This window comes from Schistocerca serialis, chromosome 2, assembly GCF_023864345.2.
Source record: "Schistocerca serialis cubense isolate TAMUIC-IGC-003099 chromosome 2, iqSchSeri2.2, whole genome shotgun sequence".
NCBI lineage: Eukaryota > Metazoa > Arthropoda > Insecta > Orthoptera > Acrididae > Schistocerca > Schistocerca serialis.
This window is the reverse complement of record NC_064639.1, coordinates 78,557,657-78,629,745: the sequence shown is the minus strand read 5'-3', so window position 1 is coordinate 78,629,745 and position 72,089 is coordinate 78,557,657.

Sequence of the window (72,089 nt, the reverse complement as noted above, 5' to 3'; positions counted from 1 at the left end):
TGTACTTAAGTCGAAATTGTGCCTTTTGAATTTAATTCCGAAGCAATTACTGTGCTTCTCTGTCAATAAGAAGGTCCACGGTATACCGTAAACCCGAAGTGAAGTATCCGAAACTAAAACTGGGCTCAAAGGAGAGGTACAAATTATAGAAAGTTAGAGTGTTAGTCCTCTTGTACTTAAGTCGGCATTGTGCCTTTTGAATTTATATCCGATGCAATATCTGTGTTTCATCGTCAATAAGAAAGTCCAAGGTGTACAGTAAACCTGAAGCTAAGCATCGGAATCTAAAACTGAACTCACAGGAGAGGTTCAAATCATTGAAACTTAGAGTGTCTGTCCTCTTGTACTTAAGTCAGCATTGTGCCTTTTGTATTAAATTCGGATGCAATTTCTGTGCTTCATCGTCAATAAGAAGGTGCAAGTGATATAGTAGACCTGAAGTGAAGCATCGGAATCTAAAACTTGACTCACAGGAGATGTTCAAATCTTAGAAAGTGAGAGTGTCAGTCCTCTTGTACTTAAGTCGGCATTGTGCCTTTTGTATTAAATTCGGATGCAATTTCTGTGTTTCATCGTCTATAAGAACGTCCACGGTATACACGAAACCTGAAGTCAAGCATCGGAATCTAAAACTGGACTCACAGGAGAGGTTCAAATCATAGAAAGTGAGAGTGTCAGTCCTCTTGTACTTCAGTCGGCATTGTGCTTTTGTATTAAATTCGGAAGCAAGTTCTGTGTTTCATCGTCAATAAGAAAGTCCAAGAGATACAGTAAAAATGAAGTGAATCATCGGAATCTAAAACTGGACTCACAGAAGAGGTTCAAATCATAGAAAGTTAGAGAGTCAGTCCTCTTGTACTTAAGTCGGCATTATGCCTTTTGAATTTAATTCCGATGCAATTTCTGTGTTTCATCGTCAATAAGAAGGTCCAAGGTATACAGGAAACCTGAAGTGAATCATAGGAATCTAAAACTGGACTCACAGGAGAGGTTAAAATCATAGAAAGTGAGAGTGTCAGTCCTCTTTTACTTAAGTCGGCATTGTGCCTTTTGTATTAAATTCGGATGCAATTTCTGTGTTTCGTCGTGAATTAGAAGGTCCAACGTATACAGGAAACCTGAAGTGAAGCATCGGAATCTAAAACTGGACTCACAGGAGAGTTTCAAATCATAGAAAGTAAGAGTGTCAGGCCTCTTGTACTTAAGTCGGCATTGTGACTTTTGTATTAAATTCGGTTGCAATTTCTGTGTTTCATCGTCAATAAGGAGGTAAAAGTATACAGTGAATCTGAAGTGAAGCATCGGAATCTAAAACTGGACTCACAGGGGAGGTTAAAATCAAAGAAAGTTAGAGTGTTGGTCCTCTTGTACTTAAGTCGGCATTGTGCCTTTTGAATTTAATTCCGAAGCAATTTCTGTGCTTCTTCGTCAATAAGAAGGTCCAAGGTGTACAGTAAACCTGAAGTGAAGCATCCGAATCAAAACTGGGTTCACAGGAGAGGTACAAATCATAGAAAGTTAGAGTGTTAGTCCTCTTGTACTTATGTCGGCATTGTGCCCTTTGAATTTATTTTCGATGCAATTTCTGTGTTTCATCGTCAATAAGAAGGTCCAAGGTATACAGTGAACCTTAAGTGTAGCATCGGAATCTAAAACTGAACTCACAGGAGAGGTTCAATTCATAGAAAGTTAGAATGTCTGTCCTCTTGTACTTAAGTCAGCACTGTGCCTTTTGTATTGAATTTGGATGCAATTTCTGTGCTTCATCGTCAATATGAAGGTGCAAGTCATATAGAAGACCTGAAGTGAAGAATCGGAATCTAAAACTTGACTCACAGGAGATGTTCAAATCATAGAAAGTAAGAGTGTCAGTCCTCTTGTACTTAAGTCGGCATTGTGCCTTTTGTATTAAATTCGGATGCAATTTCGGTGTTTCATCATCAATAAGAATGTCCAAGGGATACTGTAAACCTGATATGAATCATCGCAATCTAAAACTGGACTAACAGCAGAGGTTCAAATCATAGAAAGTTAGAGAGTCAGTCCTCTTGTACTAAAGTCGGCATTGTGCCTTTTGAATTTAATTCGGATGCAATTTCCGTGTTTCATCGTCAATTAGAAGGTCCAAGGTATACAGGAAACCTAAAGTGAAGCATCGGAATCTAAAACTGGACTCACAGGAGATGTCAAATCATAGAAAGTGAGAGTGTCAGTCCTCTTGTACTTAAGTCGGCATTGTGCCTTTTGTATTAAATTCGGATGCAAGTTCTGTGTTTCATCATCAATAAGAAGGTCCAAGGGATACAGTGAACCTGAAGTGAAGCATCGGAATCTAAAACTGGGCTCACTGGAGAGGTTCAAATCATTGAAAGTTAGAGTGTCAGTCCTCTTGTACCTAAGTCGGCATTGTGCTATTTGAATTTAATTCGGATGAAATTTCTGTGTATCATCGTCAATAAGAAGGTCCAAGGGAAACAGTAAAGCTGAAGTGAAGCATTGGAATCTAAAACTGGACTCACAGTGAGGTTCAAATCATACAAAGTTAGAGTGTCAATTCTCTGCTATTTAAGTCGGCATTGTGCCTTTTGAATTTAATTCCGAAGAAATTTCTGTGCTTCATCGACAATACGAAGGTCCAAGGTGTGCAGTAAACCTGAAGTGAAGCATTCGAATCTAAAACTAGACTCACAGGAGAGGTTCAAATCATAGAATGTTAGTGTGTCAGTTCTCTTGTACTTAAGTCGGCTTTGTGCCTTTTGAATTTAATCCGATGCTATTTCTGTGTGTCATCGTCAAGAAGAAGGTGCAAGGTATACACTGAACCTGAAGTGAAGCATCGGAATCTAATACTGGACTCACGGGAGAGGCTCAAATCACAGAAAGTTAGCGTGTCAGTCCCTTTGTACTTAAGTCGTCATTCTGCCTTTTGTATTAAATTCGGATGCAATTTCTGTGCTTCATCGTCAATAAGAAAGTCCAAGGAATACAGTAAACCTGAAGTGAAGCATCCGAATCTAAAACTGGGCTCACAGGAGAGGTACAAATCATAGAAAATTAGAGAGTCAGTCCGCTAGTACTTAAGTCGGCATTGTGCCTTTTGAATTTAATTCCGATGCAATTTCTGTGTTTCATCGGCAATAAGAAGGTCCAAGGGATACAGTAAACCTGAAGTGAAACATCGGAATCTAAAACTGGACTCACAGGAGATGTTCAAATCATAGAAAGTGAGAGTGTCAGTCCTCTTGTGCTTAAGTCGGCAATGTGCCTTTTGTATTAAATTCGGATGCAATTTCTGTGTTTCATCATCAATAAGAATGTCCAAGGGATACTGTAAACCTGATATGAATCATCGGAATCTAAAACTGGACTAACAGGAGAGGTTCAAATCATAGAAAGTTAGAGAGTCAGTACTTTTGTACTTAAGTCGGCATTGTGCCTTTTGAATTTAATTCGGATGCAAATTCCGTGTTTCATCGTCAATAAGAAGGTCCAAGGTATACAGGAAACCTGAAGTGAAGCATCGGAATCTAAAACTGGACTCACAGGAGAGGTTGAATTCATAGAAAGTAAGAGTGTCAGTCCTCTTGTACTTAAGTCGGCATTGTGCCTTTTGTATTCATGTCGTATGCAAGTTCTGTGTTTCATCATTAATAAGAAGGTCCATGGGATACAGTCAACCTGAAGTGAAGCATCGGAATCTAAAACTGGGCTCACAGGAGAGGTTAAAATCATTGAAAGTTAGAGTGTCAGCCCTCTTGTACTTAAGTCGGCTTTGTGCCTTTTGAATTTAATTCCCAAGCAATTTCTGTGCTTCATCGTCAATAAGAAGGTCCAAGGTGTACAGTAAACCTGAAGTAAAGCATCCGAATCTAAAACTAGACTCACAGGAGAGGTTCAAATCATAGAAAGTTAGAGTGTCAGTTCTCTTGTACTTAAGTAAGCATTGAGCCTTTTGAATTTAATTCCGATGCAATTTCTGTGTTTCTTCGTCAATAAGAAGGTCCAAGGTATACACTGAACCTGAAGTGAAGCATCGGAATCTAATACTGGACTCACGGGAGAGGCTCAAATCACAGAAAGTTAGCGTGTCAGTCCCTTTGTACTTAAGTCGTCATTGTGCCTTTTGTATTATATTCGGATGCAATTTCTGTGTTTCATCGTCGATAAGGAAGTACAAGGAATACAGTAAACCTGAAGTGAAATATCGAATCTAAAACTGGGCTCACAGGAGAGGTACAAATCATAGAAAGTTAGAGAGTCAGTCCTCTAGTACTTAATTCGGCTTTGTGCCTTTTGAATTTAATTCCGATGCAATTTCTGTGTTTTATCGTCAATAAGAAGGTCCAAGGTATACAGTGAACCTGAAGTGAAGCATCGGAATCTAAAACTAGACTCACAGGAGAGGTTCAAATCATAGAAAGTTAGAGTGTCAGTCCGCTTGTACTTAAGTCAGCATTGTGCATTTTGTATCAAATTCGGATGCAATTTCTGTGTTTCATAGTCAATAAGAAGGTCCAAGGGATACAGTAAACCTGAAGTGATTCATCGGAATCTAAAACTGGACTCACAGAAGAGGTTCAAATCATAGAAAGTTAGAGAGTCAGTCCTCTTGTACTTAAGTCGGCATTGTGCCTTTTGAATTTAATTCCGATGCAATTTTTGTGTTTCATCGTCAATAAGAAGGTCCAAGGTATACAGGAAACCTGAAGTGAAGCATCGGAATCTAAAACTGGACTCACAGGAGAGGTTCAAATCATAGTAAGTTAGAGTGTCAGACCTCTTGTACTTAAGTCTGCATTGTGCCTTTTGAATTAAATTCCGATGCAATTTCTGTGTCTCATCGTCAATAAGAAGGTCCAAGGTATACAGTGAACCTGAAGTGAAGCATCAGAATCTAAAACTGGACTCACAGGAGAGGTTCAAATCACAGTAAGTTAGAGTGTCAGTCCCTTTCTACTTAAGTCGTCATTTTACCTTTTGTATTAAATTCGGATGCAATTTCTGTGTTTCATCGTCAATAAGAAGTTCCAAGGGATACAGTAAACCTGAAGTGAAGCATCGGAATCTAAAACTGGACTCACAGGAGAGGTTAAAATCAAAGAAAGTTAGAGAGTCGGTCCTCTTGTGCTTATGTCGGCGTTGTGCCTTTTGTATCAAATTCGGATGCAATTTCTGTGCTTCATCGTCAATAAGAAGGTGCAAGTGATATAGTAGACCTGAAGTGAAGCATCGGAATCTAAAACTTGCCTCACAGGAGATGTTCAAATCATAGAAAGTGAGAGTGTCAGTCCTCTTGTACTTAAGTCGGCATTGTGCCTTTTGTATTAAATTCGGATGCAATTTCTGTGTTTCATCGTCTATAAGAACGTCCAAGGTATACACGAAACCTGAAGACAAGCATCGGAATCTAAAACTGGTCTCACAGGAGAGGTTCAAATCATAGAAAGTGAGAGTGTCAGTCCTCTTGTACTTAAGTCGGCATTGTGCCTTTGCATTAAATTCGGAAGCAATTTCTGTGTTTCATCGTCAATAAGAAAGTCCAAGAGATACAGTAAACCTGAAGTGATTCATCGGAATCTAAAACTGGACTCACAGAAGAGGTTCAAATCATAGAAAGTTAGAGAGTCAGTCCTCTTGTACTTAAGTCGGCATTGTGCCTTTTGAATTTAATTCCGATGCAATTTCTGTGTTTCATCGTCAATAAGAAGGTCCAAGGTATACAGGAAACCTGAAGTGAAGCATCGGAATCTAAAACTGGACTCACAGGAGAGGTTAAAATCATAGAAAGTGAGAGTGTCAGTCCTCTTTTACTTAAGTCGGCATTGTGCCTTTGTATTAAATTCGGATGCAATCTCTGTGTTTCGTCGTCAATTAGAAGGGCCAACGTATACAGGAAACCTGAAGTGAAGCATCGGAATCTAAAACTGGGCTCACAGGAGAGGTTCAAATCATAAAAAGTGAGAGTGTCAGGCCTCTTGTACTTAAGTCGGCATTGTGACTTTTGTATTAAATTCGGTTGCAATTTCTGCGTTTCATCGTCAATAAGGAGGTCCAAAGTATACAGTGAATCTGAAGTGAAGCAACTGGACTCACAGGAGAGGTTAAAATCAAAGAAAGTTAGAGTGTTGGTCCTCTTGTACTTGAGTCAGCATTGTGCCTTTTGAATTTAATTCCGAAGCAATTTCTGTGCTTCTTCGTCAATAAGAAGGTCCAAGGTGTACAGTAAACCTGAAGTGAAGCATCCGTTCTAAAACTGGGTTCACAGGAGAGGTACAAATCATAGAAAGTTAGAGTGTTAGTCCTTTTGTACTTAAGTCGGCATTGTGCCTTTTGAATTTAATTCCGATGCAATTTCTGTGTTTCATCGTCAATTAGAAGGTCCAAGGTATACAGTGATCCTGATATGAATCATCGGAATCTAAAACTTAACTCACAGGAGAAGTTCAAATCATAGAAAGTGAGAGTGTCAGTCCCCTTTTACTTATGTCGGCATTGTGCCTTTTGAATTTAATTCCGATGCAATTTCTGTGTTTTATCGTCAATACGAAGGTCCAGGGTATACAGTGAACCTGAAGTGAAGCATCAGAATCTAAAACTAGACTCACAGGAGAGGTTCAAATCATAGAAAGTTAGAGTGTCAGTCCGCTTGTACTTAAGTCAGCATTGTGCATTTTGTATTAAATTCGGATGCAATTTCTGTGTTTCATCGTCAATAAGAAGGTCCAAGGGATACAGTAAACCTGAAGTGAAGCATCGGAATCTAAAACTGGACTCACAGTGGAGGTTGAAATCATAGAAAGTTAGAGTATCAGTTCTCTGCTACTTAAACGGCATTGTGCCATTTGATTTTAATTGCGAAGCAATTTCTGTGCTTCATCGTCAATAAGAAGGTCCAAGGTGTACAGTAAACCTGAAGTGAAGCATCCGAATCTAAAACTAGACTCACAGGAGAGGTTCAAATCATAGTAAGTTAGAGTGTCAGTCCTCTTGTACTTAATTCTGCATTGTGCCTTTTGAATTTTATTCCGATGCAATTTCTGTGTCTCATCGTCAATAAGAATGTCCAAGGTATACAGTGAACCTGAAGTGAAGCATCAGAATCTAAAACTGGACTCACAGGAGAGGTTCAAATCACAGTAAGTTAGAGTGTCAGTCCCTTTCTACTTAAGTCGTCATTTTACCTTTTGTATTAAATTCGGATGCAATTTCTGTGTTTCATCGTCAATAAGAAGTTCCAAGGGATACAGTAAACCTGAAGTGAAGCATCGGAATCAAAAACTATACTCACAGGAGAGCTTAAAATCAAATGAAGTTAGAGAGTCGGTCCTCTTGTACTTATGTCGGCATTGTGCTTTTTGTATCAAATTCGGATGCAATTTCTGTGTTTCATCGTCTATAAGAACGTCCAAGGTATACACGAAACCTGAAGTCAAGCATCGGAATCTAAAACTGGTCTCACAGGAGAGGTTCAAATCATAGAAAGTGAGAGTGTCAGTCCTCTTGTACTTAAGTCGGCATTGTGCTTTTGCATTAAATTCGGAAGCAATTTCTGTGTTTCATCGTCAATAGGAAAGTCCAAGAGATACAGTAAACCTGAAGTGATTCATCGGAATCTAAAACTGGACTCACAGAAGAGGTTCAAATCATAGAAAGTTAAAGAGTCAGTCCTCTTGTACTTAAGTCGGCATTGTGCCTTTTGAATTTAATTCCGATGCAATTTCTGTGTTTCATCGTCAATAAGAAGGTCCAAGGTATACAGGAAACCTGACGTGAAGCATCGGAATCTAAAACTGGACTCACAGGAGAGGTTAAAATCATAGAAAGTGAGAGTGTCAGTCCTCTTTTACTTAAGTCGGCATTGTGCCTTTTGTATTAAATTCGGATGCAATCTCTGTGTTTCGTCGTCAATTAGAAGGGCCAACGTATACAGGAAACCTGAAGTGAAGCATCGGAATCGAAAACTGGACTCACAGGAGAGGTTCAAAACATAAAAAGTGAGAGTGTCAGGCCTCTTGTACTTAAGTCGGCATTGTGACTTTTGTATTAAATTCGGTTGCAATTTCTGTGTTTCATCGTCAATAAGGAGGTCCAAAGTATACAGTGAATCTGAAGTGAAGGATCGGAATCTAAAACTGGACTCAAAGGAGAGGTTAAAATCAAAGAAAGTTAGAGTGTTGGTCCTCTTGTACTTAAGTCAGCATTGTGCCTTTTGAATTTAATTCCGAAGCAATTTCTGTGCTTCTTCGTCAATAAGAAGGTCCAAGGTGTACAGTAAACCTGAAGTGAAGCATCCGTTCTAAAACTGGGTTCACAGGAGAGGTACAAATCATAGAAAGTTAGAGTGTTAGTCCTCTTGTACTTAAGTCGGCATTGTGCCTTTTGAATTTAATTCCGATGCAATTTCTGTGTTTCATCGTCAATAAGAAGGTGCAAGTGATATAGTAGACCTGAAGTGAAGCATCGGAATCTAAAACTTGACTCACAGGAGATGTTCAAATCATAGAAAGTGAGAGTGTCAGTCCTCTTGTACTTAAGTCGGCATTGTGCCTTTTGTATTAAATTCGGATGCAATTTCTGTGTTTCATCGTCTATAAGAACGTCCAAGGTATACACGAAACCTGAAGTCAAGCATCGGAATCTAAAACTGGTCTCACAGGAGAGGTTCAAATCATAGAAAGTGAGAGTGTCAGTCCTCTTGTACTTAAGTCGGCATTGTGCTTTTGCATTAAATTCGGAAGCAATTTCTGTGTTTCATCGTCAATAAGAAAGTCCAAGAGATACAGTAAACCTGAAGTGATTCATCGGAATCTAAAACTGGACTCACAGAAGAGGTTCAAATCATACAAAGTTAGAGTGTCAGTCCTCTTGTACTTAAGTCGGCATTGTGCCTTTTGAATTTAATTCCGATGCAATTTCTGTGTTTCATCGTCAATAAGAAGGTCCAAGGTATACAGGAAACCTGAAGTGAAGCATCGGAATCTAAAACTGGACTCACAGGAGAGGTTAAAATCATAGAAAGTGAGAGTGTCAGTCCTCTTTTACTTAAGTCGGCATTGTGCCTTTTGTATTAAATTCGGATGCAATCTCTGTGTTTCGTCGTCAATTAGAAGGTCCAACGTATACAGGAAACCTGAAGTGAAACATCGGAATCTAAAACTGGACTCACAGGAGAGGTTCAAATCATAAAAAGTGGGAGTGTCAGGCCTCTTGTACTTAAGTCGGCATTGTGACTTTTGTATTAAATTCGGTTGCAATTTCTGTGTTTCATCGTCAATAAGGAGGTCCAAAGTATACAGTGAATCTGAAGTGAAGCATCGGAATCTAAAACTGGACTCACAGGAGAGGTTAAAATCAAAGAAAGTTAGAGTGTTGGTCCTCTTGTACTTAAGTCAGCATTGTGCCTTTTGAATTTAATTCCGAAGCAATTTCTGTGCTTCTTCGTCAATAAGAAGGTCCAAGGTGTACAGTAAACCTGAAGTGAAGCATCCGTTCTAAAACTGGGTTCACAGGAGAGGTACAAATCATAGAAAGTTGGAGAGTCAGTCCTCTTGTACTTAAGTCGGCATTGTGCCTTTTGAATTTAATTCGCATGCAATTTCTGTGTTTCATCGTCAATAAGAAGGTCCAAGGGATACAGTAAACCTGAAGTGATTCATCGGAATCTAAAACTGGACTCACAGGAGATGTTCAAATCATAGAAAGTGAGAGTGTCAGTCCTCTTGTACTTAAGTCGGCATTGTGCCTTTTGTATTAAATTCGGATGCAATTTCTGTGTTTCATCATCAACAAGAATGTCCAAGGGATTCTGTAAACCTGTTATGAATCATCGGAATCTAAAACTTACCTCACAGGAGAGGTTCAAATCATAGAAAGTTAGAGTGTCAGTCCTTTTGTACTTAAGTCAGCACTGTGCCTTTTGTATTAAATTCGGATGCAATTTCTGTGCTTCATCGTCAACAATAAGGTGCAAGTGATATAGAAGACCTGAAGTGAAGAATCGGAATCTAAAACTTGACTCACAGGAGATGTTCAAATCATAGAAAGTGAGAGTGTCAGTCCTCTTGTACTTAAGTCGGCATTGTGGATTTTGTATTAAATTCGGATGCAATTTCTGTGTTTCATCATCAATAAGAAAGTCCAAGGGATACTGTAAACCTGATATGAATCATCGGAATCTAAAACTGGACTAACAGGAGAGGTTCAAATCATAGAAAGTTAGAGAGTCAGTCCTCTTGTACTGAAGTCGGCATTGTGCCTTTTGAATTTAATTTGGATGCAAATTCCGTGTTTCATCGTCAATAAGAAGGTCCAAGGTATACAGGAAAACTGAAGTGAAGCATCGTAATCTAAAACTGGACTCACAGGAGAGGTTAAATTCATAGAAAGTGAGAATGTCAGTCCTCTTGTACTTAAGTCGGCATTGTGCCTTTTGTATTCAATTCGGATGCAAGTTCTGTGTTTCATCATCAATAAGAAGGTCCATGGGATACAGTGAACCTGAAGTGAAGCATCGGAATCTAAAACTGGGCTCACAGGAGAGGTTAAAATCATTGAAAGTTAGAGTGTCAGTCCTCTTGTACTTAAGTCGACTTTGTGCCTTTTGAATTTAATTCCCAAGCAATTTCTGTGCTTCATCGTCAATAAGAAGGTCCAAGGTGTACAGTAAACCTGAAGTAAAGCATCCGAATCTGAAAACTAGACTCACAGGAGAGGTTCAAATCATAGAAAGTTAGAGTGTCAGTTCTCTTGTACTTAAGTAAGCATTGTGCCTTTTGAATTTAATTCCGATGCAATTTCTGTGTTTCATCGTCAATAAGAAGGTCCAAGCGATACACTGAACCTGAAGTGAAGCATCGGAATCTAATACTGGACTCACGGGAGAGGCTCAAATCACAGAAAGTTAGCGTGTCAGTCCCTTTGTACTTAAGTCGTCATTGTGCCTTTTGTATTAGATTCGGATGCAGTTTCTGTGTTTCATCGTCAATAAGGAAGTACAAGGAATACAGTAAACCTGAAGTAAGCATCGAATCTAAAACTGGGCTCACAGGAGAGGTACAAATCATAGAAAGTTAGAGAGTCAGTCCTCTAGTACTTAAGTCGGCTTTGTGCCTTTTGAATTTAATTCCGATGCAATTTCTGTGTTTAATCGACAATAAGAAGGTGCAAGTGATATAGTAGACCTGAAGTGAAGCATCGGAATCTATAACTTGACTCACAGGAGTTGTTCAAATCGTAGAAAGTGAGAGTGTCAGTCCTCTTGTACTTAAGTCGGCATTGTGCCTTTTGTATTATATTCGGATGCAATTTCTTTGTTTCATCGTCAACAAGAACGTCCAAGGTATACAAGAAACCTGAAGTCAAGCATCGGAAACTAAAACTGGAATCACAGGAGAGGTTCAAATCATAGAAAGTGAGAGTGTCAGCCCTCTTGTACTAAAGTCGGCATTGTGCCTTTGTATTAAATTCGGATGCAATTACTGTGTTTCATCGTCAATATGAAAGTCCAAGGGATACAGTAAACCTGAAGTGAATCATCGGAATCTAAAACTGGACTCACAGGAGAGGTTAATATCATAGAAAGTGAGAGTGTCAGTCCCCTTTTACTTATGTCGGCATTGTGCCTTTTGAATTTAATTCCGATGCACTTTCTGTGTTTTATCGTCAATAAGAAGGTCCAGGGTATACAGTGAACCTGAAGTGAGGCATCGGAATCTAAAACTAGACTCACAGGAGAGGTTCAAATCATAGAAAGTTAGAGTGTCAGTCCGCTTGTACTTAAGTCAGCATTGTGCGTTTTGTATTAAATTCGGATGCAATTTCTGTGTTTCATCATCAATAAGAAGGTCCATGGGATACAGTGAACCTGAAGTGAAGCATCGGAATCTAAAACTGGGCTCACAGGAGAGGTTAAAATCATTGAAACTTAGAGTGTGAGTCCTCTTGTACTTAAGTCGACTTTGTGCCTTTTGAATTTAATTCCCAAGCAATTTCTATGCTTCATCGTCAATAAGAAGGTCCAAGGTTTACAGTAAACCTGAAGTAAAGCATCCGAATCTAAAACTAGACTCACAGGAGAGGTTCAAATCATAGAAAGTTAGAGTGTCAGTTCTCTTGTACTTAAGTAAGCATTGTGCCTTTTGAATTTAATTCCGATGCAATTTCTGTGTTTCCTCGTCAATAAGAAGGTCCAAGGGATACACTGAACCTGAAGTGAAGCATCGGAATCTAATACTGGACTCACGGGAGAGGCTCAAATCACAGAAAGTTAGCGTGTCAGTCCCTTTGTACTTAAGTCGTCATTGTGCCTTTTGTATTAGATTCGAATGCAATTTCTGTGTTTCATCGTCAATAAGGAAGTACAAGGAATACAGTAAACCTGAAGTGAAGCATCGAATCTAAAACTGGGCTCACAGGAGAGGTACAAATCATAGAAAGTTAGAGAGTCAGTCCTCTAGTACTTAAGTCGGCTTTGTGCCTTTTGAATTTAATTCCGATGCAATTTCTGTGCTTCATCGTCAATAAGAAGGTCCAAGGTATACAGGAGACCTGAAGTGAAGCATCGGAATCTAAAACTGGACTCACAGGAGAGGTTATAATCATAGAAATTGAGTGTCAGTCCTCTTTTACTTAAGTCGGCATTGTGCCTTTTGAATTTAATTCCGATGCAATTTCTGTGTTTAATCGACAATAAGAAGGTGCAAGTGATATAGTAGACCTGAAGTGAAGCATCGGAATCTATAACTTGACTCTCAGGAGATGTTCAAATCGTAGAAAGTGAGAGTGTCAGTCCTCTTGTACTTAAGTCGGCATTGTTCATTTTGTATTATATTCGGATGCAATTTCTGTGTTTCATCGTCAACAAGAACGTCCAAGGTATACAAGAAACCTGAAGTGAAGCATCGGAATCTAAAACTGGACTCACAGTGGAGGTTGAAATCATAGAAAGTTAGAGTATCAGTTCTCTGCTACTTAAACGGCATTGTGCCATTTGATTTTAATTGCGAAGCAATTTCTGTGCTTCATCGTCAATAAGAAGGTCCAAGGTGTACAGTAAACCTGAAGTGAAGCATCCGAATCTAAAACTAGACCCACAGGAGAGGTTCAAATCATAGTAAGTTAGAGTGTCAGTCCTCTTGTACTTAAGTCTGCATTGTGCCTTTTGAATTTAATTCCGATGCAATTTCTGTGTTTCATCGTCAATAAGAAGGTCCAAGGTATACAGTGAACCTGAAGTGAAGCATCAGAATCTAAAACTGGACTCACAGGAGAGGTTCAAATCACAGTAAGTTAGAGTGTCAGTCCCTTTCTACTTAAGTCGTCATTTTACCTTTTGTATTAAATTCGGATGCAATTTCTGTGTTTCATCGTCAATAAGAAGTTCCAAGGGATACAGTAAACCTGAAGTGAAGCATCGGAATCTAAAACTGGACTCACAGGAGAGGTTAAAATCAAAGAAAGTTAGAGAGTCGGTCCTCTTGTACTTATGTCGGCATTGTGCCTTTTGTATCAAATTCGGATGCAATTTCTGTGCTTCATCGTCAATAAGAAGGTGCAAGTGATATAGTAGACCTGAAGTGAAGCATCGGAATCTAAAACTGGACTCACAGGAGAGGTTCAAATCATAGAAAGTTGGAGAGTCAGTCCTCTTGTACTTAAGTCGGCATGTGCCTTTTGAATTTAATTCGCATGCAATTTCTGTGTTTCATCGTCAATAAGAAGGTCCAAGGGATACAGTAAACCTGAAGTGAAGCATTGGAATCTAAAACTGGACTCACAGGAGATGTTCAAATCATAAAAAGTGAGAGTGTCAGTCCTCTTGTACTTAAGTCGGCATTGTGCCTTTTGTATTAAATTCGGATGCAATTTCTGTGTTTCATCATCAATAAGAATGTCCAAGGGATACCGTAAACCTGATATGAATCATCGGAATCTAAAACTGGACTAACAGGAGAGGTTTAAATCATAGAAAGTTAGAGAGTCAGTCCTCTTGTACTTAAGTCGGCATTATGCCTTTTGAATTTAATTCGGATGCAAATTCCGTATTTCATCGTCAATAAGAAGGTCCAAGGTATACAGGAAACCTGAAGTGAAGCATCGGAATCAAAACTGGACTCACAGGAGAGGTTGAATTCATAGAAAGTGAGAGTGTCAGTCCTCTTGTACTTAAATCGGCATTGTGCCTTTTGTATTCAATTCGGATGCAAGTTCTGTGTTTCATCATCAATAAGAAGGTCCAAGGGATACAGTGAACCTGAAGTGAAGCACCGGAATCTAAAACTGGGCTCACAGGAGAGGTAAAAATCATTGAAAGTTAGAGTGTCAGACCTCTTGTACTTAAGTCGGCATTGTGCCTTTTGCATTTAAATCGGATGAAATTTCTGTGTTTCATCGTCAATATGAAGGTCCAAGGGAAACAGTAAACCTGAAGTGAAGCATCCGAATCTGAAACTAGACTCACAGGAGAGGTTCAAATCATAGAAAGTTAGAGTGTCAGTTCTCTTGTACTTAAGTAAGCATTGTGCCTTTTGAATTTAATTTCGATGCAATTTCTGTGTTTCATCGTCAATAAGTAGGTCCAAGGTATATACTGAACCTGAAGTGAATCATCGGAATCTATTACTGCACTCACGGGAGAGGCTCAAATCACAGAAAGTTAGCGTGTCAGTCCCTTTGTACTTAAGTCGTCATTGTGCCTTTTGTATTAAATTCGCATGCAATTTCTGTGTTTCATCGTCAATAAGAAAGTACAAGGAATACAGTAAACCTGAAGTGAAGCATCCTAATCTAAAACTGGGCTCACAGGAGAGGTACCAATCATAGAAAGTTAGAGAGTCAATCCTCTAGTACTTAAGTCGGCATTGTGCCTTTTGAATTTAATTTCGATGCAATTTCTGTGTTTCATCGCCAATAAGAAGGTCCAAGGTATACAGGAAACCTGAAGTGAAGCATCGGAATCTAAAACTGGACTCACAGGAGAGGTTACAATGATAGAAATTGAGAGTGTCAGTCCTCTTTTACTTAAGTCGGCATTGTGCCTTTTGTATTTAATTCCGATGCAATTTCTGTGTTTATTCGACAATAAGAAGGTGCAAGTGATATAGTAGACCTAAAGTGAAGCATCGGAATCTAAGACTTGACTCACAGGAGATGTTCAAATCATAGAAAGTGAGAGTGTCAGTCCTCTTGTACTTAAGTCGGCATTGTGCCTTTTGTTTTAAATTTGGATGCAATTACTGTGTTTCATCGTCAATATGAAAGTCCAAGGGATACAGTAAACCTGAAGTGAATCATCGGAATCTAAAACTGGACTCACAGGAGAGGTTAATATCATAGAAAGTGAGAGTGTCAGTCCTCTTTTACTTATGTCGGCATTGTGCATTTTGAATTTAATTCCGAAGCAATTTCTGTGTTTTATCGTCAATAAGAAGGTCTAGGGTATACAGTGAACCTGAAGTGAAGCATCGGAATCTAAAACTAGACTCACAGGAGAGGTTCAAATCATAGAAAGTTAGAGTGTCAGTCCGCTTGTACTTAAGTCAGCATTGTGCATTTTGTATTAAATTCGGATGCAATTTCTGTGTTACATCGTCAATAAGAGGGTCCAAGGGATACAGTAAACCTGAAGTGAAGCATCGGAATCTAAAACTCGACTCACAGTGGAGGTTGAAGTCACAGAAAGTTAGAGTATCAGTACTCTGCTACTTAAACGGCTACGTGCCATTTGATTTTAATTGCGAAGCAATTTCTGTGCTTCATCGTCAATAAGAAGGTCCAAGGTGTACAGTATACCTGAAGTGAAGCATCCGAATGTAAAACTAGACTCACAGGAGAGGTTCAATTCATAGTAAGTTAGAGTGTCAGTCCTCTTGTACTTAAGTCTGCATTGTGCCTTTTGAATTTAATTCCGATGCAATTTCTGTGTCTCATCGTCAATAAGAAGGTCCAAGGTATACAGTGAACCTGAAGTGAAGCATCAGAATCTAAAACTGGACTCACAGGAGAGGTTCAAATCACAGTAAGTTAGAGTGTCAGTCCCTTTCTACTTAAGTCGTCATTTTACCTTTTGTATTAAATTCGGATGCAATTTCTGTGTTTCATCGTCAATAAGAAGTTCCAAGGGATACAGTAAACCTGAAGTGAAGCATCGGAATCTAAAACTGGACTCACAGGAGAGGTTAAAATCAAAGAAAGTTAGAGAGTCGGTCCTCTTGTACTTATGTCGGCATTGTGCCTTTTGTATCAAATTCGGATGCAATTTCTGTGCTTTATCGTCAATAAGAAGGTGCAAGTGATATAGTAGACCTGAAGTGAAGCATCGGAATCTAAAACTGGACTCACAGGAGAGGTTCAAATCATAGAAAGTTGGAGAGTCAGTCCTCTTGTACTTAAGTCGGCATGTGCCTTTTGAATTTAATTCGCATGCAATTTCTGTGTTTCATCGTCAATAAGAAGGTCCAAGGGATACAGTAAACCTGAAGTGAAGCATTGGAATCTAAAACTGGACTCACAGGAGATGTTCAAATCATAGAAAGTGAGAGTGTCAGTCCTCTTGTACTTAAGTCGGCATTGTGCCTTTTGTATTAAATTCGGATGCAATTTCTGTGTTTCATCATCAATAAGAATGTCCAAGGGATACTGTAAACCTGATATGAATCATCGGAATCTAAAACTGGACTAACGGGAGAGGTTTAAATCATAGAAAGTTAGAGAGTCACTCCTCTTGTACTTAAGTCGGCATTATGCCTTTTGAATTTAATTCGGATGCAAATTCCGTGTTTCATCGTCAATAAGAAGGTCCAAGGTATACAGGAAACCTGAAGTGAAGCATCGGAATCAAAACTGGACTCACAGGAGAGGTTGAATTCATAGAAAGTGAGAGTGTCAGTCCTCTTGTACTTAAATCGGCATTGTGAATTTTGTATTCAATTCGGATGCAAGTTCTGTGTTTCATCATCAATAAGAAGGTCCAAGGGATACAGTGAACCTGAAGTGAAGCACCGGAATCTAAAACTGGGCTCACAGGAGAGGTAAAAATCATTGAAAGTTAGAGTGTCAGACCTCTTGTACATAAGTCGGCATTGTGCCTTTTGCATTTAAATCGGATGAAATTTCTGTGTTTCATCGTCAATATGAAGGTCCAAGGGAAACAGTAAACCTGAAGTGAAGCATCCGAATCTGAAACTAGACTCACAGGAGAGGTTCAAATCATAGAAAGTTAGAGTGTCAGTTCTCTTGTACTTAAGTAAGCATTGTGCCTTTTGAATTTAATTTCGATGCAATTTCTGTGTTTCATCGTCAATAAGTAGGTCCAAGGTATATACTGAACCTGAAGTGAAGCATCGGAATCTAATACTGGACGCACGGGAGAGGCTCAAATCACAGAAAGTTAGCGTGTCAGTCCCTTTGTACTTAAGTCGTCATTGTGCCTTTTGTATTAAATTCGCATGCAATTTCTGTGTTTCATCGTCAATAAGAAAGTACAAGGAATACAGTAAACCTGAAGTGAAGCATCCTAATCTAAAACTGGGCTCACAGGAGAGGTACAAATCATAGAAAGTTAGAGAGTCAATCCTCTAGTACTTAAGTCGGCATTGTGCCTTTTGAATTTAATTTCGATGCAATTTCTGTGTTTCATCGCCAATAAGAAGGTCCAAGGTATACAGGAAACCTGAAGTGAAGCATCGGAATCTAAAACTGGACTCACAGGAGAGGTTAAAATGATAGAAATTGAGAGTGTCAGTCCTCTTTTACTTAAGTCGGCATTGTGCCTTTTGTATTAAATTTGGATGCAATTTCTGTGTTTCATCGTCAATAAGAACGTCCAAGGTATACAAGAAACCTGAAGTCAAGCATCGGAAATTAAAACTGGAAACACAGGAGAGGTTCAAATCATAGAAAGTGAGAGTGTCAGTCCTCTTGTATTTAAGTCGGCATTGTGCTTTTGTATTAAATTCGGATGCAATTACTGTGTTTCATCGTCAATATGAAAGTCCAAGGGATACAGTAAACCTGAAGTGAATCATCGGAATCTAAAACTGGACTCACAGGAGAGGTTAATATCATAGAAAGTGAGAGTGTCAGTCCTCTTTTACTTATGTCGGCATTGTGCATTTTGAATTTAATTCCGAAGCAATTTCTGTGTTTTATCGTCAATAAGAAGGTCCAGGGTATACAGTGAACCTGAAGTGAAGCATCGGAATCTAAAACTAGACTCACAGGAGAGGTTCAAATCATAGAAAGTTAGAGTGTCAGTCCGCTTGTACTTAAGTCAGCATTGTGCATTTTGTATTAAATTCGGATGCAATTTCTGTGTTACATCGTCAATAAGAGGGTCCAAGGGATACAGTAAACCTGAAGTGAAGCATCGGAATCTAAAACTCGACTCACAGTGGAGGTTGAAGTCACAGAAAGTTAGAGTATCAGTACTCTGCTACTTAAACGGCTACGTGCCATTTGATTTTAATTGCGAAGCAATTTCTGTGCTTCATCGTCAATAAGAAGGTCCAAGGTGTACAGTATACCTGAAGTGAAGCATCCGAATGTAAAACTAGACTCACAGGAGAGGTTCAAATCATAGTAAGTTAGAGTGTCAGTCCTCTTGTACTTAAGTCTGCATTGTGCCTTTTGAATTTAATTCCGATGCAATTTCTGTGTTTCATCGTCAATAAGAAGTTCCAAGGGATACAGTAAGCCTGAAGTGAAGCATCGGAATCTAAAACTGGACTCATAGGAGAGGTTAAAATCAAAGAAAGTTAGAGAGTCGGTCCTCTTGTACTTAAGTCGGCATTGTGCCTTTTGAATTTAATTCCGAAGCAATTTCTGTGCTTCTTCATCAATAAGAAGGCCCAAGGTATACAGTAAACCCGAAGTGAGGCATCCGAAACAAAAACTGGGCTCACAGGAGAGGTACAAATTATAGAAAGTTAGAGCGTTAGTCCTCTTGTACTTAAGTCGGCATTGTGCCTTTTGAATTAAAATCCCCTGCAATTTCTGTGTTTCATCGTCAATAAGAAGGTCCAAGGTATACAGTGAACCTGAAGTGAAGCATCGGAATCTAAAACTGGACTGACAGGAGAGGTTAAAATCATAGAAAGTGAGAGTGTCAGTCCTCTTTTACTTAAGTCGGCATTGTGCCTTTTGTATTAAATTCGGATGCAATTTCTGTGTTTCCTCGTCAATAGGAAGGTACAAGGTATACAGGAAACCTGAAGTGAAGCATCGGAATCTAAAACTGGACTCACAGGAGAGGTTCAAATCATAGAAAGTGAGAGTGTCAGTCCTCTTTTACTTAAGTCGGCATTGTGCCTTTTGTATTAAATTCGGTTGCAATTTCTGTGTTTCATCGTCAATCAGGAGGTCCAATGTATACACGAAACCTGAAGTCATGCATCGGAATCTAAAACTGGATTCACAGGAGTGGTTCAAATCATTGAAAGTGAGAGTGTCGGTCATCTTGTACTTAAGTCGGCATTGTGCCCTTTGTATTAAATTCGTATGCAATTTCTGTGTTTCATCGTCAATAAGAAGGTCCAAGGGATACAGTTGACCTGAGGTGAAGCATCGGAATCTAAAACTGTACTCACAGGAGAGGTTCAAATCACAGAATGTGAGAGTGTCAGTCCTCTTGCACTTAAGGCGCCATTGTGCCTTTTGTATAAATTCGAATGCAATTTCTGTGTTTCATCGTCAATAAGAAGTTCCAAGGTATACAGTGAACCTGAAGTGAAGCATCGGAATCTAAAACTGGACTCACTGGAGAGGTTCAAATCACAGAAAGTTAGAGTGTCAGTCCTTTTGTACTTAAGTCGTCATTGTGCCTTTTGTATTAAATTCGGATCTAATTTCTGTGTTTCATCGTCAATAAGAAGTTCCAAGGGATACAGTAAACCTAAAGTGAAGCATCGGAATCTAAAACAGGACTCACAGTAAAGGTTCAAATCATAGAAAGTTAGAGTGTCGGTCCACTTGTACCTAAGTCGGTATTGTGCCTTTTGAATTAAATTCCGAAGCAATATCTGTGCTTCTTCGTCAATAAGAAGGTCCAAGGTATACAGTAAACCTGAAGTGAAGCATCCGTATCTAAAACTGGGCTCACAGGAGAGGTACAAATCATAGAAAGTTAGAGTGTCAGTCCTCTTGTACTTAAGTCGGCATTGTGCCTTTTGAATTTAATTCCGATGCTATTTCTGTGTTTCATCGTCATTAAGAAGGTCCAAGGTATACAGTGAACCTGAAGTGAAGCATCGGAATCTAAAACTGGACTCACAGGAGAGGTTCAAATCATAGAAAGTTAGAGTGTCTGACCTCTTGTACTTAAGTCAGCATTTTGCCCTTTGTATTAAACTCTGATGCAATATCTGTGTTTCATCGGCAATAAGAACGTCCAAGGTATACACGAAACCTGAAGTCACGCATCATAATCTAAAACTGGACTCACAGGAGAGGTTCAAATCATAGAAAGTGAGAGTGTCACTCCTCTTCGGATGCAATTTCTGTGTTTCATCGACAATAAGAAAGTCCAAGAGATAAAGTAAACCTGAAGTGAATCATCGGAATCTAAAGCTGGACTCACAGAAGAGGTTCAAATCATAGAAAGTGAGAGTGTCAGTCCTCTTTTACTTAAGTCGGCATTGTGATTTTTGTATTAAATTCGGATGCAATTTCTGTGTTTCGTCGTCAATAAGAACGTCCAAGGTATGCAGGAAACCTGAAGTGAAGCATCGGAATCTAAAACTGGACTCACAGGAGAGGTTCAAACCATAGAAAGTGAGAGTGTCAGTCCTCTTGTACTTAAGTCAGCATTGTGCCTTTGTTACTAAATTCGGTTGCAATTTCTGAGTTTCATCGTCAATAAGTAGGTCCAAAGTATACACGAAACCTGAAGTCAAGCATCGGAATCTAAAACTGGACTCACAGGAGAGGGTCAAATCATAGAAAGTGAGAGTGTCAGTCCTCTTGTACTTAGGTCGCCATTGTGCCTTTTGTATAAAATACGAATGCAATTTCTGTGATTCATCGTCAATAAGAAGATCCAAGGTATACAGTGAACCTGAAGTGAAGCATCGGAATCTAAAACTGGACTCACTGGAGAGGTTTAAGTCACAGAAAGTTAGAGTGTCAGTCCTCTTGTACTTAAGTCGGCATTGTGCCTTTTGAATTTAATTCCGATGCAATTTCTGTGTTTCATCGTCATTAAGAAGGTCCAAGGTATACAGTGAACCTGAAGTGAAGCATCGGAATCTAAAACTGGACTCACAGGAGAGGTTCAAATCATAGAAAGTTAGAGTGTCTGCCCTCTTGTATTTAAGTCAACAATGTGCCTTTTGTATTAAATTCGGATGCAATTTCTGTGCTGCATCGTCAATAAGAAGGTGCAAGTGATACAGTAGACCTGAAGTGAAGCATTGGAATCTAAAACTTGACTCACAAGAGTTGTTTAAATCATAGAAAGAAAAAGTGTCAGTCCTCTTGTACTTAAGTCAGCATTGTGAATTTAGTATTAAACTCGGATGCAATTCCTGTGTGTCATCGTCAATAAGAACGTAAAAGGTATACACGAAACCTGAAGTCAAGCATCAGAATGTAAAACTGGACTCACAGGAGAGGTTAAAATCATAGAAAGTGAGAGTGTCAGTCCTCTTTTCCATAAGTCGGCATTGTGCCTTTTGTATTAAATTCGGATGCAATTTCCGTGTTTCATCGTCATTAAGAAGGTCCAAGGGATACAGTAAACCTGAAGTGAAGCATTGGAATCTAAAACTGGACTCACAGGAGAGGTTCATATCATAGAAAGGGAGAGCGTCAGTCCTCTTGTACTTAAGTCGGCATTCTGCCTTTTGTATTAAATTCGGATGCAATTTCTGTGTTTCATTGTCAATAAGAAGGTCCAAGGTATACAGTAAACCTGAAGTGAAGCATCGGAATCTAAAACTGGACTCACAGGGGAGGTTCAATAAATAGAAAGTGAAAGTGTCAGTCCTCTTGTACTTAAGTCGGCATTGTGCCTTTTGTATTAAATTCGGATGCAATTGCTGTGTTTCATCGTCAATAAGAATGTCAAAGGTATACAGGAATGCAGAAGTGAAGCATCGGAATCTAAAACTGGGCTCACAGAAGTGGTTCAAATCATAGAAAGTGAGAGTGTCTATCCTTTCGTACTTAAGTCGGCCTTATGGTTTTTGTATTAAATTCGGATGCGATTTCTGTGTTTCATCGTCAATAAGAGGGTCCAGGGGATACAGTAAACCTGAAGTGAAGCATCGGAAACAAAACTGGACTCACAGGAGAGGTTCAAATCATAGAAAGATAGAGTGTCAGTCCTCTTGTACTTAAGTCGGCATTGTGCCTTTTGAATTAAATTCCGATGCAATTTCTGAGTTTCATTGTCAAAAAGAAGGTCCAACGGATACAGTAAACCTGAAGTGAAAAATCGGAAACTAAAACTGGACTCACAGGAGAGGTTCAAATCATAGAAAGTGAGAGTGTCAGTCCTCTTGTACATAAGTCGGCCTTGTGCCTTTTGTATTAAATTCGGATGCAATTTCTGTGTTTCATCGACAACAAGAAAGTCCAAGGGATACAGTAAACCTGAAGTGAATCATCGGAATCTAAAACTGGACTCACAGGAGAGGTTCAAATCATAGAAAGTGAGAGTGTCAGTCCTGTTGTACTTGAGTCAGCATTGTGCCTTTTGTATTAAACTCGGATGCAATATCTGTGTTTCATCGACAATAAGAAAGTCCAACGGATACAGTAAACCTGAAGTGAATCATCGGAATCTAAAACTGGACTCGCAGAAGAGGTTCAGATCATAGAAAGTTAGAGAGTCAGTCCTCTTGTACTTATGTCGGCATTGTGCCTTTTGAATTTAATTCGGATACAATTTCTGTGTTTCATCGTCAATAAGAAGGTGCAAGGTATACAGGAAACCTGAAGTGTAGCATCGGAATCTGAAACTGGACTCACGGGAGAGGCTCAAATCATAGAAAGTGTGAGTGTCAGTCCTCTTTTCCTTAAGTCGGCATTGTGCCTTTTGTATTAAATTCGGATGCAATTTCTGTGTTTCATCGTCAATAAGAAGGTCCAAGGTATACAGGAAACCTGAAATGAAGCATCGGAATCTAAAACTGGACTCACAGGAGAGGTTCAAATCATAGAAAGTGAGAGTGTCAGTCCTCTTGTACTTAAGTCGGCATTGTGCCTTTTGTATTAAATTCGCATGCAATTTCTGTGTTTCATCGTCAATAAGAAGGTCCAAGGTATACAGTAAACCTGAAGTGAAGCATCGGAATCTAAAACTGGACTCACAGGGGAGGTTCAATAAATAGAAACTGAAAGTGTCAGTCCTCTTGTACTTAAGTCGGCATTGTGCCTTTTGTATTAAATTCGGATGCAATTGCTGTGTTTCATCGTCAATAAGAATGTCAAAGGTATACAGGAATGCAGAAGTGAAGCATCGGAATCTAAAACTGGGCTCACAGAAGTGGTTCAAATCATAGAAAGTGAGAGTGTCTATCCTTTCGTACTTAAGTCGGCCTTATGGTTTTTGTATTAAATTCGGATGCGATTACTGTGTTTCATCGTCAATAAGAGGGTCCAGGGGATACAGTAAACCTGAAGTGAAGCATCGGAAACAAAAACTGGACTCACAGGAGAGGTTCAAATCATAGAAAGATAGAGTGTCAGTCCTCTTGTACTTAAGTCGGCATTGTGCCTTTTGAATTAAATTCCGATGCAATTTCTGAGTTTCATTGTCAAAAAGAAGGTCCAACGGATACAGTAAACCTGAAGTGAAAAATCGGAAACTAAAACTGGACTCACAGGAGAGGTTCAAATCATAGAAAGTGAGAGTGTCAGTCCTCTTGTACATAAGTCGGCCTTGTGCCTTTTGTATTAAATTCGGATGCAATTTCTGTGTTTCATCGACAACAAGAAAGTCCAAGGGATACAGTAAACCTGAAGTGAATCATCGGAATCTAAAACTGGACTCACAGGAGAGGTTCAAATCATAGAAAGTGAGAGTGTCAGTCCTGTTGTACTTGAGTCAGCATTGTGCCTTTTGTATTAAACTCGGATGCAATATCTGTGTTTCATCGACAATAAGAAAGTCCAACGGATACAGTAAACCTGAAGTGAATCATCGGAATCTAAAACTGGACTCGCAGAAGAGGTTCAAATCATAGAAAGTTAGAGTGTCAGTCCTCTTGTACTTAAGTCGGCATTGTGAATTTTGTATTAAATTCGGATGCAATTTCCGTGTTTCATCGTCAATAAGAAGGTCCAAGGTATACAGGAAACCTGAAATGAAGCATCGGAATCTAAAACTGGACTCACAGGAGAGGTTCAAATCATAGAAAGTGAGAGTGTCAGTCCTCTTGTACTTAAGTCGGCATTGTGAATTTTGTATTAAATTCGGATGCAATTTCTGTGTTTCATCGTCAATAAGAAGGTCTTAGGTATACAGTAAACCTGAAGTGAAGCATCGGAATCTAAACTTGGACTCACAGGGGAGGTTCAATTCATAGAAAGTGAAAGTGTCAGTCCTCTTGTACTTAAGTCGGCATTGTGCCTATTGTATTATATTCGGATGCAATTGCTGTGTTTCATCGTCAATAAGAATGTCCAAGGTATACAGGAAACCAGAAGTGAAGCATCGGAATCTAAAACTGGGCTCACAGGAGAGGTTCAAATCATAGAAAGTGAGAGTGTCTATCCTTTCGTACTTAAGTCGGCATTATGCCTTTTGTATTAAATTCGGATGCGATTTCTGTGTTTCATCGTCAATAAGTGGGTCCAAGGGATACAGTTAACCTGAAGTGAAGCATCGGAAACTAAAACTGGACTCACAGGAGAGGTTCAAATCATAGAAAGATAGAGTGTCAGTCCTCTTGTACATAAGTCGGCATTGTGCCTTTTGAATTTAATTCCGATGCAATATCTGAGCTTCATCGTCAAAAAGAAGGTCCAACGGATACAGTAGACCTGAAGTGAAAAATCGGAAACTAAAGCTGGACTCACAGGAGAGTTTCAAATCATAGAAAGTGAGGTTGTCAGTCCTCTTGTACTTAAGTCGGCATTATGCCTTTTGTATTACATTCGGATGCAATTTCTGTGGTTCATCGACAATAAGAAGGTGCAAGTGATACAGTAGACCTGAAGTGAAGCATCGGAATCTAAAACTTGACTCACAGGAGTTGTTCAAATCACAGCAATTGAGAGTGTCAGTCCTCTTGTACTTAAGTCAGCATTGTGCCTTTTTAATAAACTCGGATGCAATTTCTGTGTCTCATCGTCAATAAGAACGTCCAAGGTATACACGTAACCTGAAGTCAAGCATCGGAATCTAAAACTGCACTCACAGGATAGGTTCAAATCATAGAAAGTGAGAGTGTCAGTCCTCTTGTACTTAAGTCGGCCTTGTGCCTTTTGTAATAAATACGGATGCAGTTTCTGTGTTTCATCGGCAATAAGAAAGTCCAAAGGCTACACTAAACCTGAAGTGAATCATCGGAATCTAAAACTGGACTCACAGAAGAGGTTCAAACCATAGAAAGTTAGAGAGTCAGTCCTCTTGTACTTATGTCGGCATTGTGCCTTTTGAATTTAATTCGGATACAATTTCTGTGTTTCATCGTCAATAAGAAGGTGCAAGGTATACAGGAAACCTGAAGTGAAGCTTTGGAATCTAAAACTGGACTCACAGGGGAGGTTCAAATCATAGAAAGTGTGAGTGTCAGTCCTCTTTTCCTTAAGTCGGCATTGTTCCTTTTGTACTTAATTCGGATGCAATTTCTGTGTTTCATCGTCAATAAGAAGGTCGAAGGTATACAGGAAATCTGAAGTGAAGCATCGGAATCTAAAACTGGACTCACAGGAGAGGTTCAAATCATAGAAAGTGAGAGTGTCAGTCCTCTTGTACTTAAGTCGGCGTTGTGCCTTTTGTATTAAATTCGGATGCAATTTCTGTGTTTCATCGTCAACAAGAAGGTCCAAAGTATACACGAAACCTGAAGTCAAGCATCGGAATCTAAAACTAGACTCACAGGAGAGGTTCAATTCATTGAAATGAGAGTGTCAGTCCTCTTGAACTTAAGTCGGCATTGTGCCTTTTGTATTAAATTCGGATGCAATTTCTGTGTTTCATCGTCAATAAGAAGGTCCAAGGAATACAGTAGACCTGAAGTGAAGCATCAGAATCTAAAACTGGTCTCACAGGAGAGGTTCAAATCATAGAAAGTGAGAGTGTCAGTCCTCTTGTACTTAAGTCGGCATTGTGCCTTTTGAATTTAATTCAGATGCAATTTCTTGTTTTCATCGTCGATAAGAAGGTCCAATGTATACAGGAAACCTGAAGTGAAGCATCAGAATCTAAAACTGGACTCACAGGAGAGGTTCAAATCATAGAAAGTGAGAGTGTCAGTCCTCTTTTCCATAAGTCGGCATTGTGCCTTTTGTATTACATTCGGATGCAATTTCTGTGTTTCATCGTCAATAAGATGGTCCAAGGTATACAGTAAACCTGAAGTGAAGCATCGGAATCTAAAACTGGACTCACAGGGGAGGTTCAATTCATAGAAAGTGAGAGTGTCAGTCCTCTTGTACTTAAGTCGGCATTGTGTCTTTTGTATTAAATTCGGGTGCAATTGCTGTGTTTCATCGTCAATAAGAAAGTCCAAATGATACAGTAAACCTGAAGTGAATCATCGGAATCTAAAACTGGACTCACAGAAGAGGTTCAAATCATAGAAAGTTAGAGAGTCAGTCCTCTTGTACTTATGTCGGCATTGTGCCTTTTGAATTTAATTCGGATGCAATTTCTTGTTTTCATCGTCAATAAGAAGGTCCAATGTATACAGGAAACCTGAAGTGAAGCATCAGAATCTAAAACTGGACTCACAGGAGAGGTTCAAATCATAGAAAGTGAGAGTGTCAGTCCTCTTTTCTATAAGTCGGCATTGTGCCCTTTGTATTAAATTCGGATGCAATTTCTGTGTTTCATCGTCAATAAGAAGGTCCAAGGGATACAGTAGACCTGAAGTGAAGCATCGGAATCTAAAATTGGACTCATAGGAGAGGTTCAAATCATAGAAAGTGAGATTGTCATTCCTCTTGTACTTAAGTCGGCATTGTGCCTTTTGTATTAAATTCGGATACAATTTCTGTGTTTCATCGTCAACAAGAAGTTCCAAGGGATACAGTAAACCTGAAGTGAAGCATCGGAATCTAAAACTGGGCTCACAGGAGATGTTCAAATCATAGAAAGTGAGAGGGTCTATCCTTTCGTACTTAAGTCGGCATTATGCCTTTTGTATTAAATTCGGATGCGATTTCTGTGTTTCATCGTCAATAAGAGGGTCCAAGGGATACAGTAAACCTGTAGTGAAGCATCGGAAACTAAAACTGGACTCACAGGAGAGGTTCAAATCATTGAAAGTGAGATTGTCAGTCCTCTTGTACTTAAGTCGGCATTATGCCTTTTGTATTACATTCGGATGCAATTTCTGAGGTTCATCGTCAATAAGAAGGTCCAAGGTATGAATGAAACCTGAAGTCAAGCATCGGAATCTAAAACTGGACTCACAGAAGTGGTTCAAATCATAGAAAGTGAGAGTGTCTATCCTTTCGTACTTAAGTCGGCCTTATGGTTTTTGTATTAAATTCGGATGCGATTTCTGTGTTTCATCGTCAATAAGAGGGTCCAGGGGATACAGTAAACCTGAAGTGAAGCATCGGAAACAAAAACTGGACTCACAGGAGAGGTTCAAATCATAGAAAGATAGAGTGTCAGTCCTCTTGTACTTAAGTCGGCATTGTGCCTTTTGAATTAAATTCCGATGCAATTTCTGAGTTTCATTGTCAAAAAGAAGGTCCAACGGATACAGTAAACCTGAAGTGAAAAATCGGAAACTAAAACTGGACTCACAGGAGAGGTTCAAATCATAGAAAGTGAGAGTGTCAGTCCTCTTGTACATAAGTCGGCCTTGTGCCTTTTGTATTAAATTCGGATGCAATTTCTGTGTTTCATCGACAACAAGAAGGTCCAAGGGATACAGTAAACCTGAAGTGAATCATCGGAATCTAAAACTGGACTCACAGGAGAGGTTCAAATCATAGAAAGTGAGAGTGTCAGTCCTGTTGTACTTGAGTCAGCATTGTGCCTTTTGTATTAAACTCGGATGCAATATCTGTGTTTCATCGACAATAAGAAAGTCCAACGGATACAGTAAACCTGAAGTGAATCATCGGAATCTAAAACTGGACTCGCAGAAGAGGTTCAAATCATAGAAAGTTAGAGAGTCAGTCCTCTTGTACTTATGTCGGCATTGTGCCTTTTGAATTTAATTCGGATACAATTTCTGTGTTTCATCGTCAATAAGAAGGTGCAAGGTATACAGGAAACCTGAAGTGTAGCATCGGAATCTAAAACTGGACTCACGGGAGAGGTTCAAATCATAGAAAGTGATAGTGTCAGTCCTCTTTTCCTTAAGTCGGCATTGTGCCTTTTGTATTAAATTCGGATGCAATTTCTGTGTTTCATCGTCAATAAGAAGGTCCAAGGTATACAGGAAACCTGAAATGAAGCATCGGAATCTAAAACTGGACTCACAGGAGAGGTTCAAATCATAGAAAGTGAGAGTGTCAGTCCTCTTGTACTTAAGTCGGCATTGTGAATTTTGTATTAAATTCGGATGCAATTTCTGTGTTTCATCGTCAATAAGAAGGTCTTAGGTATACAGTAAACCTGAAGTGAAGCATCGGAATCTAAACTTGGACTCACAGGGGAGGTTCAATTCATAGAAAGTGAAAGTGTCAGTCCTCTTGTACTTAAGTCGGCATTGTGCCTTTTGTATTAAATTCGGATGCAATTGCTGTGTTTCATCGTCAATAAGAATGTCCAAGGTATACAGGAAACCAGAAGTGAAGCATCGGAATCTAAAACTGGGCTCACAGGAGAGGTTCAAATCATAGAAAGTGAGAGTGTCTATCCTTTCGTACTTAAGTCGGCCTTATGGTTTTTGTATTAAATTCGGATGCGATTTCTGTGTTTCATCGTCAATAAGAGGGTCCAGGGGATACAGTAAACCTGAAGTGAAGCATCGGAAACAAAAACTGGACTCACAGGAGAGGTTCAAATCATAGAAAGATAGAGTGTCAGTCCTCTTGTACTTAAGTCGGCATTGTGCCTTTTGAATTAAATTCCGATGCAATTTCTGAGTTTCATTGTCAAAAAGAAGGTCCAACGGATACAGTAAACCTGAAGTGAAAAATCGGAAACTAAAACTGGACTCACAGGAGAGGTTCAAATCATAGAAAATGAGAGTGTCAGTCCTCTTGTACATAAGTCGGCCTTGTGCCTTTTGTATTAAATTCGGATGCAATTTCTGTGTTTCATCGACAACAAGAAAGTCCAAGGGATACAGTAAACCTGAAGTGAATCATCGGAATCTAAAACTGGACTCACAGGAGAGGTTCAAATCATAGAAAGTGAGAGTGTCAGTCCTGTTGTACTTGAGTCAGCATTGTGCCTTTTGTATTAAACTCGGATGCAATATCTGTGTTTCATCGACAATAAGAAAGTCCAACGGATACAGTAAACCTGAAGTGAATCATCGGAATCTAAAACTGGACTCGCAGAAGAGGTTCAAATCATAGAAAGTTAGAGAGTCAGTCCTCTTGTACTTATGTCGGCATTGTGCCTTTTGAATTTAATTCGGATACAATTTCTGTGTTTCATCGTCAATAAGAAGGTGCAAGGTATACAGGAAACCTGAAGTGTAGCATCGGAATCTAAAACTGGACTCACGGGAGAGGTTCAAATCATAGAAAGTGATAGTGTCAGTCCTCTTTTCCTTAAGTCGGCATTGTGCCTTTTGTATTAAATTCGGATGCAATTTCTGTGTTTCATCGTCAATAAGAAGGTCCAAGGTATACAGGAAACCTGAAATGAAGCATCGGAATCTAAAACTGGACTCACAGGAGAGGTTCAAATCATAGAAAGTGAGAGTGTCAGTCCTCTTGTACTTAAGTCGGCATTGTGAATTTTGTATTAAATTCGGATGCAATTTCTGTGTTTCATCGTCAATAAGAAGGTCTTAGGTATACAGTAAACCTGAAGTGAAGCATCGGAATCTAAACTTGGACTCACAGGGGAGGTTCAATTCATAGAAAGTGAAAGTGTCAGTCCTCTTGTACTTAAGTCGGCATTGTGCCTATTGTATTATATTCGGATGCAATTGCTGTGTTTCATCGTCAATAAGAATGTCCAAGGTATACAGGAAACCAGAAGTGAAGCATCGGAATCTAAAACTGGGCTCACAGGAGAGGTTCAAATCATAGAAAGTGAGAGTGTCTATCCTTTCGTACTTAAGTCGGCATTATGCCTTTTGTATTAAATTCGGATGCGATTTCTGTGTTTCATCGTCAATAAGTGGGTCCAAGGGATACAGTTAACCTGAAGTGAAGCATCGGAAACTAAAACTGGACTCACAGGAGAGGTTCAAATCATAGAAAGATAGAGTGTCAGTCCTCTTCTACTTAAGTCGGCATTGTGCCTTTTGAATTTAATTCCGATGCAATATCTGAGCTTCATCGTCAAAAAGAAGGTCCAACGGATACAGTAGACCTGAAGTGAAAAATCGGAAACTAAAGCTGGACTCACAGGAGAGGTTCAAATCATAGAAAGTGAGGTTGTCAGTCCTCTTGTACTTAAGTCGGCATTATGCCTTTTGTATTACATTCGGATGCAATTTCTGTGGTTCATCGACAATAAGAAGGTGCAAGTGATACAGTAGACCTGAAGTGAAGCATCGGAATCTAAAACTTGACTCACAGGAGTTGTTCAAATCACAGCAATTGAGAGTGTCAGTCCTCTTGTACTTAAGTCAGCATTGTGCCTTTTTAATAAACTCGGATGCAATTTCTGTGTCTCATCGTCAATAAGAACGTCCTAGGTATACACGTAACCTGAAGTCAAGCATCGGAATCTAAAACTGCACTCACAGGATAGGTTCAAATCATAGAAAGTGAGAGTGTCAGTCCTCTTGTACTTAAGTCGGCCTTGTGCCTTTTGTAATAAATACGGATGCAGTTTCTGTGTTTCATCGGCAATAAGAAAGTCCAAAGGCTACACTAAACCTGAAGTGAATCATCGGAATCTAAAACTGGACTCACAGAAGAGGTTCAAATCATAGAAAGTTAGAGAGTCAGTCCTCTTGTACTTATGTCGGCATTGTGCCTTTTGAATTTAATTCGGATACAATTTCTGTGTTTCATCGTCAATAAGAAGGTGCAAGGTATACAGGAAACCTGAAGTGAAGCTTTGGAATCTAAAACTGGACTCACAGGGGAGGTTCAAATCATAGAAAGTGTGAGTGTCAGTCCTCTTTTCCTTAAGTCGGCATTGTTCCTTTTGTACTTAATTCGGATGCAATTTCTGTGTTTCATCGTCAATAAGAAGGTCGAAGGTATACAGGAAATCTGAAGTGAAGCATCGGAATCTAAAACTGGACTCACAGGAGAGGTTCAAATCATAGAAAGTGAGACTGTCAGTCCTCTTGTACTTAAGTCGGCGTTGTGCCTTTTGTATTAAATTCGGATGCAATTTCTGTGTTTCATCGTCAACAAGAAGGTCCAAAGTATACACGAAACCTGAAGTCAAGCATCGGAAACTAAAACTAGACTCACAGGAGAGGTTCAATTCATTGAAATGAGAGTGTCAGTCCTCTTGAACTTAAGTCGGCATTGTGCCTTTTGTATTAAATTCGGATGCAATTTCTGTGTTTCATCGTCAATAAGAAGGTCCAAGGAATACAGTAGACCTGAAGTGAAGCATCAGAATCTAAAACTGGTCTCACAGGAGAGGTTCAAATCATAGAAAGTGAGAGTGTCAGTCCTCTTGTACTTAAGTCGGCATTGTGCCTTTTGAATTTAATTCAGATGCAATTTCTTGTTTTCATCGTCGATAAGAAGGTCCAATGTATACAGGAAACCTGAAGTGAAGCATCAGAATCTAAAACTGGACTCACAGGAGAGGTTCAAATCATAGAAAGTGAGAGTGTCAGTCCTCTTTTCCATAAGTCGGCATTGGGCCTTTTGTATTACATTCGGATGCAATTTCTGTGTTTCATCGTCAATAAGATGGTCCAAGGTATACAGTAAACCTGAAGTGAAGCATCGGAATCTAAAACTGGACTCACAGGGGAGGTTCAATTCATAGAAAGTGGGAGTGTCAGTCCTCTTGTACTTAAGTCGGCATTGTGTCTTTTGTATTAAATTCGGGTGCAATTGCTGTGTTTCATCGTCAATAAGAAAGTCCAAATGATACAGTAAACCTGAAGTGAATCATCGGAATCTAAAACTGGACTCACAGAAGAGGTTCAAATCATAGAAAGTTAGAGAGTCAGTCCTCTTGTACTTATGTCGGCATTGTGCCTTTTGAATTTAATTCGGATGCAATTTCTTGTTTTCATCGTCAATAAGAAGGTCCAATGTATACAGGAAACCTGAAGTGAAGCATCAGAATCTAAAACTGGACTCACAGGAGAGGTTCAAATCATAGAAAGTGAGAGTGTCAGTCCTCTTTTCTATAAGTCGGCATTGTGCCCTTTGTATTAAATTCGGATGCAATTTCTGTGTTTCATCGTCAATAAGAAGGTCCAAGGGATACAGTAGACCTGAAGTGAAGCATCGGAATCTAAAATTGGACTCATAGGAGAGGTTCAAATCATAGAAAGTGAGATTGTCATTCCTCTTGTACTTAAGTCGGCATTGTGCCTTTTGTATTAAATTCGGATACAATTTCTGTGTTTCATCGTCAACAAGAAGTTCCAAGGGATACAGTAAACCTGAAGTGAAGCATCGGAATCTAAAACTGGGCTCACAGGAGATGTTCAAATCATAGAAAGTGAGAGGGTCTATCCTTTCGTACTTAAGTCGGCATTATGACTTTTGTATTAAATTCGGATGCGATTTCTGTGTTTCATCGTCAATAAGAGTATCCAAGGGATACAGTAAACCTGTAGTGAAGCATCGGAAACTAAAACTGGACTCACAGGAGAGGTTCAAATCATTGAAAGTGAGATTGTCAGTCCTCTTGTACTTAAGTCGGCATTATGCCTTTTGTATTACATTCGGATGCAATTTCTGAGGTTCATCGTCAATAAGAAGGTCCAAGGTATGAATGAAACCTGAAGTCAAGCATCGGAATCTAAAACTGGACTCACAGGAGAGGTTCAAATCATAGAAAGTGAGAGTGTCAGTCCTCTTGTACTTAAGTCGGCATTGTGCCGTTTGTATTAAATTCGGATGCAATTTCTGTGTTTCATCGTCAATAAGAACGTCCAAGGTATACAGTAAACCTGAAGTGAAGCATCGGAATCTAAAACTGGACTCACAGGGGAGGTTCAATTCATAGAAAGTGAAAGTGTCAGTCCTCTTGTACTTAAGTCGGCATTGTGCCTTTTGTATTAAATTCGGATGCAATTGCTGTGTCTCATCGTCAATACGTAAGTCCAAGGGATACAGTAAACCTGACGTGAAGCATCGGAATCTAAAACTGGACTCACAGGGGAGGTTCAATTCATAGACAGTGAAAGTGTCAGTCCTCTTGTACTTAAGTCGGCATTGTGCCTATTGTATTAAATTCGGATGCAATTGCAGTGTTTCATCGTCAATAAGAAGGTCCAAGGTATACAGAAAACCAGAAGTGAAGCATCAGAATCAAAAACTGGGCTCACAGGAGAGGTTCAATTCATAGAAAGTGATAGTGTCTATCCTCTCGTACTTAAGTCGGCATTATGCCTTTTGTATTAAATTCGGATGCGATTTCTGTGTTTCATCGTCAATAAGAGGGTCCAAGGGATACAGTAAACCTGAAGTGAAGCATCGGAATCTAAAACTGGACTCACAGGAGAGGTTCAAATCATAGAAAGTGAGAGTGTCAGTCCTTTATTTTCCTTATGTCGGCATTGTGCCTTTTGTATTAAATTCGGATGCAATTTCTGTGTTTCATCGTCAATAAGAAGGTCCAAGGGATACAGTAGACCTGAAGTGAAGCATCGGAATCTAAAACTGGACTCACAGAAGAGGTTAAAATCATAGAAAGTTAGAGAGTCAGTCCTCTTGTACTTATGTCGGCCTTGTGCCTTTTGAATTTAATTCGCATGCAATTTCTTGTTTTCATCGTCAATAAGAAGGTCCAATGTATACAGGAAACCTGAAGTGAAGCATCAGAATCAAAAACTGGACTCACAGGAGAGGTTCAAATCATAGAAAGTGAGAGTGTCAGTCCTCTTTTCCATAAGTCGGCATTGTGCCTTTTGTATTAAATTCGGATGCAATTTCTGTGTTTCATCGTCAATAAGAAGGTCCAAGGGATACAGTAGACCTGAAGTGAAGCATCGGAATCTAAAACTGGACTCATAGGAGAGGTCCAAATCATAGAAAGTGAGATTGTCATTCCACTTGTACTTAAGTCGGCATTGTGCCCTATGTATTAAATTCGGATACAATTTCTGTGTTTCATCGTCAATAAGAAGTTCCAAGGGATACAGTAAACCTGAAATGAAGCATCGGAATCTAAAACTGGGCTCACAGGAGATGTTCAAATCATAGAAAGTGAGAGGGTCTATCCTTTCGTACTTAAGTCGGGATTATGCCTTTTGTATGAAATTCGGATGTGATTTCTGTGTTTCATCGTCAATAAGAGGGTCCAAGGGATACAGTAAACCTGAAGTGAAGCATCGGAAACTAAAACTGGACTCACAGGAGAGGTTCAAATCATTGAAAGTGAGATTGTCAGTCCTCTTGTACTTAAGTCGGCATTAGGCCTTTTGTATTACATTCGGATGCAATTTCTGTGGTTCATCGTCAATAAGAAGGTCCAAGGTATAAATGAAACCTGAAGTCAAGCATCGGAATCTAAAACTGGACTCACAGTAGAGGTTCAAATCTTAGAAAGTGAGAGTGTCAGTCCTCTTGTACTTAAGTCGGCGTTGTGCCTTTTGTATTAAATTCGGATGCAATTTCTGTGTTTCATCGTCAATAAGAAGGTCCAAAGTATACACGAAACCTGAAGTCAAGCATCGGAAACTAAAACTAGACTCACAGGAGATGTTCAAATCATTGAAATGAGAGTGTCAGTCCTCTTGAACTTAAGTCGGCATCGTGCCTTTTGTATTAAATTCGGATGCAATTTCTGTGTTTCATCGTCAATAAGAAGGTCCAAGGGATACAGCAGACCTGAAGTGAAGCATCAGAATCTAAATCTGGACTCACGGGAGAGGTTCAAATCATAGAAAGTGAGAGTGTCAGTCCTCTTGTACTTAAGTCGGCATTGTGCCTTTTGTATTAAATTGGGATACAATTTCTGTGATTCATCGTCAATAAGAAGGTCCAAGGGATACAATAAACCTGAAGTGAAGCATCGGAATCTAAAACTGGACTCACAGGAGGGGTTCAAATCACAGAAAGTGAGAGTGTCAGTCCTCTTGTACGTAAGTCGGCATTGTGCCTTTTGTATTACATTCGGATGCAATTTCTTGTTTTCATCGTCAATAAGAAGGTCCAATGTATACAGAAAACCTGAAGTGAAGCATCGGAATCTAAAACTGGACTCACAGGAGAGGTTGAAATCATAGAAAGTGAGAGTGTCAGTCCTCTTTTCCATAAGTCGGCATTGTGCCTTTTGTATTAAATTCGGATGCAATTTCTGTGTTTCATCGTCAATAAGAAGGTCCAAGGGATACAGTAGACCTGAAGTGAAGCATCGGAATCTAAAACTGGACTTACAGGAGATGTTCAAATCATAGAAAGTGAGAGTGTCTATCCTTTCGTACTTAAGTCGGCATTATGCCTTTTGTATTAAATTCGGATGCGATTTCTGTGTTTCATCGTCAATAAGAGGGTCCAAGGGATACAGTAAACCTGAAGTGAAGCATCGGAAACTGAAACTGGACTCACAGGAGGGGTTCAAATCATAGAAAGTTAGAGTGTCAGTCCTATTGTACTTAAGTCGGCATTGTGCCTTTTGAATTTAATTCCGATGCAATTTCTGAGCTTCATCGTCAAAAAGAAGATCCAACGGATACAGTAAACCTGAAGTGAAAAATCGGAAACTAAAACTGGACTCACAGGAGAGGTTCAAATCATGGAAAGTAAGATTGTCAATCCTCTTGTACTTAAATCGGCATTATGCCTTTTGTATTACATTCGGAAGCAATTTCTGTGGTTCGTCGTCAATAAGAAGGTGCAAGTGATACAGTAGACCTGAAGTGAAGCATCGGAATCTAAAACTGGACTCACAGGAGAGTTTCAAATCATAGAAATTGAGAGTGTCAGTCCTCTTGTATTTAAGTCAGCATTGTGCCTTTTTATTTAACTCGGATGCAATTTCTCTCTCTCACCGTCAATAAGAACGTCCAAGGTATACACGAAACCTGAAGTCAAGCATCGGAATCTAAAACTGGACTCACAGGAGAGGTTCAAATCATAGAAAGTGAGAGTGTCTGTCCTCATGTACTTAAGTCGGCATTGTGCCGTTTGTATTAAATTCGGATGCAATTTCTGTGTTTCATCGTCAATGAGAAGGTCCAAGGTATACAGGAAACCTGAAGTGAAGCATCGGAATGTAAAACTGAACTCACAGGGGAGGTTCAATTCATAGAAAGTGAAAGTGTCAGTCCTCTTGTACTTAAGTCCGCATTGTGCCTTTTGTATTAAATTCGGATGCAATTTCTGTGTTTCATCCTCAATAAGAAGGTCCAAGGTATACAGTAAACCTGAAGTGAAGCATTGGAATCTAAAACTGGACCCACAGGGGAGGTTCAATTCATAGAAAGTAAAAGTGTCAGTCCTCTTGTACTTAAGTCGGCATTGTGCCTTTTGTATTAAATTCGGATGCAATTGCTGTGTTTCATCGTCAATAAGTAAGTCCAATTGATACAGTAAACCTGACGTGAAGCATCGGAATCTAAAACTGGACTCACAGTGGAGGTTCAATTCATAGACAGTGAAAGTGTCAGTCCTCTTGTACTTAAGTCGGCATTGTGCCTATTGTATTAAATTCGGATGCAATTGCAGTGTTTCATCGTCAATAAGAAGGTCCAAGGTATACAGAAAACCAGAAGTGAAGCATCAGAATCAAAAACTGGGCTCACAGGAGAGGTTCAATTCATAGAAAGTGATAGTGTCTATCCTCTCGTACTTAAGTCGGCATTATGCCTTTTGTATTAAATTCGGATGCGATTTCTGTGTTTCATCGTCAATAAGAGGGTCCAAGGGATACAGTAAACCTGAAGTGAAGCATCGGAATCTAAAACTGGACTCACAGGAGAGGTTCAAATCATAGAAAGTGAGAGTGTCAGTCCTTTATTTTCCTTATGTCGGCATTGTGCCTTTTGTATTAAATTCGGATGCAATTTCTGTGTTTCATCGTCAATAAGAAGGTCCAAGGTAGACAGGAAACCTGAAGTGAAGCATCGGAATCTAAAACTGGACTCACAGGAGAGGTTCAAATCTTAGAAAGTGAGAGTGTCAGTCCTCTTGTACTTAAGTCGGCGTTGTGCCTTTTGTATTAAATTCGGATGCAATTTCTGTGTTTCATCGTCCATAAGAAGGTCCAAAGTATACACGAAACCTGAAGTCAAGCATCGGAAACTAAAACTAGACTCACAGGAGATGTTCAAATCATTGAAATGAGAGTGTCAGTCCTCTTGAACTTAAGTCGGCATCGTGCCTTTTGTATTAAATTCGGATGCAATTTCTGTGTTTCATCGTCAATAAGAAGGTCCAAGGGATACAGTAGACCTGAAGTGAAGCATCGGAATCTAAAACTGGACTCACAGGAGATGTTCAAATCATAGAAAGTGAGAGTGTCTATCCTTTCGTACTTAAGTCGGCATTATGCCTTTTGTATTAAATTCGGATGCGATTTCTGTGTTTCATCGTCAATAAGAGGGTCCAAGGGATACAGTAAACCTGAAGTGAAGCATCGGAAACTGAAACTGGACTCACAGGAGGGGTTCAAATCATAGAAAGTTAGAGTGTCAGTCCTATTGAACTTAAGTCGGCATTGTGCCTTTTGAATTTAATTCCGATGCAATTTTTGAGCTTCATCGTCAAAAAGAAGATCCAACGGATACAGTAAACCTGAAGTGTAAAATCGGAAACTAAAACTGGACTCACAGGAGAGGTTCAAATCATAGAAAGTAAGATTGTCAATCCTCTTGTACTTAAGTCGGCATTATGCCTTTTGTATTACATTCGGAAGCAATTTCTGTGGTTCGTCGTCAATAAGAAGGTGCAAGTGATACAGTAGACCTGAAGTGAAGCATCGGAATCTAAAACTGGACTCACAGGAGAGTTTCAAATCATAGAAATTGAGAGTGTCAGTCCTCTTGTATTTAAGTCAGCATAGTGCCTTTTTATTTAACTCGGATGCAATTTCTGTGTTTCATCGTCAATAAGAACGTCCAAGGTATACACGAAACCTGAAGTCAAGCATCGGAATCTAAAACTGGACTCACAGGAGAGGTTCAAATCATAGAAAGTGAGAGTGTCTGTCCTCATGTACTTAAGTCGGCATTGTGCCGTTTGTATTAAATTCGGATGCAATTTTTGTGTTTCATCGTCAATGAGAAGGTCCAAGGTATACAGTAAACCTGAAGTGAAGCATCGGAATGTAAAACTGAACTCACAGGCTAGGTTCAATTCCTAGAAAGTGAAAGTGTCAGTCCTCTTGTACTTAAGTCGGCATTCTGCCTTTTGTATTAAATTCGGATGCAATTGCTGTGTTTCATCGTCAATAAGAAAGTCCAAGGGATACAGTAAACCTGAAGTGAATCATCGGAAACTGAAACTGGACTCACAGAAGAAGTTCAAATCATAGAAAGTTAGAGAGTCAGTCCTCTTGTACTTATGTCAGCATTGTGCCTTTCGAATTTAATTCGGATGCAATTTCTGTGTTTCATCGTCAATAAGAAGGTCCAAGGTATACAGGATATCTGAAGTGAAGCATCGGAACCTAAAACTGGACTCATAGGAGAGGTACAAATCATAGAAAGGTAGAGTGTCAGCCCCCTTGTAGTTAAGTCGGCATTGTGCCTTTTGTATTAAATTCGGATGCAATTTCTGTGTTTCATCGTCAATAAGAAGGTCCAAGGGATACAGTAGACCTCAAGTGAAGCATCGGAATCTAAAACTGGACTCACAGGAGAGGTTCAAATCATAGGAAGTGAGAAAGTCAGTCCTCTTGCACTTAAGTCGGCATTGTGGCTTTTGTATTAAATTCGGATGCAATTTCTGTGTTTCATCGTCAATAAGCAGGTCCAAGGTATACAGTAAACCTAAAGTGAAGCATCGGAATCTAAAACTGGACTCACAGGGGAGGTTCAATTTATAGATAGTGAAAGTGTCAGTTCTCTTGTACTTAAGTCCGCATTGTGCCATTTGTATTATATTCGGATCCAATTGCTGTGTTTCATCGACAATAAGAAGGTCCAAGGTATACAGAAAACCAGAAGTGAAGCATCAGAATCTAAAACTGGGCTCTCAGGAGAGGTTCAATTCATAGAAAGTGAGAGTGTCTATCCTCTCGTACTTAAGTCGGCATTATGCCTTTTGTATTAAATTCGGATGCGATATCTGTGTTTCATCGTCAATAAGAGGGTCCAAGGGATACAGTAAACCTGAAGTGAAACATCGGAATCTAAAACTGGACTCACAGGAGAGGTTCAAATCATAGAAAGGTAGAGTGTCAGTCCTCTTGTACTTAAGCCGGCATTGTGCTTTTGAATTTAATTCCGATGCAATTTCTGAGCTTCATCGTCTAAAAGAAGGTCCAACGGATACAGTAAACCAGAAGTAAAAAATCGGAATCTAAAACTGGACTCACAGGAGAGGTTCAAATCATAGAAAGTGAGAGCGTCAGTCCTCTTGTACGTAAGTCGGCATTATGCCTTTTGTATTAAATTCGGATGCAATATCTGTGTTTCATCGTCATTAAGAAGGTCCAAGGTATACAGTAAACCTGAAGTGAAGCATCGGAATCTAAAACTGGACTCACAGGGGAGGTTCAATTCATAAAAAGTGATAGTGTCAGTCCTCTTGTACTTAAGTCGGCATTGTGCCTTTTGTATTAAATTCGGATGCAATTGCTGTGTTTCATCGTCAATAAGAAGGTCCATGGTATACAGGAAACCAGAAGTGAAGCATCGGAATGTAAAACTGGGCTCACAGGAGAGGTTCAAATCATAGAAAGTGAGAGCGTCAGTCCTCTTGTACTTAAGTCGGCGTTGTGCCTTTTGTATTAAATTCGGATGCAATTTCTGTGTTTCATCGTCAATAAGAAGGTCCAAAGTATACACGAAACCAGAAGTCAAGTATCGGAAACTAAAACTAGACTCACAGGAGAGGTTCAAATCATTGAAATGAGAGTGTCAGTCCTCTTGAACTTAAGTTGGCATTGTGCCTTTTGTATTAAATTCGGATGCAATTTCTGTGTTTCATCGTCAATAAGAAGGTCCAAGGGATACAGTAGACCTGAAGTGAAGCATCAGAATCTAAAACTAACCTCACAGGAGAGGTTCAAATCATAGAAAGTGAGAGTGTCAGTCCTCTTGTACTTAAGTCGGCATTGTGTCTTTTGTATTAAATTCGAATGCAAATTCTGTGTTTCTTCGTCAATAAGAAGGTCCAAGGCATACACGAAACCTGAAGTCAAGCATCGGAATCTAAAACTGGACTCAGAGGAGAGGTTCAAATCATAGAAAGTTATAGTGTCAGTCCTCTTGTACTTAAGTCGGCGTTGTGCCTTTTGTATTTAATTCCGATGCAATTTCTGTGTTTCATCGTCAATACGAACGTCCAAGGTATACACGAAACCTGAAGTCAAGCATCGGAATCTGAAACTGGGCTCACAGGAGGTGTTCAAATCATAGAAAGTGAGAGTGTCAGTCCTGTTGTACTTAAGTTGGCATTGTGCCTTTTGTATTAAATTCGGATGCAATTTCTGTGTTTCATCGTCAATAAGAACGTCCATGGTGTACACGAAACCTGAAGTCAAACATCGGAATCTAAAACTGGACTCACAGAAGAGGTTCAAATCATAGAAAGTTAGAGAGTCAGTCCTCTTGTACTTATGTCGGCATTGTGCCTTTTGAATTTAATTCGGATGCAATTTCTGTGTTTCATCGTCAATAAGAAGGTCCAAGGTATACAGTAAACCTGAAGTGAGGCATCGGAATCTAAAACTGGACTCACAGGAAAGGTTCAAATCATAGGAAGTGAGAGTCCTTTTGTACTTAAGTCGGCATTGTGAATTTTGTATTAAATTCAGATACAATTTCTGTGTTTCATGGTCAATAAGAAGGTCCAAGGGATACAGTAAACCTGAAGTGAAGCATCGGATTCTAAAACTGGACTCACAGGAGAGGTTCAACTCATAGAAAGTGAGAGTGTCAGTCCTCTTGTACTTAAGTCGGCATTGTGCCTTTTGAATTTAATTCCGATGCAATTCCTGTGTTTCATCGTCAATAAGAAGGTGCAAGGAATACAGTAAACCTGAAGTGATGCATCGGAATCTAAAACTGGACTCACAGGAGAGGTTCAAAACATAGAAAGAGAGAGTGTCAGTCCTCTTTTCCTTAAGTCGACATTGTGCCTTTTGTATTAAACTCGGATGCAATTTCTGTGTTTCATCGTCAATAAGAAGGTCCAAGGTATACAGGAAAATCTGAAGTGAAGCATCGGAATCTAAAACTGGACTCACACGAGAGGTTCAAATCATAGAAAGTGAGAGTGTCAGTCCTCTTGTACTTAAGTCGGCGTTGTGCCTTTTGTATTAAATTCGGATGCAATTGCTGTGTTTCATCGTCAATAAGAAAGTCCAATGTCTACAGGAAACCTGAAGTGAAGCATCGGAATCTAAAACTGGACTCACAGGAGAGGTTCAAATCATAGAAAGTGAGAGTGTCAGTCCTCTTGTACTTAAGTCGGCATTGTGCCTTTTGTATTAAATTCGGATACAATTTCTGTGTTTCATCGTCAATAAGAAGGTCCAAGGGATACAGTAAACCTGAATTGAAGCATCGGAATCTAAAACTGGACTCACAGGAGAGGTTCAAATCATAGAAAGTGAGAGTGTCATTCCTCTTGCACTTAAGTCGGCATTGTGCCATTTGTAGAAATTCGGATGCAATTGCTGTGTTTCATCGTCAATAAGAAGGTCCATGGTATACAGAAAACCAGAAGTGAAGCATCGGAATCTGAAACTGGGCTCACAGGAGAGGTTCAAATCATAGAAAGTGAGCGTGTCTATCCTCTCGTACTTATGTCGGCATTATGCCTTTTGTATTAAATTCGGATGCGATTTCTGTGTTTCATCGTCAATATGAGGGTCCAAGGGATACAGTAAACCTGAAGTGAAGCATCGGAATCTAAAACTGGACTCACAGGAGAGGTTCAAATCATAAAAAGTGTGAGTGTCACTCCTCTTGTACTTAAGTCGGCATTGTGCCTTTTGTGTTAAATTCGGCTACAATTTCTGTGTTTCATCGTCAATAAGAAGGTCCAAGGGATACAGTAAACCTGAATTGAAGCATCGGAATCTAAAACTGGACTCACAGGAGAGGTTCAAATCATAGAAAGTGAGAGTGTCAGTCCTCTTGTACTTAAGTCGGCATTGTGCCCTTTGTATTAAATTCGAATGCAATTTCTGTGTTTCATCGTCAATAAGGAGGTCCAAGGTATACAGTAAACCTGAAGTGAAGCATCGGAATCTAAAGCTGGACTCACAGGGGAGGTTCAATTCATAGAAAGTGAGAGTGTCAGTCCTCTTTTCCTTAAGTCGGCATTGTGCCTTTTGTATTAAATTCGGATGCAATTTCTGTGTTTCATCGTCAATAAGAAAGTACAAGGTATACAGGAAACCTGCAGTGAAGCATCGGAATCTAAAACTGGACTCACAGGAGAGGTTCAAATCATAGAAAGTGAGAGTGTCAGTCCTCTTGTACTTAAGTCGGCGTTGTGCCTTTTGTATTAAGTTCGGATGCAATTTCTGTGTTTCATCGTCAATAAGAAGGTCCAAAGCATACACGAAACCTGAAGTCAAGCATCGGAAACTAAAACTGGACTCACAGGAGAGGTTCAAATCATTGAAAATGAGAGTATCAGTCCTCTTGAACTTCAGTCGGCATTGTGCCTTTTGTATTAAAATCGGAAGCAATTTCTGTGTTTCATCGACAATAAGAAGGTCCAAGGGATACAGTAAACCTGAAGTGAAACATCGGAATCTAAAACTGGACTCACAGGAGAGGTTCAAATCATAGAAAGTGAGAGTGTCAATCCTCTTGTACTTAAGTCGGCATTGTGCCTTTTGTATTAAATTCGGATGCAATTTCTGTGTTTCATCGTCAATAAGATGGTCCAAGGTATACAGTAAACCTGAAGTGAAGCATCGGAATCTAAAACTGGACTCACAGGGGAGGTTCAATTCACAGAAAGTGAAAGTGTCAGTCCTCTTGTACTTAAGTCGGCATTGTGCCTTTTGTATTAGATTCGGTTGCAATTGCTGTGTTTCATCGTCAATAAGAAAGTCCAAGGGGTACAGTAAACCTGAAGTGAATCATCGGAATCTAAAACTGGACTCACAGAAGAGGTTCAAATCATAGAAAGTTAGAGAGTCAGTCCTCTTGTACTTATGTCGGCATTGTGCCTTTTGAATTTAATTCGGATGCAATTTCTGTGTTTCATCGTCAATAAGAAGGTCCAACGTATACAGGAAACCTGAAGTGAAGCATCGGAATCTAAAACTGGACTCACACGAGGGGTTCAAATCATTGAAAGTGAGAGTGTCAGTCCTCTTGTACTTAAGTCGGCGTTGTGCCTTTTGTATTAAATTCGGATGCAATTGGTGTGTTTCATCGTCAATAAGAAAGTCTAATGTAAACAGGAAACCTGAAGTGAAGCATCGGAATCTAAAACTGGACTCACAGGAGAGGTTCAAATCATAGAAAGTGAGAGTGTCATTCCTCTTGTACTTATGTCGGCATTGTGCCTTTTGTATTAAATTCGGATGCAATTTCTGTGTTTCATCGTCATTAAGAAGGTGCAAGGTATACAGTAAACCTGAAGTGAAGCATTGGAATCTAAAACTGGACTCACAGAGGAGGTTCAATTCATAGAAAGTGAAAGTGTCAGTCCTCTTGTACTTAAGTCGGCATTGTGCCTTTTGTATTAAATTCGGTTGCAATTGCTGTGTTTCATCGTTAATAAGAAAGTCCAAGGGATACAGTGAACCTGAAATGAATCATCGGAAACTAAAACTGGACTCACAGAAGAAGTTCAAATCATAGAAAGTTAGAGAGTCAGTCCTCTTGTACTTATGTCGGCATTGTGCCTTTCGAATTTAATTCGGATGCAATTTCTGTGTTTCATCGTCAAAAGGAATGTCCAACGAATACAGTAAACCTGAAGTAAAAAATCGGAATCTAAAACTGGACTCACAGGAGAGGTTCAAATCATAGAAAGTGAGAGTGTCTATCCTCTCGTACTTAAGTCGGCATTATGCCTTTTGTATTAAATTCGGATGCGATTTCCGTGTTTCATCGTCAATAAGAGGGTCCAAGGGATACAGTAAACCTGAAGTAAAGCATCGGAATCTAAAACTGGACTCTCTGGAGACGTTCAAATCATAGAAAGGTAGAGTGTCAGTATTCTTGTACTTAAGTCGGCATTGTGCCTTTTGAATTTAATTCCGATGCAATTTCTGTGTTTCAACGTCAATAAGAACGTCCACGGTATACAGTAAACCTGAAGTGAAGCATCGGAATCTAAAACTGGACTCACAGGGGAGGTTCAATTCATAGAAAGTGAAAGTGTCAGTCCTCTTGTACTTAAGTCGGCATTGTGCCTTTTGTATTAAATTCGGATGCTACTGCTGTGTTTCATCGTCAATAAGAAAGTCGAAGGGATACAGTAAACCTGAGGTGAACCATCGGAATCTAAAACTGGACTCACAGAAGAGGTTCAAATCATAGAAAGTTAGAGAGTCAGTCCTCTTGTAATTATGTCGGCATTGTGCCTTTTGAATTTAATTCGGATGCAATTTCTTGTTTTCATCGTCAATAAGAAGGTCCAATGTATACAGGAAACCTGAAGTGAAGCATCGGAATCTAAAGCTGGACTCACAGGAGAGGTTCAAATCATAGAAAGTGAGAGTGTCAGTCCTCTTTTCCATAAGTCGGCAATGTGCCTTATGTATTAAATTCGGATGCGATTTCTGTGTTTCATCGTCAATAAGAGGGTCCAAGGGATACAGTAAACCTGAAGTGAAGCATCGGAAATTAAAACTGGACTCACTGGAGAGGTTCAAATCATAGAAAGGTAGAGTGTCAGTCCTCTTGTACTTAAGTCGGCATTGTGCATTCTGAATTTAATTCCGATGCAATTTCTGTGCTTCATCGTCAAAAAGAAGGTCCAACGGATACAGTAAACCTGAATTGAAAAATCGGAAACCAAAACTGGACTCACAGGAGAGTTTCAAATCATAGAAAGTGAGATTGTCAGTCCCCTTGTACTTAAGTCGGCATTATGCCTTTTGTATTACATTCGGATGCAATTTCTGTGGTTCATCGTCAATAAGAAGGTGCAAGTGATACAGTAGACCTGAAGTGAAGCATCGGAATCTAAATATTGACTCACAGGAGTTGTTCAAATCATAGAAATTGAAAGTGTCAGTCCTCTTGTACTTAAGTCAGCATTGTGCCTTTTTATTAAACTCGGGTGCAATTTCTGTGTCTCATCGTCAATATGAACATCCAAGGTATACACGAAACCTGAAGTCAAGCATCGGAATCTAAAACTGGACACACAGGAGAGGTTCAAATCATAGAAAGTGAAAGTGTCAGTCCTCTTGTACTTAAGTCGGCATTGTGCCTTTAGTATTAAATTCGGATGCAATTGCTGTGTTTCATCGACAATAAGAAAGTCCAAGGGATACAGTAAACCTGAAGTGAACCATCGGAATCTAAAACTGGACTCACAGGAGAGGTTCAAATCATAGAAAGCGAGAGTGTCAGTCCTCTTGTACTTAAGTCGGAATTGTGCCTTTTGTATTAAATTCGTATACAATTTCTGTGTTTCATCGTCAATAAGAAGGTCCAAGGGATACAGTAAACCTGAAGTGAAGCATCGGAATCTAAAACTGGACTCACAGGAGAGGTTTAAATCATAGAAAGTGAGAGTGTCAGTCCTCTTGCACTTAAGTCGCCATTGTGCCGTTTGTATTAAATTCGGATGCAATTTCTGTGTTTCCTCGTCAATAAGAAGGTCCAAGGGATGCAGTAAACCTGAAGTGAAGCATCGGATCTAAAACTGGACTCAAAGGGCAGGTTCAATTCATAGAAAGTGAAAGTGTCAGTCCTCTTGTACTTAAGTCGGCATTGTGCCTTTTGTATTAAATTCGGATGCAATTGCGGTGTTTCATCGTCAATAAGAAAGTCCAAGGGATACAGTAAACCTGAAATGAATCATCGGAAACTAAAACTGGACTCACAGAAGAAGTTCAAATCATAGAAAGTTAGAGAGTCAGTCCTCTTGTACTTATGTCGGCATTGTGCCTTTCGAATTTAATTCGGATGCAATTTCTGTGTTTCATCGTCAATAAGAAGGTCCAAGGTATACAGGAAACCTGAGGTGAAGCATCGGAATCTAAAACTGGACGCACAGGAGAGGTTCAAATCATGGAAAGATAGAGTGTCAGTCCTCTTGTACTTAAGTCGGCATTATGCCTTTTGTATTATATTCGGATGCGATTTCTGTGTTTCATCGTCAATAAGAGGGTCCAAGGGATACAGTAAACCTGAAGTGAACCATCGGAATCTAAAACTGGACTCACAGGAGAGCTTCATATCATAGATTGGTAGGGTGTTTGTCCTCTTGTACTTAAGTCGGCATTGTGCCTTTTAAATTTAATTCCGATGCAATTTCTGAGCTTCAACGTCAAAAAGAAGGTCCAACGAATACAGTAAACCTGAAGTAAAAAATCGGAATCTAAAACTGGACTCACAGGAGAGATTCATATCATAGAAAGTGAGAGTGTTAGTCCTCTTGTACTTAAGTCGGCATTATTCCTTTTGTATTAAATTCGGATGCAATTTCTGTGTTTCATCGTCAATAAGAGGGTCCAAGGGATACAGTAAACCTGAAGTGAAGTATCGGAATCTAAAACTGGACTCACTGGAGACGCTCAAATCATAGAAAGGTAGAGTGTCAGTATTCTTGTACTTAAGTCGGCATTGTGCCTTTTGAATTTAATTCCGATGCAATTTCTGTGTTTCATCGTCAATATGAACGTCCAAGGTATACACTAAACCTGAAGTCAAGCATCGGAATCTGAAACTGGACTCACAGGAGGTGTTCAAATCATAGAAAGTTAGAGTGTCAGTCCAGTTGTACTTAAGTTGGCATTGTGCCTTTTGTATTAAATTCGGATGCAATTTCTGTGTTTCATCGTCAATAAGAACGTCCAAGGTGTACACGAAACCTGAAGTCAAGCATCGGAATCAAAAACTGGACTCACAGGAGAGGTTCAAATCATAGAAAGTAAGAGTGTCAGTCCTCTTGTACTTAAGTCGGCATTGTGCCTTTTGTATTAAATTCGGATGCAATTTCTGTATTTCATCGACAATAAGAAGGTCCAAGGGATACAGTAAACCCGAACTATATCATCGGAATCTAAAACTGGACTCACAGAAGAGGTTCAAATCGTAGAAAGTTAGAGAGTCAGTCCACTTGTACTTATGTCGGCATTGTGCCTTTTGAATTTAGTTCGGATGCAATTTCTGTGTTTCATCGTCAATAAGAAGGTCCAAGGTATATAGTAGACCTGAAGTGAGGCATCCGAATCTAAAACTGGACTCACAGGAGAGGTTCAAATCATAAAAAGCGAGAGTGTCAGTCCTCTTGTACTTAAGTCGGCATTGTGAATTTTGTATTAAATTCGGATACAATTTTTGTGTTTCATCGTCAATAAGAAGGTCCAAGGGATACAGTAAACCTGAAGTGAAGCATCGGAATCTAAAACTGGACTCACAGGAGAGGTTCAAATCATAGAAAGTGAGAGTGTCAGTCCTCTTGTACTTAAGTCGGCGTTGTGCCTTTTGTTTTAAATTCGGATGCAATTTCTGTGTTTCATCGTCAATAAGAATTTCCAAGGTATACAGTAAACCTGAAGTAAAGCATCGGAATCTAAAACTGGACCCACAGGGGAGGTTCAATTCATAGAAAGTGAAAGTGTCAGTCCTCTTGTACTTAAGTCGGCATTGTGCCTTTTGTATTAAATTCGGATGCAATTGCTGTGTTTCATCGTCATTAAGAAGGTCCAAGGTATACAGGAAACCAGAAGTGAAGCATCGGAATCTAAAACTGGGCTCACAGGAGAGGTTCAAATCATAGAAAGTGAGAGTGTCAGTCCTCTTTTCCTTAAGTCGGCATTGTGCCTTTTGTATTAAATTCGGATGCAATGTCTTTGTTTCATGGTCAATAAGAAGGTCCAAGGGATACAGTAGACCTGAAGTGAAGCATCAGAATCTAAAACTGGACTCACAGGAGAGGTTCAAATCATAGAAAGTGAGAGTGTCAGTCCTCTTGTACTTAAGTCGTCATTGTGCCTTTTGTATTAAATTCGGATGCAATTTCTGTGTTTCATCGTCCATAAGAAGGTCCAAGGTATACAGTAAATCGGAAGTGAAGCATCGGAATCTAAAACTGGACTCACAGGACAGGTTCAAATCATAGAAAGTTAGAGTGTCAGTCCTCTTGTACTTAAGTCGGCATGGTGCCTTTTGAATTTAATTCCGATGCAATTTATGAGCTTCATCGTCAAAAAGAAGGTCCAACGGATACAGTAAACCTGAAGTAAAAAATCGGAATCTAAAACTGGACTCACAGGAGAGGTTCAAATCATAGAAAGAGAGAGTGTCAGTCCTCTTGTACTTAAGTCGGCATTATGCCTTTTGTATTAAATTCAAATGCAATTTCTGTGTTTCATCGTCATTAAGAAGGTCCAAGGTATACAGTAAACCTGAAGTGAAGCATCGGAATCTAAAACTGGACTCACAGGGGAGGTTCAATTCATAGAAAGTGAAAGTGTCAGACCTCTTGTACTTAAGTCGGCATTGTGCCATTTGTATTAAATTCGGATGCAATTGCTGTGTTTCATAGTCAATAAGAAGGTCAAAGGTATACAGGAAACCAGAAGTGAAGCATCGGAATCTAAAACTGGGCTCACAGGAGAGGTCCAAATCATAGAAAGTGAGAGTGTCTATCCTCTCGTACTTAAGTCGGCATTATGCCTTTTGTATTAAATTCGGATTCGATTTCTGTGTTCTATCGTCAATAAGAGGGTCCAAGGGATACAGTAAACCTGAAGTGAAGCATCGGAATCTAAAACTGGTCTCACAGGAGACGTTCAAATCATAGAAAGGTAGAGTGTCAGTCCTCTTGTACATAAGTCGACATTGTGCCTTTTGAATTTAATTTCGATGCAATTTCTGTGTTTCATCGTCAATAACAACGTCCAAGGTATACACGAAACCTGAAGTCAAGCATCGGAATCTGAAACTGGACTCACAGGAGGTGTTCAAATCATAGAAAGTGAGAGTGTCAGTCCTCTTGTACTTAAGTCGGCATTGTGCCTTTTGTATTAAATTCGGATGCAATTTCTGTGTTTCATCGTCAATAAGAAGGTCCAAGGTATACAGTAAACCTGAAGTGAAGCATCGGAATCTAAAACTGGACTCACAGGGGAGGTTCAATTCATAGAAAGTCAAAGTGTCAGTCCTCTTGTACTTAAGTCGGCATTGTGCTTTTTGTATTAAATTCGGATGCAATTTTTGTGTTTCATCGTCAATAAGAAGGTCCAAGGTATACAGTAAACCTGAAGGGAGGCATGGGAATCTAAAACTGGAATCATAGGAGAGGTTCAAATCATAGAAAGTTAGAGTGTCAGTCCTCTTGTACTTAAGTCGGCATTGTGCCTTTTGTATTAAATTCGGATGCAATTTTTATGTTTCATCGTCAATAAGAAGGTCCAAAGTATACAGTAAACCTGAAGGGAAGCATGGGAATCTAAAACTGGAATCATAGGAGGGGTTCAAATCATAGAAAGTTAGAGTGTCAGTCCTCTTGTACTTAAGTCGGCATTGTGCCTTTTGTATTACATTCGGATGCAATTTCTCTGTTTCATCGTCAATAAGAAGGTCCAAGGGATACAGAAAACGTGAAGTGAAGCATCGGATTCTAAAACTGCACTCACAGGAGAGGTTCAAATCATAGAAAGTGAGAGTGTCATTCCTCTTGTACTTAAGTCGGCATTGTGCCTTTCGTATTGAATTCGAATGCAAATTCTGTGTTTCATCGTCAATAAGAAGGTCCAAGGGATACAGTAAGCCTGAAGTGAAGCATCGGATTCTAAAACTGGACTCACAGGAGAGGTTCAAATCATAGAAAGTTAGAGTGTCTGTCATCTTGTACTTAAGTCGGCATTGTGCCTTTTGAATTTCACTTCGATGCAATTTCTGTGCTTCATCGTCAATAAGAAGGACCATGGTATACAGTAAACCTGAAGTGTAGCATCGGAATCTAAAACTGGACTCACAGGAGAGGTTCAAATAATAGAAAGTGAGAGTGGATGTCCTCTTGTACATAGGTCGGCATTGTGCCTTTTGTATTAAATTCGTATGCAATTTCTGTGTTTCATCATCAATAAGACGGTCCAAGGTATACAGTAAACCTGAAGTGAATCATCGGAATCTAAAACTGGACTCACAGGAGAGGTTCAAATCATAGAAAGTTAGAGAGTCAGTCCCCTTGTACTTCATTCGGCATTGTGCCTTTTGAATTTAATTCGGAAGCAATTTCTGTGTTTCATCGTCAATGAGAAGGTCCAAGGTATACAGGAAACCTGAAGTGAAGCATCGGAATCTAAACCTGGACTCAGAGGAGGGGTTCAATTCATCGAAGGTGAGTGTGTCAGTCCTCCTGTACTTCAGTCGGCATTGTGCCTTTTGTATTAAATTCGGATGCAATTTCTGTGTTTCATTGTCAATAAGAATGTCCAAGCTATATAGGAAACCTGAAGTGAATCATCGGAATCTAAAACTGGACTCACAGGAGAGGTTCAAATCATAGAAAGTGAGAGTGTCATTCCTCTTGTACTTAAGTCGGCATTGTGCCTTTTGTATTAAATTCGAATGCAAATTCTGTGTTTCATCGTCAATAAAATGGTCCAAGGTATACACGAAACCTGAAGTCAAGCATCGGAATCTAAAACTGAACTCAGAGCAGAGGTTCAAATCATAGAAAGTTAGAGTGTCAGTCCTCTTGTACTTAAGTCGGCATTGTGCCTTTTGTATTACATTCGGATGGAATTTCTGTGTTTCATCGTCAATAAGAAGGTCCAAGGTGTACAGGAAACCTGAAGTGAAGCACCGGAATCTAAGACTGGACTCACAGGAGAGGTTCAAATCATAGAATCATAGAAAGTGAGAGTGTCAGTCCTTTTGTACTTATGTCGGCATTGTGCCTTTTGCATTAATTTCGGATCCAATTTCTGTGTTTCATCGTCAGTAAGAAGGTCCAAGGGATACAGTAAACCTGAAGGGACGCATCGGAATCTAAAACTGGACTCACAGAAGAGGTTCAAATCATAGAAAGTGAGTATGTCCGTCCTCTTGTACTTAAGTCGGCATTGTGCCTTTTGTATTAAATTCGGATGCAATTTCTGTGTTCAATCGTCAATAAAAAGGTCCAAGGTATACTGTAAACCTGAAGGGAATCATCGGAATCTAAAACTGGACTCACAGGAGAGGTTCAAATCATGGAAAGTTAGAGTGACAGTCCTCTTTTACTTACGTCGGCATTGCGCCTTTTGTATTAAATTCGGATGCAATTTCTGTGTTTCATAGTCAATAAGTAGGTCCAAGGGATACAGTAAACCTGAAGGGAAGCATCGGAATCTAAAACTGGACTCATTGGAGATGTTCAAATCATAGAAAGTTAGAGTGTCAGACCTCTTGTACTTAAGTCGGCATTGTGCCTTTTGTATTACATTCGGATGGAATTTCTGTGTTTCATCGTCAATAAGGAGGTCCAAGGGATACAGTAAACCTGAAGTGAAGGTTCGGATTCAAAAACTGGACTCACAGGAGAGGATGAAATCATAGAAAATTAGAGTGATAGTCATCTTGTACTTAAGTCGGCATTGTGCCTTTTGAATTTCATTCCGATGCAATTTCTGTGCATCATCGTCAATAAGAAGATCCATGGTATACAGTAAACCTGAAGTGTAGCATCGGAATCTAAAACTGGACTCACAGGAGAGGTTCAAATCATAGAAAAATAGAGTGTCCGTCCTCTTGTACATAAGTCGGCATTGTGCCTTTTGAATTTAATTCCGATGCAGTTTCTGTGTTTCATCGTCAATAAGAAGGTCCAAGGTATACAGGAAACCTGAAGTGAAGCATCGGAATCTAAAACTGTACTCACAGAAGAGTTTCAAATGATAGAAAGTGGGAGTGTCAGTCCTCTGGTACTTAAGTCGGCATTGTGCGTTTTGTATTAAATTCGGATGCAATTTCAGTGTTTCATCGCCTGTAAGAAGGTCCATGGTATACAGTAAAACTGAAGGGAAGCATTGGAATCTAAAACTGGACTCACAGGAGAGGTTCAAATCATAGAAAGTGAGAGTGTCAGTCCTCTTGTACTTAAGTCGGCATTGTGCCTTTTGTATTAAATTCGGATGCAATTTCTGTGTTTCATCGTCAGTAAGAAGGTCGAAAATATACAGTAAACCTGAAGGGATGCATCAGAATCTAAAACTGGACTCACAGGAGAGATTTATTTCATTGAAAGTTAGAGTGTCAGTCCACTTGTAGTTAAGTCGGCATTGTGCTTTTGAATTTAAATCCGATGAAATATCTGTGATTCAACGTCAATAAGAAGGTCCAAGGTATACAGTAAACCTGAAGGGAAGCATCGGAATCTAAAACTGGACTCACAGGAGTGGTTCAAATTGTAGAACGGTAGAGTGTCAGTCCTCTTGTACTTAAGTCGTCATTGTGCCTTTTGAATTTCATTCCGATGCAATTTCTCTGCTTCACCGTTAAAAAGAAGGTCCAAGGGATACAGTAAACCTGAAGTGAAAAATCGGAATCCAAAACCGGACTCACAGGAGAGGTTCTAATCATTGAAAGTTAGAGTGTCAGTCCTCTTGTACTTAAGTCGGCATTGTGCCTTTTGTATTAAATTCGGATGCAATTTCTGTGTTTCATCGTCAAAACGAAGGTCCTAGGGATACAGTAAACCTGAAGTGAAGCATCGGAATCTAAAACTGGACTCACAGGAAAGGTTCAAATCGTAGAAGGTAGAGTGTCAGTACACCCTTGTACTTAAGTCGGTATTGTGCCTTCTGAATTTTTTTCCGATGCAATAACTGTGTTTCTTCGTCAGTAAAAAGTTCCAAGGTATACAGTAAACCTGTAGTGAAGCATCGGAATCTAAAACTGGACTCACAGGACAGGTTCAAATCATAGAAATTGAGAATGTCAGTCCCTTTTGTACTTAAGTCGGCATTGTGCCTTTTGTATTAAATTCGGATGCAATTTCTGTGTTTCTTCGTCATTATAAATGATCAAGGTATACAGGAAACATGAAGTGAAGCATCGGAATCTAAAAGTGGACTCACAGGTGAGGTTCTAATTATAGAAAGTGAGAGTGTCTGTCCTCTTGTGCTTAAGTCGGCATTGTGCCTTTTGTATTAAATTCGGATGCAATATCTGTGTTTCTTCATCAATAAGAAGGTCCAAGGGATACAGTAAACCCGAAGTGAATCATAGGATACTAAAACTGGACTCACAGGAGTGGTTCAAATCATAGATAGTTAGAGACTCAGTCCCCTTGTACTTCAGTCGGCATTGTGCCTTTTGAATTTAATTCGGATGCAATTTCTGTGTTTCATCGTCAATAAGAAGGTCCAAGGTATACAGGAAACCTGAAGTGAAGCATCGGAATCTAAACCTGGACGCAGAGGAGAGGTTCAAATCATCGAAAGTGAAAGTGTCAGTCCTCCTGTACTTAAGTCGGCATTGCGCCTTCTGAATTTAATTCCAATGCAATTTCTGTGTTACATCGTCAATAAGAAGGTCCAAGAGATACAGTAAACCTGAAGTGAAGCATCGGATTCTAAAACTGGACTCACAGGAGAGGTTCAAATCATAGAAAGTTAGAGTGTCCGTCATCTTGTACTTAAGTCGGAATTGTGCCTTTTGAATTTCACTTCGATGCAATTTCTGTGCTTCATCGTCAATAAGAAGGTCCATGGTATACAGTAAACCTGAAGTGTAGCATCGGAATCTAAAACTGGACTCACAGGAGAGGTCAAATCATAGAAAGTTAGAGTGTCCGTCCTCTTGTACTTAAGTCGGCATTGCGCCTTCTGAATTTAATTCCAATGCAATTTCTGTGTTACATCGTCAATAAGAAGGTCCAAGGTATATAGGAAACCTGAAGTGAATCATCGGAATCTAAAACTAGACTCACAGGAGAGGTTCAAATTATAGAAAGTGAGAGTGTCATTCCTCTTGTACTTAAGTCGGCATTGTGCCTTTTGTATTAAATCCGAATGCAAATTCTGTGTTTCATCGTCAATTAGAAGGTCCAAGGGATACAGTAAACCTGAAGTGAAGCATCGGATTCTAAAACTGGACTCACAGGAGAGGTTCAAATCATAGAAAGTTAGAGTGTCCGTCATCTTGTACTTAAGTCGGAATTGTGCCTTTTGAATTTCACTTCGATGCAATTTCTGTGCTTCATCGTCAATAAGAAGGTCCATGGTATACAGTAAACCTGAAGTGTAGCATCGGAATCTAAAACTGGACTCACAGGAGAGGTCAAATCATAGAAAGTTAGAGTGTCCGTCCTCTTGTACTTAAGTCGGCATTGCGCCTTCTGAATTTAATTCCAATGCAATTTCTGTGTTACATCGTCAATAAGAAGGTCCAAGGTATATAGGAAACCTGAAGTGAATCATCGGAATCTAAAACTAGACTCACAGGAGAGGTTCAAATCATAGAAAGTGAGAGTGTCATTCCTCTTGTACTTAAGTCGGCCTTGTGCCTTTTGCATTAATTTTGGATCCAATTTCTGTGTTTCATCGTCCGTAAGAAGGTCCAAGGTATACAGTAAACATGAAGGGAAGCATGGGAATCTAAAACTGGAATCATAGGAGAGGTTCAAGTAATAGAAAGTTAGAGTGTCAGTCCTCTTGTACTTAAGTCGGCATTGTGCCTTTTGTATTACATTCGGATGCAATTTCTGTGCTTCATTGTCAATAAGAAGGTCCAAGGGATACAGTAAACCTGAAGTGAAGCATCGGATTCTAAAACTGGACTCACAGGAGAGGTTCAAATCATAGAAAATTAGAGTGTTAGTCATCTTGTACTTAAGTCAGCATTGTGCCTTTTGAATTTCATTCCGATGCAATTTCTGTGCTTCATCGTCAATAAGAAGGTCTAAGTTATATAGGAAACCTGAAGTGAATCATCGGAATCTAAAACTAGACTCACAGGAGAGGTTCAAATCATAGAAAGTGAGAGTGTCATTCCTCTTGTACTTAAGTCGGCATTGTGCCTTTTGTATTAAATTCGAATGCAAATTCTGTGTTTCATCGTCAATAAGAAGGTCCAAGGTATACACGAAACCTGAAGTCAAGCATCGGAATCTAAAACTGGACTCAGAGGAGAGGTTCAAATCATAGAAAGTTAGAGTGTCAGTCCTCTTGTTCTTAAGTCGGCATTGTGCCTTTTGTATTACATTCTAATGCAATTTCTGTGTTTCATCGTCAATAAGATGGTCGAAGGGATACAGAAAACCTGAAGTGAAGCATCGGATTCTAAAACTGGACTCACAGGAGCGGTTCAAATCATAGAAAGTTAGAGTGTCCGTCCTCTTGTACTTAAGTCGGCATTGTGCCTTCTGAATTAAATTCCGATGCAATTTCTGTGATTCATCGTCAATAAGAAGGTCCAAGGTGTACAGGAAACCTGAAGTGAAGCACCGGAATCTAAGACTGGACTCACAAGAGAGGTTCAAATCATAGAATCATAGAAAGTGAGAGTGTCAGTCCTCTTGTACTTATGTCGGCATTGTGCCTTTTGCATTAATTTCGGATCCAATTTCTGTGTTTCATCGTCAGCAAGAAGGTCCAAGGTATACAGTAAACCTGAAGGGACGCATCGGAATCTAAAACTGGACTCACAGAAGAGGTTCAAAAAATAGAAAGTAAGTGTGTCCATCCTCTTGTACTTAAGTCGGCATTGTGCCTTTTGTATTATATTCGGATGCAATTTCTGTGTTCGATCGACTATAAAAAGGTCCAAGGTATACAGTAAACCCGAAGGGAAGCATCGGAATCTAAAACTGGACTCGCAGGAGAGGTTCAAATCATAGAAAGTTAGACTGTCAGTCCTCTTGCACTTAAGTCGGCATTGTGCCTTTTGTATTACATTCGGATGGAATTTCTGTGTTTCATCGTCAATAAGGAGGTCCAAGGGATACAGTAAACCTGAAGTGAAGGATCGGATTCAAAAACTGGACTCACGGGAGAGGTTGAAATCATAGAAAATTAGAGTGATAGTCATCTTGTACTTAAGTCGGCATTGTGCCTTTTGAATTTCATTCCGATGCAATTTCTGTGCTTCATCGTCAATAAGAAGATCCATGGTATACCGTAAACCTGAAGTGTAGCATCGGAATCTAAAACTGGACTCACAGGAGAGGTTCAAATCATAGAAAAATATAGTGTCCGCCCTCTTGTACATAAGTCAGCATTGTGCCTTTTGAATTTAATTCCGATGCAATTTCTGTGTTTCATCGTCAATAAGAAGGTCCAAGGTATACAGGAAACCTGAAGTAAAGCATCGGAATCTAAAAATGTGCTCACAGGAGAGTTTCAAATCATAGAAAGTGGGAGTGTCAGTCCTCTTGCACTTAAGTCGGCATTGTGCCTTTTGTATTAAATTCAGATGCAATTTCTGTGATTCATCGTCAATAAGATGGTCCAAGGTGTACAGAAAACCTGAAGTGAAGCACCGGAATCTAAGACTGGACTCACAGGAGAGGTTCAAATCATAGAATCATAGAAAGTGAGAGTGTCAGTCCTCTTGTACTTATGTCGGCATTGTGCCTTTTGCATTAATTTCGGATCAAATTTCTGTGTTTCATCGTTAGTAAGAAGGTCCAAGGTATACAGTAAACCTGAAGAGACGCATCGGAATCTAAAACAGGATTAACAGAAGGGGCTCAAATCATAGAAAGTGAGTGTGTCCGTCCTCTTGTACTTAAGTCGGCGTTGTGCCTTTTGTATTATATTCGGATGCAATTTCTGTGTTCAATCGTCAATAAAAAGGTCAAAGGTATACAGTAAACCTGAAGGGAAGCATCGGAATCTAAAACTGGACTCACAGGAGAGGTTCAAATCATAGAAAGTTAGAGTGACAGTCCTCTTTTACTTAAGTCGGCATTGCGACTTTTGTATTAAATTCGGATGCAATTTCTGTGTTTCATAGTCAATATGAAGGTCCAAGGGATACAGTAAACCTGAAGGGAAGCATCGGAATCTAAAACTGGACTCATAGGAGAGGTTCAAATCATAGAAAGTTAGAGTGTCAGTCCTCTTGTACTTAAGTCGGCATTGTGCCTTTTGTATTACATTCGGATGGAATTACTGTGTTTCATCGTCAATAAGGTGGTCCAAGGGATACAGTAAACCTGAAGTGAAGGATCGGATTCAAAAACTGGACTCACAGGAGAGGTTGAAGTCATAGAAAATTAGAGTGATAGTCATCTTGTACTTAAGTCGGCATTGTGCCTTTTGAATTTCATTCCGATGCAATTTCTGTGCTTCATCGTCAATAAGAAGGCCCATGGTATACAATAAACCTGAAGTGAATCTTCGGAATCTAAAACTGGACTCACAGGAGAGGTTCAAATCATAGAAAGTAAGAGACTCAGTCCCCTTGTACTTCAGTCGGCATTGTGCCTTTTGAATTTAATTCGGATGCAATTTCTGTGTTTCATCGTCAATAAGAAGGTCCAAGGTATACAGGAAACCTGAAGTGAAGCATCGGAATCTAAACCTGGACGCAGAGAAGAGGTTCAAATCATCGAAAGTGAGAGTGTCAGTCCTCCTGTACTTAAGTCGGCATTGTGCCTTTTGTATTAAATTCGGATGCAATTTCTGTGTTTCATCGTCAATAAGAAGGTCAAAGGTATATAGGAAACCTGAAGTGAATCATCGGAATCTTAAACTGGACTCACAGGAGAGGTTCAAATCATATAAGTGAGAGTGTCATTCCTCTTGTACTTAAGTCGGCATTGTGCCTTTTGTATTAAATTCGAATGCAAATTCTGTGCTTCATCGTCAATAAGAAGGTCCAAGGGATACAGTAAACCTAAAGTGAAGCATCGGATTCTAAAACTGGACTCACAGGAGAGGTTCAAATCATAGAAAGTTAGAGTGTCCGTCATCTTGTACTTAAGTCGGCATTGTGCCTTTTGAATTTCACTTCGATGCAATTTCTGCGCTTCATCGTCAATAAGAAGGTCCATGGTATACAGTAAACCTGAAGTGTAGCATCGGAATCTAAAACTGGACTCACAGGAGAGGTCAAATCATAGAAAGTTAGAGTGTCCGTCCTCTTGTACTTAAGTCGGCATTGCGCCTTCTGAATTTAATTCCAATGCAATTTCTGTGTTACATCGTCAATAAGAAGGTCCATGGTATACAGTAAACCTGAAGTGAATCATCGGAATCTAAAACTAGACTCACAGGAGAGGTTCAAATCATAGAAAGTAAGAGTGTCATTATTCTTGTACTTAAGTCGGCATTGTGCCTTTTGTATTAAATTCGAATGCAAATTCTGTTATTCATCGTCAATAAGAAGGTCCAAGGTATACACGAAAACTGAAGTCAAGCATCGGAATCTAAAACTGGACTCAGAGGAGAGGTTCAAATCATAGAAAGTTAGAGTGTCAGTCCTCTTGTACTTAAGTCGGCATTGTGCCTTTTGTATTACATTCTGATGCAATTACTGTATTTCATCGTCAATAAGAAGGTCGAAGGGATACAGAAAACCTGAAGTGAGGCATCGGATTCTAAAACTGGACTCACAGGAGCGGTTCAAATCATAGAAAGTTAGAGTGTCAGTCATCTTGTACATAAGTCGGCATTGTGCCTTTTGAATTTCACTCCGATGCAATTTCTGTGCTTCATCGTCAATAAGAAGGTCCATGGTATTCAGTAAGCCTGAAGTGTGGCATCGGAATCTAAAACTGGACTCACAGCAGAGGTTCAATTCATAGAAAGTTAGAGTGTCCGTCCTCTTGTACTTAAGTCGGCATTGTGCCTTCTGAATTAAATTCCGATGCAATTTCTGTGATTCACCGTCAATAAGAAGGTCCAAGGTGTACAGGAAACCTGAAGTGAAGCACCGGAATATAAGACTGGACTCACAAGAGAGGTTCAAATCATAGAATCATAGAAAGTGAGAGTGTCAGTCCTCTTGTACTTATGTCGGCATTGTGCCTTTTGTATTAATTTCGGATCCAATTTCTGTGTTTCATCGTCAGTAAGAAGGTCCAAGGTATACAGTAAACCTGAAGGGACGCATCGGAATCTAAAACTGGACTCACAGAAGAGGTTCAAAAAATAGAAAGTAAGTGTGTACGTCCTCTTGTACTTAAGTCGGCATTGTGCCTTTTGTATTAAATTCGGATGCAATTTCTGTGTTCGATCGTCTATAAAAAGGTCCAAGGTATACAGTAAACCTGAAGGGAAGCATCGGAATCTAAAACTGGACTCACAGGAGAGGTTCAAATCATAGAAAGTTAGAGTGACAGTCCTCTTTTACTTAAGTCGGCATTGCGCCTTTTGTATTAAATTCGGATGCAATTTCTGTGTTTCATAGTCAATAAGAAGGTCCAAGGGATACAGTAAACCTGAAGGGAAGCATCGGAATCTAAAACTGGACTCATAGGAGAAGTTAAATCATTGAAAGTTAGAGTGTCAGTCCTCTTGCACTTACGTCGGCATTGTGCCTTTTGTATTCCATTCGGATGGAATTTCTGTGTTTCATCGTCAATAAGGAGGTCCAAGGGATACAGTAAACCTGAAGTGAAGGATCGGATTCAAAAACTGGACTCACAGGAGAGGTTGAAATCATAGAAAATTAGAGTGATAGTCATCTTGTACTTAAGTCGGCATTGTGCCTTTTGAATTTCATTCCGATGCAATTTCTGTGCTTCATCGTCAATAAGAAGATCCATGGTATACCGTAAACCTGAAGTGTAGCATCGGAATCTAAAACTGGACTCACAGGAGAGGTTCAAATCCTAGACAAAAAGAGTGTCCGTCCTCTTGTTCATAAGTCGGCATTGTGCCTTTTGAATTTAATTCCGATGCAATTTCTGTGTTTCATCGTCAATAAGAAGGTCCAAGGTATACAGGAAACCTGAAGTAAAGCATCGGAATCTAAAACTGTACTCACAGGAGAGTTTCAAATCATAGAAAGTGGGAGTGTCAGTCCTCTTGTACTTAAGTCGGCATTGTGCGTTTTGCATTAAATTCGGATCCAATTTCTGTGTTTCATCGTCAATAAGAAGGTCCAAGGTATACAGTAAACCTGAAGTGAAGCATCGGAATCTAAAACTGGACTCACAGGAGAGGTTCAAATCATAGAAAGTTAGAGTGTCAGTCCTCTTGTACTTAAGTCGGCATTGTGCCTTTTGTATTAAATTCGGATGCAATTTCTGTGTTTCATCGTCAGTAAGAAGGTCCAAGGTATGCAGTAAACATGAGGGGATGAAGCGGAATCTAAAACTGGTATCACAGGAGAGATTCAAATCATAGAAAGTGAGAGTGTCAGTCCTCTTGTACTTAAGTCGGCGTTGTGCCTTTTGTATTATATTCGGATGCAATTTCTGTGTTCAATCGTCAATAAAAAGGTCCAAGGTATACAGTAAACCTGAGGGGATGAAGCGGAATCTAAAACTGGTATCACAGGAGAGATTCAAATCATAGAAAGTGAGAGTGTCAGTCCTCTTGCACTTAAGTCGCATTGTGCCTTTTGAATTTAATTCCGATGCAATTTCTGTGTTTCATCGTCAATAAGAAGGTCCAAGGTATACAGGAAACCTGAAGTGAAGCATCGCATTCTAAAACTGGACTCACAGGAGAGGTTCAAATCATAGAAAATTAGAGTGTTAGTCATCTAGTACTTAAGTCAGCATTGTGATTTTTGAATTTCATTCCGATGCAATTTCTGTGCTTCATCGTCAATAAGAAGGTCCAAGGTATTAAGGAAACCTGAAGTGAATCATCGGAATCTAAAACTGGACTCACAGGAGAGGTTCAAATCATAGAAAGTGAGAGTGTCATTCCTCTTGTACTTAAGTCGGCATTGTGCCTTTTGGATTAAATTCGAATGCAAATTCTGTGTTTCATCGTCAATAAGAAGGTCCAAGGTATACACGAAACCTGAAGTCAAGCATCGGAATCTAAAACTGGACTCAGAGGAGAGGTTCAAATCATAGAAAGTTAGAGTGTCAGTCCTCTTGTACTTAAGTCGGCATTGTGCCTTTTGTATTACATTCTGATGCAATATCTGTGTTTCATCGTCAATAAGAAGGTCGAAGGGATACAGAAAACCTGAATTGAAGCATCGGATTCTAAAACTGGACTCACAGGAGCGGTTCAAATCATAGAAAGTTAGAGTGTCAGTCATCTTGTACATAAGTCGGCATTGTGCCTTTTGAATTTTACTCCGTTGCAATTTCTGTGCTTCATCGTCAATAAGAAGGTCCATGGTATTCAGTAAGCCTGAAGTGTAGCATCGGAATCTAAAACTGGACTCACAGGAGAGGTTCAATTCATAGAAAGTTAGAGTGTCCGTCCTCTTGTACTTAAGTCGGCATTGTGCCTTCTGAATTAAATTCCGATGCAATTTCTGTGATTGATCGTCAATAAGAAGGTCCAAGGTGTACAGGAAACCTGAAGTGAAGCACCGGAATCTAAGACTGGACTCACAAGAGAGGTTCAAATCATAGAATCATAGAAAGTGAGAGTGTCAGTCCTCTTGTACTTATGTCGGCATTGTGCCTTTTGTATTAATTTCGGATCCAATTTCTGTGTTTCATCGTCAGTAAGAAGGTCCAAGGTATACAGTAAACCTGAACGGACGCATCGGAATCTAAAACTGGACTCACAGAAGAGGTTCAAAAAATAGAAACTAAGTGTGTCCGTCCTCTTGTACTTAAGTCGGCATTGTGCCTTTTGTATTAAATTCGGATGCAATTTCTGTGTTCGATCGTCTATAAAAAGGTCCTAGGTATACAGTAAACCTGAAGGAAAGCATCGGAATCTAAAACTGGACTCACAGGAGAGGTTCAAATCATAGAAAAATAGAGTGTCCGTCCTCTTGCACTTAAGTCGCATTGTGCCTTTTGAATTTAATTCCGATGCAATTTCTGTGCTTCATCGTCAATAAGAAGATCCATGGTATACCGTAAACCTGAAGTGTAGCATCGGAATCTAAAAGTGGACTCACAGGAGAGGTTCATATCATAGAAAAATAGAGTGTCCGTCCTCTTGTACATAAGTCGGCATTGTGCCTTTTGAATTTAATTCCGATGCAATTTCTGTGTTTCATCGTCAATAAGAAGGTCCAAGGTATACAGGAAACCTGAAGTGAAGCATCGGAATCTAAAACTGGACTGATAGGAGAGGTTAAATCATTGAAAGTTAGAGTGTCAGTCCTCTTGCACTTACGTCGGCATTGTGCCTTTTGTATTACATTCGGATGGAATTTCTGTGTTTCATCGTCAATAAGGAGGTCCAAGGGATACAGTAAACCTGAAGTGAAGGATCGGATTCAAAAAATGGACTCACAGGAGAGGTTGAAATCATAGAAAATTAGAGTGATAGTCATCTTGTACTTAAGTCGGCATTGTGCCTTTTGAATTTCATTCCGATGCAATTTCTGTGCTTCATCGTCAATAAGAAGATCCATGGTATACCGTAAACCTGAAGTGTAGCATCGCAATCTAAAACTGGACTCACAGGAGAGGTTCAAATCATAGAAAAATAGAGTGTCCGTCCTCTTGTACATAAGTCGGCATTGTGCCTTTTGAATTTAATTCCGATGCAATTTCTGTGTTTCATCGTCAATAAGAAGGTCCAAGGTATACAGGAAACCTGAAGTGAAGCATCGGAATCTAAAACTGTACTCACAGGAGAGTTTCAAATCATAGAAAGTGTTAGTGTCAGTCCTCTTGTACTTAAGTCGGCATTGTGCGTTTTGCATTAAATTCGGATCCAATTTCTGTGTTTCATCGTCAATAAGAAGGTCCAAGGTATACAGTAAACCTGAAGTGAAGCATCGGAATCTAAAACTGGACTCACAGGAGAGGTTCAAATCATAGAAAGTTAGAGTGTCAGTCCTCTTGTACTTAAGTCGGCATTGTGCCTTTTGTATTAAATTCGGATGCAATTTCTGTGTTTCATCGTCAGTAAGAAGGTCCAAGGTATACAGTAAACCTGAGGGGATGAAGCGGAATCTAAAACTGGTATCACAGGAGAGATTCAAATCATAGAAAGTGAGAGTGTCAGTCCTCTTGTACTTAAGTCGGCGTTGTGCCTTTTGTATTATATTCGGATGCAATTTCTGTGTTCAATCGTCAATAAAAAGGTCCAAGGTATACAGTAAACCTCAAGGGAAGCATCGGAACCTAAAACTGGACTCACAGGAGAGGTTCAAATCATAGAAAGTTAGAGTGTCAGTCCTCTTGTACTTAAGTCGGCATTGTGCCTTTTGAATTTCATTCCGATGCAATTTCTGTGCTTCATCGTCAATAAGAAGATCCATGGTATACCGTAAACCTGAAGTGTAGCATCGGAATCTAAAACTGGACTCACAGGAGAGGTTCAAATCATAGAAAAATAGAGTGTCCGTCCTCTTGCACTTAAGTCGCATTGTGCCTTTTGAATTTAATTCCGATGCAATTTCTGTGTTTCATCGTCAATAAGAAGGTCCAAGGTATACAGGAAACCTGAAGTGAAGCATCGGATTCTAAAACTGGACTCACAGGAGAGGTTCAAATCATAGAAAATTAGAATGTTAGTCATCTTGTACTTAAGTCAGCATTGTGCCTTTTGAATTTCATTCCGATGCAATTTCTGTGCTTCATCGTCAATAAGAAGGTCCAAGGTATACACGAAACCTGAAGTCAAGCATCGGAATCTAAAACTGGACTCAGAGGAGAGGTTCAAATCATAGAAAGTGAGAGTGTCTTTCCTCTTGTACTTAAGTCGGCATTGTGTCTTTTGTATTTAATTCGAATGCAAATTCTGTGTTTCTTCGTCAATAAGAAGGTCCAAGGTATACACGAAACCTGAAGTCAAGCATCGGAATCTGAAACTGGACTCAGAGGAGAGGTTCAAATCATAGAAAGTTAGAGTGTCAGTCCTCTTGTACTTAAGTCGGCATTGTGCCTTTTGTATTACATTACGATGCAATTTCTGTGTTTCATCGTCAATAAGAAGGTCGGAGGGATACAGAAAACCTGAAGTGAAGCATCGGATTCTAAAACTGGACTCACAGGAGCGGTTCAAATCATAGAAAGTTAGAGTGTCAGTCATCTTGTACATAAGTCGGCATTGTGCCTTTTGAATTTCACTCCGATGCAATTTCTGTGCTTCATCGTCAATAAGAAAGTCCATGGTATTCAGTAAGCCTGAAGTGTAGCATCGGAATCTAAAACTGGACTCACTGGAGAGGTTCAATTCATAGAAAGTTAGAGTGTCCGTCCTCTTGTACTTAAGTCGGCATTGTGCCTTCTGAATTAAATTCCGATGCAATATCTGTGATTCATCGTCAATAAGAAGGGCCAAGGTGTACAGGAAACCTGAAGTGAAGCACCGGAATCTAAGACTGGACTCACAAGAGAGGTTCAAATCATAGAAAGTGAGAGTGTCAGTCCACTTGTACTTATGTCGGCATTGTGCCTTTTGCATTAATTTCGGAACCAATTTCTGTGTTTCATCGTCAGTAAGAAGGTCCAAGGTATACAGTAAACCTGAAGGGACGCATCGGAATGTAAAATTGGACTCACAGAAGAGGTTCAAAAAATAGAAAGTAAGTGTGTCCGTCCTCTTGTACTTAAGTCGGCATTGTGCCTTTTGTATTAAATTCGGATGCAATTTCTGTGTTCGATCGTCTATAAAATGGTCCAAGGTATACAGTAAACCTAAAGGGAAGCATCGGAATCCAAAACTGGACTCACAGGAGAGGTTCAAATCATAGAAAGTTAGAGTGACAGTTCTCTTTTACTTAAGTCGAGATTGCGCCTTTTGTATTAAATTCGGATGCAATTTCTGTGTTTCATAGTCAATAAGAAGGTCCAAGGTATACAGTAAACTTGAAGGGAAGCATCGGAATCTAAAACTGGACTCATAGGAGAGGTTCAAATCATAGAAAGTTAGAGTGTCAGTCCTCTTGCACTTAAGTCGGCATTGTGCCTTTTGTATTACATTCGGATGGAATTTCTGTGTTTCATCGTCAATAAGGGGGTCCAAGGGATACAGTAAACCTGAAGTGAAGGATCGGATTCAAAAACTGGACTCACAGGAGAGGTTGAAAGCATAGAAAATTAGAGTGATAGTCATCTTGTACTTAATTCGGTATTGTGCCTTTTGAATTTCATTCCGATGCAATTTCTGTGCTTCATCGTCAATAAGAAGATCCATGGTATACCGTAAACCTGAAATGTAGCATCGGAATCTAAAACTGGACTCGCAGGAGAGGTTCAAATCATAGAAAAATAGAGTGTCCGTCCTCTTGTACATAAGTCGGCATTGTGCCTTTTGAATTTAATTCCGATGCAATTTCTGTGTTTCATCGTCAATAAGAAGGTCCAAGGTATACAGTAAATCTGAAGGAAAGCATCGAAATCTAAAACTGGACTCACAGGGGAGATTCAAATCATTGGAAGTTAGAGTGTCAGTCCTCTTGTACTCAAGACGGAATTGTGCCTTTTGAATATAAATCCGATGCAATTTCTGTGTTTCATCGTCAATAAGAAGGTCCAAGGTATACAGGAAACCTGAAGTGAAGCATCGGAATCTAAAAATGTACTCACAGGGGAGTTTCAAATCATAGAAAGTGGGAGTGTCAGTCCTCTTGTACTTAAGTCGGCATTGTGCGTTTTGCATTAAATTCGGAACCAATTTCTGTGTTTCATCGTCAATAAGAAGGTCCGAGGTATACAGTAAACCTGAAGTGAAGCATCGGAATCTAAAACTGGACTCACAGGAGAGGTTCAAATCATAGAAAGTTAGAGTGTCAGTCCTCTTGTACTTAAGTCGGCATTGTGCCTTTTGTATTAAATTCAGATGCAATTTCTGTGTTACATCGTCAGTAAGAAGGTCCAAGGTATACAGTAAACCTGAGGGGATGAAGCGGAATCTAAAACTGGTATCACAGGAGAGATTCAAATCATAGGAAGTGAGAGTGTCAGTCCTCTTGCACTTAAGTCGCATTGTGCCTTTTGAATTTAATTCCGATGCAACTTCTGTGTTTCATCGTCAATAAGAAGGTCCAAGGTATACAGGAAACCTGAAGTGATGCATCGCATTCTAAAACTGGACTCACAGGAGAGGTTCAAATCATAGAAAATTAGAGTGTTAGTCATCTTGTACTTAAGTCAGCATTGTGCCTTTTGAATTTCATTCCGATGCAATTTCTGTGCTTCATCGTCAATAAGAAGGTCCAAGGTATTAAGGAAACCTGAAGTGAATCATCGGAATCTAAAACTGGACTCACAGGAGAGGTTCAAATCATAGAAAGTGAGAGTGTCATTCCTCTTGAACTTAAGTCGGCATTGTGCCTTCTGAATTAAATTTCGATGCAATTTCAGTGATTGATCGTCAATAAGAAGGTCCAAGGTGTACAGGAAACCTGAAGTGAAGCACCGGAATCTAAGACTGGACTCACAAGAGAGGTTCAAATCATAGAACCATAGAAAGTGAGAGTGTCAGTCCTCTTCTACTTATGTCGGCATTGTGCCTTTTGTATTAATTTCGGATCCAATTTCTGTGTTTCATCGTCAGTAAGAAGGTCCAAGGTATACAGTAAACCTGAAGGGACGCATCGGAATCTAAAACTGGACTCACAGAAGAGGTTCAAAAAATAGAAAGTAAGTGTGTCCGTCCTCTTGTACTTAAGTCGGCATTGTGCCTTTTGTATTAAATTCGAATGCAATTTCTGTGTTCGATCGTCTATAAAAAGGTCCAAGGCATACAGTAAACCTGAAGGGAAGCATCGGAATCTAAAACTGGACTCACAGGAGAGGTTCAAATCATAGAAAGTTAGAGTGACAGTCCTCTTTTACTTAAGTCGGCATTGCGCCTTTTGTATTAAATTCGGATGCAATTTCTGTGTTTCATAGTCAATAAGAAGGTCCAAGGGATACAGTAAACCTGAAGGGAAGCATCGGAATCTAAAACTGGACTCATAGGAGAGGTTAAGTCATTGAAAGTTAGAGTGTCAGTCCTCTTGCACTTACGTCGGCATTGTGCCTTTTGTATTACATTCTGATGGAATTTCTGTGTTTCATTGTCAATAAGGAGGTCCAAGGGATACAGTAAACCTGAAGTGAAGGATCGGATTCAAAAACTGGACTCACAGGAGAGGTTGAAATCATAGAAAATTAGAGTGATAGTCATCTTGTACTTAAGTCGGCATTGTGCCTTTTGAATTTCATTCCGATACAATTTCTGTGCTTCATCGTCAATAAGAAGATCCATGGTATACCGTAAACCTGAAGTGTAGCATCGGAATCTAAAACTGGACTCACAGGAGAGGTTCAAATCATAGAAAAATAGAGTGTCCGTCCTCTTGTACATAAGTCGGCATTGTGCCTTTGAATTTAATTCCGATGCAATTTCTGTGTTTCATCGTCAATAAGAAGGTCCAAGGTATACAGGAAACCTGAAGTGAAGCATCGGAATCTAAAACTGTACTCACAGGAGAGTTTCAAATCATAGAAAGTGTGAGTGTCAGTCCTCTTGTACTTAAGTCGGCATTGTGCGTTTTGCATTAAATTCGGATCCAATTTCTGTGTTTCATCGTCAAAAAGAAGGTCCAAGGTATACAGTAAACCTGAAGTGAAGCATCGGAATCTAAAACTGGACTCACAGGAGAGGTTCAAATCATAGAAAGTTAGAGTGTCAGTCCTCTTGTACTTAAGTCGGCATTGTGCCTTTTGTATTAAATTCGGATGCAATTTCTGTGTTTCATCGTTAGTAAGAAGGTCCAAGGTATACAGTAAACCTGAGGGGATGAAGCGGAATCTAAAACTGGTATCACAGGAGAGATTCAAATCATAGAAAGTGAGAGTGTCAGTCCTCTTGTACTTAAGTCGGCGTTGTGCCTTTTTTATTATATTCGGATGCAATTTCTGTGTTCAATCGTCAATAAAAAGGTCCAAGGTATACAGTAAACCTGAAGGGAAGCATCGGAATCTAAAACTGGACTCACAGGAGAGGTTCAAATCATAGAAAGTTAGAGTGACAGTCCTCTTTTACTTAAGTCGGCATTGCGCCTTTTGTATTAAATTCGGATGCAAGTTCTGTGTTTCATAGTCAATATGAAGGTCCAAGGGATACAGTAAACCTGAAGGGAAACATCGGAATCTAAAACTGGACTCATAGGAGAGGTTCAAATCATAGAAAATTAGAGTGTCAGTCCTCTTGTACTTAAGTCGGCATTGTGCCTTTTGAATTTCATTCCGATGCAATTTCTGTGCTTCATCGTCAATAAGAAGATCCATGGTATACCGTAAACCTGAAGTGTAGCATCGGAATCTAAAACTGGACTCACAGGAGAGGTTCAAATCATAGAAAAATAGAGTGTCCGTCCTCTTGCACTTAAGTCGCATTGTGCCTTTTGAATTTAATTCCAATGCAATTTCTGTGTTTCATCGTCAATAAGAAGGTCCAAGGTATACAGGAAACCTGAAGTGAAGCATCGGATTCTAAAACTGGACTCACAGGAGAGGTTCAAATCATAGAAAATTAGAATGTTAGTCATCTTGTACTTAAGTCAGCATTGTGCCTTTTGAATTTCATTCCGATGCAATTTCTGTGCTTCATCGTCAATAAGAAGGTCCAAGGTATATGGGAAACCTAAAGTGAATCATCGGAATCTAAAACTGGACTCACAGGAGAGGTTCAAATCATAGAAAGTGAGAGTGTCATTCCTCTTGTACTTAAGTCGGCATTGTGTCTTTTGTATTAAATTCGAATGCAAATTCTGTGTTTCTTCGTCAATAAGAAGGTCCAAGGTATACACGAAACCTGAAGTCAAGCATCGGAATCTAAAACTGGACTCAGAGGAGAGGTTCAAATCATAGAAAGTTATAGTGTCAGTCCTCTTGTACTTAAGTCGGCATTGTGCCTTTTGTATTACATTCTGATGCAATTTCTGTGTTTCATCGTCAATAAGAAGGTCGAAGGGATACAGAAAACTTGAAGTGAAGCATCGGATTCCAAAACTGGACTCACAGGAGCGGTTTAAATCATAGAAAGTTAGAGTGTCAGTCATCTTGTACATAAGTCGGCATTGTGCCTTTTGAATTTCACTCCGATGCAATTTCTGTGCTTCATCGTCAATAAGAAGGTCCATGGTACTCAGTAAGCCTGAAGTGTAGCTTCGGAATCTAAAACTGGACTCACTGGAGAGGTTCAATTCATAGAAAGTTAGAGTGTCCGTCCTCTTGTACTTAAGTCGGCATTGTGCCTTCTGAATTAAATTCCGATGCAATATCTGTGATTCATCGTCAATAAGAAGGGCCAAGGTGTACAGGAAACCTGAAGTGAAGCACCGGAATCTAAGACTGGACTCACAAGAGTGGTTCAAATCATAGAATCATAGAAAGTGAGAGTGTCAGTCCTCTTGTACTTATGTCGGCATTGTGCCTTTTGCATTAATTTCGGAACCAATTTCTGTGTTTCATCGTCAGTAAGAAGGTCCAAGGTATACAGTAAACCTGAAGGGACGCATCGGAATCTAAAACTGGACTCACAGAAGAGGTTCAAAAAATAGAAAGTAAGTGTGTCCGTCCTCTTGTACTTAAGTCGGCATTGTGCCTTTTGTATTAAATTCGGATGCAATTTCTGTGTTCGATCGTCTATAAAATGGTCCAAGGTATACAGTAAACCTGAAGGGAAGCATCGGAAACCAAAACTGGACTCACAGGAGAGGTTCAAATCATAGAAAGTTAGAGTGACAGTCCTCTTTTACTTAAGTCGGCATTGCGCCTTTTGTATTAAATTCGGATGCAATTTCTGTGTTTCATAGTCAATAAGAAGGTCCAAGGTATACAGTAAACTTGAAGGGAAGCATCGGAATCTAAAACTGGACTCATAGGAGAGGTTCAAATCATAGAAAGTTAGAGTGTCAGTCCTCTCGCACTTAAGTCGGCATTGTGCCTTTTGTATTACATTCGTATGGAATTTCTGTGTTTCATCGTCAATAAATAGGTCCAAGGGATACAGTAAACCTGAAGTGAAGGATCGGATTCAAAAACTGGACTCACAGGAGAGGTTGAAAGCATAGAAAATTAGAGTGATAGTCATCTTGTACTTAAGTCGGTGTTGTGCCTTTTGAATATCATTCCGATGCAATTTCTGTGCTTCATCGTCAATAAGAAGATCCATGGTATACCGTAAACCTGAAATGTAGCATCGGAATCTAAAACTGGACTCACAGGAGAGGTTCAAATCATAGAAAAATTGAGTGTCCGTCCTCTTGTACATAAGTCGGCATTGTGCCTTTTGAATTTAATTCCGATGCAATTTCTGTGTTTCATCGTCAATAAGAAGGTCCAAGGTATACAGTAAATCTGAAGGAAAGCATCGAAATCTAAAACTGGACTCAAAGGGGAGATTCAAATCATTGGAAGTTAGAGTGTCAGTCCTCTTGTACTTAAGACGGAATTGTGCCTTTTGAATATAAATCCGATGCAATTTCTGTGTTTCATCGTCAAAAAGAATGTCCAAGGTATACAGTAAACCTGAAGTGAAGCATCGTAACCTAAAACTGGACTCACAGGAGAGGTTCAAATTATAGTAAGGTAGAGTGTCAGTCCTCTTGTACTTAAGTCGGCATTGTGCCTTTTGAATCTCATTTCGATGCAATTTCTGTGCTTCACCGTTAAAAAGATGGTGCAAGGGATACAGTAAACCTGAAGTGAAAAATCGGAATATAGAACTGGACTCATAGGAGAGGTTCTAATCATTTAAAGTTAGAGTGTCAGTCCTCTTGTACTTAAGTCGGCATCGTGTCTGTTGTATTAAATTCGGATGCAATGTCAGTTTTTCATCATCAATAAGACGGGCCAAGGGATACAGTAAACCTGAAGGGAAGCATCGGAGTCTAAAACTGGACTTATAGGAGAGGTTCAAATCATAGAAAGTTAGAGTGTCAGTCCTCTTGTACTTAAGTCGGCATTGTGCCTTTTGTATTACATTCGGATTCAATTTCTGTGTTTCATCGTCAATAAGGAGGTCCACGGTATACAGTAAACCTAAAGTGAACGATCGGATTCAAAATCTGGACTCACAGGAGAGGTTCAATTCATAGAAAGTTAGAGTGTCCGTCCTCTTGTACTTTAGTCGGCATTGTGCCTTCTGAATTTAATTCCGATGCAATTTCTGTGATTCATCGTCAATAAGAAGGTCCAAGGTATTCAGGAAACCTGAAGTGTAGCTTTGAAATCTAAATCTGGACTCACAGGAGAGGTTCAAATCTAAAAGAGAGTGTGTCAGTCCTCTTGTACTTAAGTCGGCATTGTGACATTTGTATTAAATTCGGATGCAATTTCCGTGTTTCCTTGCCAATAAGAAGGTCCAAGGGATACAGTAAACCTGAAGTGAGGCATCGGAATCTAAAACAGGACTCACAGGAGGGGTTCAAATCATA